Source organism: Lolium perenne, chromosome 4 (assembly GCF_019359855.2).
Source record: "Lolium perenne isolate Kyuss_39 chromosome 4, Kyuss_2.0, whole genome shotgun sequence".
NCBI lineage: Eukaryota > Viridiplantae > Streptophyta > Magnoliopsida > Poales > Poaceae > Lolium > Lolium perenne.
In genome coordinates, this window is record NC_067247.2 from 250,122,361 (window position 1) to 250,194,449 (window position 72,089).

The window sequence follows — 72,089 nt, forward strand, 5'->3', positions numbered from 1 at the left end:
TAAACTTTCTTTGTTCTTTTTTTTTAGAGATCAGAAAGTTACTCATCACATCGATATAGATAATTAAATTTTCATTTCTATATGATTTCTATGTTGTTGATCCGAATTTGGTACCCACACGCGCCTAATTTATTTATACAAAATTGGTATATGAACTATTAAAAAAAGTAAAGGAAAGTTAAGGTAAGGAAACTATCTATTATATGGAAGGTTCCTGGGTGAGAGACTTGACGTGTTCATCTACCAAATTTAACCCTCGGTGGAAAAATACTAAGTCCTTCAATCAACAAGTATTTATCAATCTAGGCCATTGGATCAGCCAGGCTGAACGGTTGGCGTTTATTCATCCCTACTGTAAAAAGCCTCTCCTAAAAATAGTGTGATCAAGTTTGACCTGAACAATATTTAGGATATGAAAGGGCCAAATAAACTGAAGATATTTGTGTGAAGAGTTGCGCATAACAGCCTTGCAAATAGAATGAAGATTCACACGATTGGTGTCGACCTTGATACTAGATGACTTATCTGCAAGCGTTTGGATGAGGATGGTGGCCATGTGTTTCTCAAATGCAAGATAGTGAACGGGTGTTGGACATGCTGGGGCTGAGTGAAACCAGGGAAAATTTATTGGAGTGCTACTCAGCTCATGTTATGCTTGAAAGCCTATGGACTTGCGAGGATGATGCCAAATTGAAAGCTCTCATTCTTATGTGGGAGTTCTGGGGATTGCGAAATAAGGTGAATGTGGGGGATACAATCAGAAGCGCCTTGGAGGTTACTCGGTGTCGAGAGGCACCTACTAGCCTTTTAGTCTCTAAACCTCCCAACCAAACCTCAGAACTTTTTGTGAAAGTGAATTTCGATGGAGCTTTCAACAAAGCTAGCTGCAGTGGTGTCTGGGGCTTCATCATTTGTAACCACAAGGGAGAGTTTGTGGCATAAGGAGCGGGGAAGTCTTTTCACACTGAAACTGTAGCCTGCCTTTTAGAAGTTGAAGGCACCACCAGAACGGGCGTAAACCACATCATTCTTGAGTCAAATTCTACAAACCTTGTGCGGCTTTATAAGAAAGGACTATGATAGATCTGCCATTGGAGTGTTAGCGATGGAGGCGATAAGAAAATGTGCACTGAACTTCGTTTCTTTCTGGGTATCTATTTGCCAACGTTTGTGTAATTCTGCAGCTCACGAGCATGCGAAGTTCAGTGTTTTGTCAGATATGTGTGACTGCTTTTGGAAGGACTCTGCCCCTAGTTGTGTAACAAACATTGTTGTCAGCGATTTGGCTGAACTGGTTGAGTAATGAAATGGCATATTCTCATTAAAAAATAGGCTAGAGCGTTACTGAAAAATACAGTAAGCAGAAACTTTTTGGGACTTACCTACACGCAATGGGAATTGCACTTTATTTTTATTACTGGCTTGCATATTCATCCCAATGATTGATTTCATATACATATTATGATACAAAAGCAAGGTTAAAGTCAAAGAAGAAAGCTTTAGGGGTGGCGGCCCCTATTTGGTCCTCGTTATTGCATCAAGTAACTCTAAAATCATTTCACACAACTTTGTAGAAATTGGACGAATTAAACAGAAGGTTGAATTGTAAAATAACAAAGCTTTAAAGAAAGCTACCTCGCTTTGGTTCACCAATAAGCTCAAAGTAGCTCCTCAAACGTAGCAATGCTCGTCAATACTTACTTGATTTAGAGGATAGTGTGAAGCTTGTGGGGTTAAAGTTGGAAATATTGAACTTTAATGTAAGTTTCATCCATAAGAATGTGGGACCCAGTTACACGCTTCGATTGTCAATAACCTCAAAGTTACTTCTCTACACGAGAGCGGTAGTTTCATTGTGTGTATTATGAATCTACATTAAATTTTTAAATAACTTAAATGGATAGCTTCCATCCTTATGTTATGTGACCTAGAATCAAAACGAAATTTTGTTACACTGATATTTTAAATTTAGCCAAGCAGATAAAATCCAGGTTTTTCAAAGCCAAAAATGAGTTGTAGGATCAAACTTGGCAACACTATTGGCTATTTTGTGTGAGTTTCCTCTATAAGACTGCGGGACCTAGTTACACACCCTTCAGCTGTCGATAACCTCAGAGTTACTTCTATACACGTGAGTTCTACGTTTGAAGTTTCATTTTGTGTATTATAAAACTACATTAAAAAAAATCAATAACTTAAATGGATAGCTTCCGTTTGTACGATATGTGACCTAGAATCAAAACGAAAATTTGTTACAATAATACTTCCAATTTAGCTAAGCAAATAAAAACCAGGTTTTTCAGAGCCAAAAATGAATTGTAAGAAAAGACTTGCCTAAGTTAAGCTTGGCAACACTATCCAACATTGTATGAGTTTCTTGGATATTTATCAAACCGAATTGAGATCTAGAGCCATGCCGTGCGAGTTTACCAACTTCGGCGTTGAATGCCAAGTCGGGTTTGTGAATTGCACTATTGCAGGGCAAGTTGCCAGTATAGCATGTTTCAAATGTAATCGATGTTGGATGGAACGGCAATACATTTGTGGATCATGGGCTTGTCCAGACTTGGGAGTTGGGTAGCACGGCACTTAGCAGGCTAGTACAATCTCATGGGCTTTGCCCCGGACGACCGGAAATCTTTCCCGTGGCCGTGTATAGACAGGCCCTCAATCAGGAGGGTCCAAATTCGCGAGCTCTCGGTGAATCGTTGATCGTGCAAGTGTAGCCCAGCTGGCCGTGTGATCTTTAGAACGGACAGAGGATAGAGACGTCGCTGACGCCTGCGTTGATCGGCCCCTCGTGTGTTTCGGCCAAAACCTCCTGGACTCGACACGTTCCGGCGACGTGTCTCTCCAGTGCCACGACTCACAACAATCGCGCGCTCTAGTAGTTCTGCTTCGCATGTCGATCCGTTCATATACAGCTACTCCTAGAGGATTCCGGCCGTGTGCGCGCTCTGGTCCTGATCATATCATCATCGATCTCTGCCCTCCGCCGAGCCTGAAGCTCTGGACGATATGTCGGATACGGCCGCCACCAGCGTCGACGATAACCGCCACGGCGGCAGCGGCGCAGATGCACCGCCGGCGGCGAAGGGCGGGGCGACCATATCCATCACCATCGTCCTCCTCGTGCTGCTCGTGGCCTCCGTCGCGGCGTTCCTGATGTCGCCGCCGCCGGGCGGCAAGCCACCGGCACCGATGGAAGGACCTGGCAGCCGCTCCGGCTCCGAGCCGGTGGAGCACGCCGTCGGCCATGGCACCCCCGGGTTCAACAGCCGGCTGGACGCGTTCCGCGCGTGGGCGAAGCTGACGTGGATGAAGCTCCAGCGGCTGCGCTCCGACGAGCCTCGGTACGTTTCATGTTCATGGCTTGTCCTAAGATGATGCGACATGCGAGTCCAGACGCCCATTTTATACTTCCTAGCTGACAAAGTGTACATTTGTTTCCTTGGGCAAAAGGTATGACGGCGGTGGAATCGCCGGCTCAGCGGCGGAGGCGGCCAAGAAGAGCCTGGAGATGGGCAAAGAGACGGCGGAGCAGGCCGGGGCAGCCGTGGCAGGTGCGGCGGAGGATGCCGTGGGGATGGCCAAGGACACGGCCAAGGCCTGAAGGGAGCGACCCGCGCCATCCTCCGATGCAGAGCGTGCTGCCGTGTACTAGTATTGTATTCTACGTTGTGCTCTTGTGTAGATACTCTACTGTAGCTGTATGTATGTACTCGTGCATAACTGTATGGTTGGTCAGTTCTTCGCTGCCCGAGTACCATCACTTGCAAGATTCCCGCCCCCGCAAAAAAAAAAAAAAACTTGCAAGAATCCCGCTGGATAACTCATGTTCTCAAAAAAAATCTTAAAAAATCCTGGATAACTCACGTGCGCTCGAAGTCACAATATCGCAAAATGATGAATGCTTGAAATACCAAAAATTCTTGCGGTAAGTACTCCCTCCGTTCTATGAAATCTAAAGGTATAGTAGTGGCAACAGAAAAATTGCATCAGGAAGATGCCTAAAGATATGTTTTCCCTCATTTTTGAAGTCTCTACCAGGAAGAAATGGAGTGTCAAGTAAGCTTTTAACAGATATCAAAAGATTAAGATGGATGCTAGCTTGACCACTGACCACATTGAAGAGTATCTCCGCCTTTGGAATGAGCTTGAGCTAAATAATGCACATCTTCGATGTGAAGCACACTATTGTTTGGAACCTCACTTCAAGCGGAGAGTATTCCACAACTTCAGCTTACAACACCTATTTTTCAGAGCTACGCATACTTGAATGAATAAACTAGTGCGGAAATTTTGGGCCCCTCCAAAAATAAAATTCTTCGCGTGATTAGACATTCAAAGTAGCTTTGGACGGCGTTTGCAAGCAAACTCAAGAAACAACACGTCGCCTCTTCTCACATTATCAGTATACCAAGAGACACTATTTAGCATCTACCTACATCCAAATTTAGAAAAAATTGGAACACGTTTCATCGACGGAGGGATTAGCATGCATAAAAAACCTTAGAAGCTCATAAAGATAGCACAGCAGGGGAAACAGTTTATAGTTGAGGCAAGAGCTAGGCAAAAATATCTTACTTCTATCGTTCAACACGAACAATCGTAGGGCGCTGAAGTTTCGTCAGCTTGGGTTTGTAAGCTGAACCAAACGAGCTGCACTACAACAGATGAATATCCTATCTATATCTGTACACGAACCAACAGATAGTGTCACGCTGTGTGTTCAGTACAACTATTTCACTTCCAACGCACAAAGAGCAACCACTGCTACCTGCTTTGACTGACTGTTTATCACTACCTCCCCAAACTAGCACATTTGCAGAGGAACCAGATTCAGGCCGACACAAACGCTGATCGTGCTTGTCTAACAAATATATACACAATCGGAGGCAAGATGTGACTCGTGCGCCAGTTCGCTCGCTTAACCAGCAACATGTATGCATCCTCACCTTTGGAAGGACGAGTCTCTTCCAGGGCCGTCCTGTTTAGTTTTACGGTCGCCGTAGCCGTGCTACCGAGGAGGTGGGCCGCGTTTTCAGGACGGGCAGATGCTCACGAACACGGGCAGCCTTCGCACAGGGGTGCGACGTGGGGCGTACAGGTATTGGCTGATGGCGGCGTTCTCCTCTTCAGTGGGCGGCCATGCGAACGCCTCCCGCTGCACCGATGGCGGCTTCAGTTCAGGCCGCTTTGGTGTCCATGAGTAACAGGCCGGCGGTCTAGCAGGAGTGGCCGGGGTGGATCTCGGCGGCGTGAAGTAAGCAGTGGATGGTGTCCTGATGGGGGTGGTCGCTGCGCCAGGAGTATGGGGGCCAGGTGACCGCAGCCATGGTGGTAGGAGATGGTGGTAGCTTCCGGGGCTTGGCTGCATGTTAGGACTGGCACCCTGCACCGACCGCCCGCTGCGAAAATCCACCTGTATTGTATGACAGACAGAGATGTGTTATAAGTGGGTTTATTATCATCCACATCGTGTGTGGCATAATAACAATGTGAAACTTATCAGGAGAATCAGAAACATTTATAGTGTAATATAAAGGCATCACCAGAACTACACTGGCATTTGGTACTCCTATGTCCGACAAACCGAAAAAAGGAAGGTGATATTGAACAGTTGTGACCTTAATTGAGATGTCTGAAGTCTGAACTACATTTACAAAGTTAACTGCACCGGCATTTGGTACTCCTATGTCCAATTCCATGTCTCAAGGCATACTCTTGCAGTCTTGCTCATATAGCCATGCATATGCCAGAGTATCAGAATTGTTCAGTTCACCTACTGTTATTTTTCTATCTGTATATTACATTCGGTCTGTATAGGAAGTCCAAATGGGTTAAAAATAACAAAAGCTACAGGTAGTTATACGTTTGGAGAAATATTTACATGTATGCAATTCAAAAAAGAAACAGAGCATGTGTTTAATTTAAGACAATAGTCTAGCATAACAATGACACAATCATCTCTCTGAGTAGCCCAGGCCTGTTTTTGTTATTTTTTTCACTAATTGATTGTATTGTTTGCCGATTAGACGGTCTCTACTGGCACACCTAACGATATTACTTGGAGTGATCAATTGGGCAATTCTCAAACCTAGAACAAATAGGTAATGTGTGCATACTAGTATAAAGCCTGAATCCTGCGAAAAAAGACAAGTCCTAGACTCCTAGTGCAATCACGAAGGGAGAAAACAGTGTTATATTGTAAGTTTGTAACGGCACTTTCACAGATATTCAAAATTGTTAATCAGCCAAGACAACCAACTTCTAGATGCCAGGATAATAGTAAGATTATAAACAGGAACTAAGCACCCATCCCTGCATCGTTCAAGATAATTTGTTCTTAATGTACTCAATTATTTTAGCAAGGCTAATGTTGCTACCAATTTATGCAATAGTGCCTGCCAACAATTCTCTAATAGTTTACTTCTGAAAATATTCATGAGGCTTCTCTAAATTCGTTTCATCCCAAGTTGGCTAGCACCCAGGCAAAGAAACGAAAGATGAGTCCACACAACAAGTTAATATTTGCTTCATATTCCTGGAACAACAGAAGATCCTTCTCAAAGAAAGCAAAACGAAACTGCGTAACCATTTGGAATTACGTAGAGAATCTACCACGAAAATAAATATCACCTGACAAGTTCAACATTGCAAGGATACCATGTAAATTCAGGGTTAATTGTGCAGGAGATCATCCAAAATTTGATCTAAATCCTATGGCACGAGCAATATCTACCTCAGAATGTCTTGGAATCATGGTTCGGGGCACACGAGACTCCTCCTTCCCATATGCAAACTGCAGAATCAAGAACAAAAGAGAAAGAACTCATCAGATTACGCATATCCATGGGCAGACACATTCCAGCCACCTCAACAAATCTTTACACAATTGGTTCCTTTACACGCATGGTTTGATATTACTAATTCCAGGCCCGAACTTGATAAGGGTGGGAAAAACATCCCTGCTATTTTAAGCTATCCACATGTTTCACGTCTTCTTTTTTTAAAACAGAAAAGCGCTCTCCTTCTTTTACGCTTCCAGTTGGATAAATACAGAAGCTTTTTGACACACCATTGATAAGACATGGCACCATAGAGGTACACGACCGCATGTCACACGGTAAGTACCTAAAAAACTTCCTTGTACTCCTAACAATTGTATGAGCAACTACAGAACATGCTTTCCAGTTAGCCAAGAGTGCAAGCTCGTCTACTGTGATTTTTTTGTCAGTCTTGATGAACTCATATAAAGACTGTAATCAACACAAAAAACCAGTCCCAGTTCCCTCTATATTTCACATGACTTCCCAGTTTTTTTTACAATAAATGACCTCCCAGTTTTAATTGGCTCTTCGCCCTACTTGTCCAACTAGTACAGAGCACCAAAGTTACACTCCGTTTTCCCTTTTTCCTATTTGTTGTCAGAATTAAAGCATAGAATACAAACTGCAAACCCGCCATAAACACATTACCAAAACCTCTGTTGATGTTACAGCTAAGAAAAATATGAATTACTATCAGGTTCACAATTTCCAAACTAATTAAGTCATGACTTTTTTTAACAGGGTCATGACTTTCATCGCTTTTCAAATTCATCAAATCTGTTTATAATTGTTAATTCTACCTTCTCAAGCAAATAACATCACGACTTCACGGCATCTCATCAGATTCTACATATCCATGGGCAGCCACATTCCAGCCATCTCAACAAATCTTTACACAATCGGTTCCTTTACAAGCATGGTTTGATATTACTATTTCCAGACCCAAACTTGGTAAGGGTGGGAAAAAATGCCCTGCTATTTTAAGCTATCCACACCACATGTTTCACATCCTCCTTTTCTAAAATAGAAAAACTCTCTCCTTCTTTTAAGCTTCCAGTTGGATAAATACAGAAACTTTTCGACACACCATTCATAAGACATAGCACCATAGAGGTACACAGCCGCATTGCATACTGCAGATAGTAGCAACAAGTCAACTACATTTAACTAGTAACTACAAAACTTCCTTGTAGTCCTAACAAATGTATGAGCAACTACAGAACGCAAAGCGTGCAAGCTCATCTGCTACAATTTTTTGGTCTGTCTTGATGAACTCATAAAAAGGCTGTAGTCAACACAAACAACCACTTCTAATTTCCTCTATATTTCACGTGACTACCCAGAGTTTTTTTTAAGGTCCCCAGTTTTAATTGGCGCTTCGCCCCTACTTGTTCAACCAGTATAGAGCACCAAAATTACACTCCGTTCTTCCATTTTCCTATTTGTTGTCAGAATTAAAGCATAAAATACAAAGTACAAATCTACCATACATACATTACCATAACCTCTTTTAAGAACTTGATTTCTTACACCTAAGAAAAGTATAAATTACTATCTGGTTTACAGTTACAACACTAACCAAGTCATGACTTCTTTTAGTACCAGGGTCATGACTTACTCCTACAACGCTTTTCAATCATCAATTATGTTTATTACTGTGCATTCTACAATCTCAAGGAAATAACATCACGAGCATTCCCAAACAAAAGCAGATAACAAGTAGGCAGGGCGCCCCAGTAAAACAAGAGTCCGAGAAGTGTGAATCGAATTACCTGGCGACAGGAGCTGTAGCGACCGCTGCCGCAGGAGAGAGGGGAGTCGGCATTGACGAAGCCGAGGTCAGGGAAGGAGGGGCGGCGCCTGGGGCGAGAGCCAGAGTCGTTGGTGACGAGCACGCCATCCATGACGAGCACATCATCGTCAGTCGTCTGCGACCCCAACGGAGAGCCCTGGAAGAGGAGGCGCCCCATGTTGGACTTGTGGGAGAACTCGGGGTAGACACGGTGGCGGCTGTAGAGGAGCTGCGATTCGTCTAGCCCGAGGTCCAGCCCTCCTGAGGAAGACGACGATGACGACAGCCCCCAGCTCCCGCCATCGCCGTCAGCGGCAGCAGCGTTGAACGCCGGCATGAGACGGGTGCCCGTCGACGGGGTCGACATGCGGCGGCACCGCCTTGTTGACGTGTCCACCGACTGGCCTCCACTCCCGCCGCCGCCGCTGCCGCTGCCGGGGGCTGCGCCGAGGTAGCGCCGGGGCTCCATCGCTGCACCGGAGGAAGGGGGTTAGCGCTGTAGCCCGTGTATATCAGTTAATCCATATCTGACGAAACTAGAAAGGAAATTTCTGAACCAAAACCGAAGGAATGCGATACTGAATGTCGACGCTACACGCGGAAACTGCAGAGCTCGCGATTTGAAGCGGGTCGCGCAAGCAAGCGAGCCCAGCGAAAAACGGCGTGTGGATTTCTGATGCGGTTCCGTAATCATACGCTACACGCTGCGCTGCTTCGATTTCGCAGAACCATCGAGGGGGTCGCGAATTTGGGGGAAATTCAAACCGTCGGAACAGAAACGTCGAGCAGTATCGCACGAAACCACCGAAAATCGCCAGCAAAACGGCGGAAATCAACGGATTTCTACTCCAGATGAGTACGCGGAAGCACGAACCTGGAGATTGAGCCCAGAAGCGACCGGATACGCCCAGGCCCCCACACACTAATCCCGGAAAGCATTTCCCCAAAATAAGATCCCGCGAAGCACGAGAACGCGAGCACTCGAATCAGGAGGGTGGGGCGGCGGAGGAGGGGAGGATCGAGCGGAGAGCCTACCATCCATCCTGCCGGCGCAGCTTCCAGAGCCCCAGTGTCGCCCGGCGATGGCGCTCGCCGCTGGAGTGCTCGGGTTCGGCGGTGGAGGAGGAGAAAAGGGAGGTGGATGGGGAGCGGCTTTTTTTTTCAGGTGCCTCTCGGCTACTTGTGTTTGAATTTTCAGATGACAGGCCGGCGGCGGAATAAAGTGGTTAGACTTACTTCGTTGGGCCCAAACATCACGGGCCCTCTTAGCCTTGTTTGGTTCTAGAGTTTTATTGGGGATTAGGAGGGATAATCTCCACTAATTTTTTAATCCCCACTTATTTTAAATATATGTTTGGTGGTAGAGTATTTGTGAGTTTAATCTCCGTTTATCCTCACTTTTCTCCAAATTTTAGTGTATTTTTTCAATCCCCAATACTCTACCCCTATCTAGTGGATTGGGGATGAGATTTTGTGAGGATTGGGTGACACTAGAGGTTCACCCAATACTCTAGAGTATTATCCCCGCTAATTCTCACAAACACTCTAGTATAAAAAAAGCCTTACAGAGTTGCATTCTATCTATCCACAGTTTTCGTTGATATAATTTTATTTTTTTACTTTGCCAAAATAGGATGACCTCCCTTTGCTCCTTTTCCCCATAATGGATTTTTTTCAAATTAATTATATACTTAGGTGTTTTTCATTCGGTGTATGTTTTTGAAGAGTTTCTTGACTAAGTTTCCTGAAAATTATTTTGTGATTCCTTTGTTTTGGCAAGATCAACAGAAACTATCCAGTTGAGTTTAAGGCGGGAATTCAGTTGTGGTCTAGATCAAAGACTTGACAAAGGGCGTGGAGACACGGCAGGGTGGCACAGAGATTAGGACCACAAGGACGGGGGGCACCATCTGGCATAGATGCTAACACTACAAGAAAAGTTTTGATAGACAACGTCCTAAAATCGTTCGCTAAGGGGCATTTTTCGTCGCCTATGGACCTAACCCAACGATATGGGTTCTGTTGTCGAAACTGCGTCAGGCAAAGTCCTACCACGTTTTTTCGGTCCGTCGCGCTTGGGCGCCCTTTCGCCACGGAAAATCGGACCGTTGCAGAAATGTTTCCGGGAGCCCGTTGACTGCTGACGTCATGCAAACTGACACGTGGCAGACGCCGTTAACTGGCAGTTAACGGCGTTAACCGGCTGAAACCCCGTGGTAGATGGTAGGCCCACACGAGGCCTCGTCTTAAGCGGGCCGGCCCATTAAGTTTGCGGGTCGAGCTAGCTGACTTAGTTTGATCGGTCAACTATATAGCTGGGCTGGTCCATTAGTTACGTGGGCCAGGCCTAACCTCTAAGGTTGACTGGTCAAAACTTTAATGGGCCGGCCCACTAAGCATGTGGGTCGGGCCGAATGCACTCGTTTGACCGGTCAACAGGAAAAAGGGCAGGCCCACAAGACATACGGGACCCACTTTCCTGTTATCAGGCCAGCCCATTTAACAAGCGGGGTCCACCTTAAAGCAAGTGGGCCGGCCCAAGAAGTTATTGTGCCGACCCAATTAGCCTATGGGTCCCACTATCCTGCTATCGGGCCGGCCCATTTTTAGTACGTGGGGTCTGCGATAGATTAACTGGGCCGGCCCAACAAGCCAGTGGGCCGGGCCAAAAACACAGGTGGGTCCCACTTTCCTGTTAAAGGGCCGGCCCATTTAGTATGTGGGGTCCACCATATAGCAAGTGGGCCGGCCCAACAAGATAGTGGGCTGGGCCAAAACACAGGTGGGTCCCACTTTTCTGTTAAAGGGCCGGCCCATTTAGTATGCGGGGTCCACCATATAGCAAGTGGGCTGGCCCAACAAGTTAGTGGGCCGGGCCAAAAACACAGGTGGGTCCCACTTTCTGCTAAAAGGCCGGCCCATTTAGTATGTGGGGTCCACCATATAGCAAGTGGGCTGGCCCAACAAGATAGTGGGTCGGGCCAAAAAACACAGGCGGGTCCCACTTTCCTGTTAAAGGGCTGGCCCATTTAGTATGTGGGGTCCACCATATAGTAAGTGAGCCTGCCCAACAAGATAGTGGGCCGGGCCAAAAACACAGGTGGGTCCCACTTTCCTGTTAAAGGGCCGGCCCATTTAGTATGTGGGGTCCACCACAAAAGCAATTGGGCTGGCCCAACAAGTTAGTGGGCCGGCCCAATCAGCTTGTGGGGTCCACGGTAAATCAGGTGGTTTGGCCCAACGAGCTAGCGGGCCAGCCCAATAATCTTGCGGGCCCACTTTTCTTTTACAGGGCCGGCCCAGTAGTGGGTGGGGTCCACCATAAATCAAATGGGTCGGCCTGCCCGTTTAGTTGCTGCTTATATGCCGGCATAATAGGCGCTTTAGGATTTTGCGGGCCGACACATATGTGATTGCGATTAATTGGGCCGTTTAAGGGATGGGAATTTGTGATTTAGATACTGAGAATATTTACGCAGCTCATGATTTCTGTCGGATAGCCTCACTTACCACAAGCACCATAGAAAAATGCGCGAAATAACTATAAAAACTAACTAAATATTACATCAGCTGCAAGGCTTTGAAAAAATATTACAGAACCCAGAGAAATTGAATGGTAATTAAACCTAGCAATACAATGAAGCCATTCGGTAATCTTTTAAGTTGTCCATGCACCACCTATATCTGAAACAAAGACATTACAAGTTAAGACAGCAACAATGGAAAGGCAAAGACACTACAATATTGTTTGCCAAAGAATTTGGAACTCATCATTTCGTCGTTATAAGAAGATCATTGTAATGCGCACAATAAGCAAACAAAGAGTGCATGCCGCATACCAACAGCCAATATAACAGAGCACGTTAAAATGAAACAGCAGACTTACTACTGTCGAGTCCCATGCAAACCAACATGTTTAGGGAGTACAAAATTGGCATGAACAATATAGTAGCAGGCTATAAATTTTGTAACAACGACTGAGCAAGATGAAGTTATGATGGCTACATCTACAGAGCAGGGAATGTAAACCAAAAATAGAAGTTACGATGGCAAAAGCTAAAGAGGAGGGAATGTGAACCAACATGTGCCACGTGCAATTACTTCAAATTGGCCGTGAACTAAATAATACTCCTGAACTTATAGTGAAGGGGATGCAAATCAAGATGTTTCAGGATATAAACTTGTAATGAGCAACACATAGAGGATAGTTAATGCTGGAGCTTAGGATGGACCAGATATAGAATATAGTGGGATCACCTGTGAACTTGTATAAGAGGGAATGCAAACCAATATGTTCAGCATTCCATATGCGAGCGTCATGCCAAGTTAGAGAAACAAGTCAATAATGCAGCTTTTGAAGAACAAGATGGCACACCAAATTATTATCTAGTAGTATGACAAGTTTATTTGTGCTACAGGCTAGATAGCAGAGTGATAGCATGCCAAACTAAGTCCTTACTTTGTAAGCTTACAATGAACTAGATACAAAACAATGGCATCACCTGTAGTACAGGGAATGCAAGCCATCATGTTCATGGAGTAAAAAATTGGCACAAACAACATAGTAGCAGGCCATAATTTTTGTAACAACGACTGAGCAAGATAAAGTTATGATGGCTAGATCTACAGAGCAGGGAATGTAAACCAAATATAGAAGTTACGATGCCAAAAGCTATAGAGCAGGGAATGCGAACCAACATGTGAAATTACTTAAAATTGGCCATGAACTAAATAATAGCAGGATGTTACTATAATAGCTAGGAATAAAACAGATAGGACTTATAATGGCATCACTCATAAACTTGTAGATAAGGAAAACAAATCAATTTGTTTCGGGATATAAAGTTGTAATGAGCAACACATATAGGATAGTTAATGCTACGGCTTAGGATGGACCAGAAACGGAATATAGTGGGATCACCTGTGAACTTGTAGAAGAGGGAATGCACACCAATATGTTCACCATTCTATATGTGAGCGCCATGCCAATTAAGAGAAACAAATTAATATTGCAGCTTTTGAAGAATCAGATGGCAGACAAAATTATGATGGAAGTAGCTGTTGTGACGAGTTCAAATAAATTTGTACTGCAGGATGGCAGAGCGATAGCATGCAGGAACTAATAGCAGGCAGTTACTTTGTTAGCTTACGACGAAGTAGATAGAAATAACAATGGCATCACCTGTAGTACAGGGAATGCAAACCAACATGTTCAGGTAGAACAAGATTGGCATGAACAAAATAGTAGCAGCCTATAATTTTTGTAACAACGACTGAGCAAGATAGAAGTTATGATGGCTACATCTACAGAGCAGGGAATGCAAACCAAAATATTCAATCGCTTAAAGTTAGCAATGAACTAGAAAATAACAAGGTGTTACGGTCATATCTAGGAATGAACTAAAAGAGCTTCAGACAAACAAGCATCTGAACCCAGAACATGGCGCTAAAACAAGGGACTTACATTAGGAGAAGCACTCTGTGGGAGTCACAGCAGATCTTCCTGGGGTTGATAGATCCGGTGATGAAGTACGCTACATGTGCTACTTGGGGTTGGAGAGACGGCGATTACACTTCATGGTTACTCATCTCATCTGCAAAAACGTAACGGCGCGTCGTTAGCACAAACAGGTTCCCCCAAGATTAAACAAGAACTTGCAGGCAAGCAATAGAAAAGCGACAGTAGAAGATTTTAGATCATGCACGGCGCCGGTGAAGCAGATCCGGTTCATGCACAGCGGTGTCGGTGAGCAAGATCCGATGCGGTGGACGACGTATCCGGCGAAGCGGCTCCGGTGGGGTGGACGATACCGCAGCTGAAGCGACTGTGGTAGACTGCTGGATTATGGTTTCGAGGTTCGGCGGGGATGATCCGGTCCGGTTGATGACAGCGTCGATGAAGCGGCTCCGGCAGGCAGCCGGATGACGAGGATCGCGAGGCCTCGGGTAGGCCAGGGAAGTCCGGCGGGGATGTTCCGGTGCGGTGGTCGTGGAGGTGGGAGAGAGAGGGACTTGGGAAGTTCCGGTGGGTGGTCTGAGGGAAATGAATTTTTTTTGGGAGGGTTTCCGAGCTAGGGAGGTGGTGATCCAAAAAATGACGGGCAGACCCCCCCACCAACCGACTTTGCTGTCATCTCCACAGGGGTAGAATAGGAATTTGGAAGCGTGTTAAATTTTTGTATTTTGTGGGCGGGAAGTTTTGCCGCTATGAGATTTTGAATTTGGCTAAGGTCCAACTATAATGATAAAAAATTGTGAGACCGTACTAGTACCTCTGTTCAAGGCCCAGTGCAAAATCAAATCATCATCACATTAAATACCGGTTACTATCATCGTGATCTATCTTCTTATCCCATTCAAAACCTGTCTGAAATATTTCAGGATTGGCGGGAGATTTTGCCGCCCGACTGAGATTTGATTTTGAATATGACTATGGTGAAGTAATATAATATAATACTAATATAAAGACGGTACACCTGGTTAATTACTAATTGCTCTGGTCCGGCAGTCAAGGCCAACAGCCACATCAAGCCATCATCATTACAAACAAAATCAGTCAAATCTAGAAACTAGTATAGGAAAAATTCACAGCAGCATAATAAATCCAGAAAACTAAGTACGGAGTATAATACATAAACTGCATACAATAGCCAAAAGCAGCCAATAACAATGTTAATGTTCATGACAAACTAATCTGAAAATAGTACAAGACGCAATGTATGGCCAACATGAAGATTAGGATACCCCAGGATGAATGAATCTGATCTTCATTCAGCATATATTTCTTCGTCACTCCATTCTCTGATCTGAAGGAAATATTCGTTGAACTCCTTCCGTCTGCAGTGTGCAGCCAATACATCCTCCAAACGGTATGGCCTTTGTTCATTTCTCATACCATAGTTTCCTAATCTATCCACACGTATTGGCCACTCATCCCAGGCCTTTATATCATCAAAGTACTCTCTGATATAACCCAAATCTGCGTAGTAGATGCAGCCAGGTCGAAGTGTCGGGTGCACTCTGGTGTCCACGGAGATACACCGGATATAATGGACGAAGAAGGCACGACTGCCAATGTTATTGACAGCATGGAGAGAGCGGCTCTCAGTGTCCACACGGTACACCAATGGTTGACCTTCCTCCAAATGCTTGTTGTCCAACAACACAAGCAGCAGAGCACCATCCGACTTCACAAGGTAGAACTTGTTATTTCCAAGTTTTGGAAATGAAAATAGTGTATCCATGTTGACAGTGCTCGCGCGCTGCTCCAACTGGACATTGTTGGTGCACACTAATTTTCTGAACTCAAAAGTGTTCACAGCTATTGCATACAATTCACCATTGAACGGGGTAATGCAACGCAGAGAATGGTGCTCAGTCGAAAATCTTCCTTCTCCCCAAGCTTCATCTATACCCTTAGTTGGAGTGCTCTCACCAACCCAAGCAATTTCCGCCGGGTAATCTTTAGAAACAAAGACCATAGTCGGGGACTTCATTACAGCGACTGACTTCAGAATAACATATGGCATATGCGCCTCAAACCTAGTATTCAATGTCTTTGTGAGTGGGTTCAGAAGCCGTATCTTGTGCGGCTGGTTCTTCTGGGCAAGCACGATGACGCCACGGCAAAAGCCGACGAAGTAGTATCTAAAATATATTGATGAAGATAACATTCAGCACTAAGATGTTTACGATTGAAAATAAAAATAGATTAACTCTATAGATATGGAGGAATTTGAACCTTGCATGAACTTCCGTTAGATCGATGGTGACGTAGCGGGATGTGCGGAGGTGGAGGAAGGTGAAATCAGCAGCGCGTGGAAGGGCGTGTTCTACCATGATCCATTCGTGCAGGTGCACATCGGGCTCAGGTAAACCTAAGCGCCAATTTCTACAAACTTGCCTCAAAACAGAGTAGGTGTCCATGTACTCCTCGTTCGCCAGTAAGCAGTCCTCGATCTTGTGAAGTGGTTCGTCTGCCCTGAGAGAGGCCCAGTCCACGGAGGCGCCGCGCTTGGATGCGCCGCCCTCGGAGGCGACGGTCTCGGGGGCGACGGCCGCCAGCGCATTCTTCTTGTCCATCGCCGGCAGGGAACGCGTGTAGGGCGGTTGGTGTTTTTTTATTCGATTTGGAGAAGTTGATGGGACGTGACAGGCGTGGTTGCGTGCGTGAGTGAGAATGAGACTGTGCGCAGAGGGAGGGACAGAGGGGCTCTGTACAGGCAACGTGACGGTTGGTCTCGGCAGTTTCTCAAAAAAGCTAGATGTTTGGTCTCAACACGCGCACCGCCTAACCGCTGCGCACCACGACACGCGTCCGTGGTACTGCACGTCTGCACCGTTACGTGTACTCAGTTCTACCGTCGAGCCTTACACTAGAAAAATATATGTACTCAGTTTTCCCCTCGAGTACTAGTACTGGCTAGTGCAATATACTCAGTTCTACCCTCAAGTGGCTGGTCAACAGAGAGTCAACAAATGGGATTAAGCTATCTAATTGAGTAATTTCATGCGCAAAAAAATAAAATCATAGTGCCTCCTACTCATGGAGTGTTGTTAAGAAGAGGAGGTCTAACACGTGAAAAACAGAATAGCACACCATAGGTCCGAAATGATGAAAAGGGCTAGGCAATCCACTTATAGATCTCAACAAAAACCACATGGAACTATATTAAACTTATGCAGTAGCCAACGCAACCAAAAGTCAGAAGTGCAGGCTGAGTCCCAAAGGCACAACACAATACGGAAACTTGCAAACTTATATAAAAGGGCTATGCAACCCACTTATACACACATTAATAGCCATCCTCGTGTGTGACAAGAGAAATTCAACACTGGATTCGGAGGCATGAAGCTTTACAAGGGCCAATGGGGCACCAACAAATTAAGGATGAATTGAACCACACCGTCAACAATTCAAACTCGAGACCTTGGCTCTAATCTACATCTACACTACTTAAAAAGCACGAATATGTTCTGTATTCTGCCAATACGTTTGCCCTTTCGTCGTTCCGGCTTCGTCCGCGCGAGCATGCACTTGGGACAAAGCCCAGCGAAACTCACTTCCTCCTTTCCCTCGTTCAGTCGTCACTCTGGCCGAGGAAACCCAGACCCTATCTTCCCCTTGATGATTGGCCCTGGATCCCAACACCACCACATCCCCTGCCTGTGCCGGTGTGCCCCTTCACCACCGCCGCCCCCCTGCCCGATAACCACACACGGACCATATTTTCATTGCTAGAATCAAGCCCCTCGACCGACCACGTTTGGTTCTGGCTCAAATTGAATCGAGGACCGCGCGGATCGGCCGGCAGGAGCCCTGGCGGAGTGGAGCGCAGCGCCACCCGCGGACTGTTTTCCTTTGTGAGCAATTCAATTCTCCATCTCTGTAAGCTGACATGGATCCATATCTCCACCGCCGCATGGATAGTCTCGATTGGGGATGTGGCGACATGGGGACGAGGGGCCGCAGGTTTGAATCGGGGGGCGAGCTCGTAGGTGCGGCGGCCTCGATCGGGCGGCGGCATGCGTGAATTAGCAGGAGGCGCAACAGATTTCAGGTCAGTAGCCACAGTCCACGACACCTCCCGATTTGGCTTTGACTCGAACTGCTTGCGAGAAACCCTACCTGGTAGCCTGTCAATCTCATGTCGTCTCTCTCTCTATATATATCTTCTGATTTACTACCATAAACAATACACTGCCTAAGTCCCCGGCCGGCCGGCGCGAATTCACTTCAAGTGAATGGCACTGCCTACGAGTGACCTCAGGTCAGAGTCTGAATTATTTTTAAGCACTCTGTATTTCGATGTGGTGATGAGAGTTACCAAGACGTACTTTCCCTAACGTATGAGATTACTTCTCATACACATTTACCTCACCTTGAACGCTCGGTTCTTTTCGTAAGTTCGGGAGATCTTAGTCAATAACGATTTGTATTGGTTGTACATTGATTATTGTATCTGTTGATATGTCTGCAGTCGACTTTCTCTTTTGCTTCTCTTGTATTGCAACTCCAATCCCAATCTACATTTGGGCCGCCAGAAAATAACATCTGAATTTCTGCTACATAATTTCTACACTACTTAAAAAGCACGAATATGTTCCGTATTCTGCCAATACGTTTGCCCTTTCGTCGTTCCGGCTTCGTCCGCGCGAGCATGCACTTGGGCCAAAGCCCAGCGAAACTCACTTCATCTTCCCCTTGATGATCGGCCCTGGATCCAAACACCACCACATCCCCTGCCTGTGCCGGTGTGCCCCTTCACCACCGCCGCCCCCCTGCCCGATAACCACACACAGACCATATTTTCATTGCTAGAATCAAGCCCCTCGACCGACCACGTTTGGTTCTGGCTCAAATTGAATCGAGGACCGCGCGGATCGGCCGGCAGGAGCCCTGGCGGAGTGGAGCGCAGCGCCACCCGCGGACTGTTTTCCTTTGTGAGCAATTCAATTCTCCATCTCTGTAAGCTGACATGGATCCATATCTCCACCGCCGCATGGATAGTCTCGATTGGGGATGTGGCGACATGGGGACGAGGGGCCGCAGGTTTGAATCGGGGGGCGAGCTCGTAGGTGCGGCGGCCTCGATCGGGCGGCGGCATGCGTGAATTAGCAGGAGGCGCAACAGATTTCAGGTCAGTAGCCACAGTCCACGACACCTCCCGATTTGGCTTTGACTCGAACTGCTTGCGAGAAGCCCTACCTGGTAGCCTGTCAATCTCATGTCGTCTCTCTCTCTATATATATCTTATGATTTACTACCATAAACAATACACTGCCTAAGTCCCCGGCCGGCTGGCGCGAATTCACTTCAAGTGAATGGCACTGCCTACGAGTGACCTCAGGTCAGAGTCTAAATTATTTTTAAGCACTCTGTATTTCGATGTGGTGATGAGAGTTACCAAGACGTACTTTCCCTAACGTATGAGATTACTTCTCATACACATTTACCTCACCTTGAACCGCTTGGTTCTTTTCGTAAGTTCAGGAGATCTTAGTCAATAACGATTTGTATTGGTTGTACATTGATTATTGTATCTGTTGATATGTCTGCAGTCGACTTTCTCTTTTGCTTCTCTTGTATTGCAACTCCAATCCCAATCTACATTTGGGCCGCCAAAAAATAACATCTGAATTTCTGCTACATAATTAACACGGGTTAATGAATAGATGCATCTGACAAGTAGTGATGGCTACAACATATGGTAACCATGTGAGCATATTGTCGAAGTGTTTTGTTTTAGTTTTTAAAACAATATTAGAGTTAAATAGAATAAGTAGCAAAGTAAATTGTTATGTAGCATGCATCAATTTCTTAAATTCAATGGAAATATGTTGTTTTAGATGGGGTGATAGAATAGTACATGCTCTCAATTATTGTCCTTGCATAAATATTTGTTGCAATTATAGTAATTTTACTACTCCCTCCGTCCATAAGTAGATGTCTTAGATTTGACATCTATTTATGGACATACTAATACTATGCAACTCATGAAATATCTAGATTTTTTTTAGTAATTAACCTAGAAGAGGCATCGCGTGGCTAATAACATTGTTGGGATTTTGGCCTGGCTGGTGAAAGTTTTACTTTTTTCCTATGGATTCGCATATAGTGATTTGCTTGTTGCACTAATACTACTATTAGCTATTTCCCCGCATTACTAAAATGTTCCTATCTAATGGTTTTGTTTTGTTCGGTCCCATTTTCAGGTTCATTTCTTTGGAAAATTCTCGGATATGTGGTTCTTATATATTGGTTTGGGAAATCTACACCTGACATTTTGCAATGGCTAATGGTGAGGATAGTTTCTTCAATTTTATATCCCATTTCTTAGTACTTTAATATGTAACTAGCAAATAGGAGGGCATCAACTCTACTCACTCTTTGTAGAGAAGAATATCTTTGTCAATGTGTCAAAATTGATACGGAAATGCATTTCTTGATTCATGGGCATTCACTTTGACCACAGACAGTTGGATCAGCAGCAGGCCAGAGGCGGTTGCAGCAAGGGCGTCTGCGTGCCTGACCTATCTCTTAAAGTTTGCTCCATCTCGAATTCTCGATGCCTTGTATTACTTGATTTATTATGTAAGCATTTGTCTGTAATGTGTTGAGTACAATTATGTTGAATACATTTACTCCAAGCAAGCTATAGTTTCTAAACTGGATTGGATCAGCGACCCTAGGGTCTGCTTGGAGTGTTAAAGGAGAAGAGATGGCACGGACAAGGGGCCGGTCGATGCCGAGATAGACAAGCAGTGCAGGGTCGGCATGGAGCTGAACAACAAGGTCATGCTGCACAACTGTAGCCACACGATGTGCATCAAAGTGCTATCGTCAATGGTTAGAACCAGAACTGAATCGCTTTAATTTTTCTACCATGTTGAATCAGAGCATATGTTTTGTTTAATGCGAGTTTTAAATGTAGCGTAGCCCATGCTTCATTTTGGTCATGTTAAGTGCTCAAAAGACTGGTTATGAAAGCGATTTCATGTGCTATTTTGTTACCATTCACCCATTTATTTTGCATTGGTTTTAAATTTTATCTTTTGAGATAGGAGCTAGGGAACTAATTCTGACGTGAAACCTGACTGACATGTATTAAATTGTATAAAAGAAAGCAGATAATGAAACCTATGATATTTCAGTGATACAAATTATAATGATTCTACGATGAACACGGTATCGATCATTTTAGATCTGTTGAAACACACATGCGTTTTTTCCATGATATAAATATCACTTGTTCTCTACTTTTGTCACTCAAATGTTCCCCAGACAAGTTCCTATTTCTGAAGAAAAAAATGTGGGGGGCTCGGAATTAGTATTCAGAGTGAAATGTTCATATGATCATTAGATTCTACTAACGCTCTCTTACTTCTCTTAGGTAAAAAGTTGCTATTGGTTGAGGAACAAATGAATAATTATATGTTCACAATAAGGCATAGGCAATCTTATTGCAATAGGCATAACAAACAAGACTTGAGTTGATCTGTATTGCAAATATATCATCTTATTGGTTATCCGTTCATATATAGTTGCATTATACTTTTTCTTACTCCCTATAGAGGTTAATATATAGTCACACTTGTGCCACACTTTTTCAGATTTCTAAAAGAAGTCTGTAAGGAGGAGAAATCACAGCTAGCATCAAGAAGATCCTAAATTGCTAATTATTTGATTTCATATTCAAGGTATGTATTTGTGGGATTTTGTATTTCATTTTTCTTGTGGGATTCTCTGCTGTCTGATGTCACGTGTGAGTTTTCTGAAAGTTTATTAGAAAGATTTTTGGTGAAAGTTTATTTTTTTAACACCTTTACCATAAGGGAATCCCCTACGGTGTAATTTTCTATATATATGTCACACAGACTCTACAGGGACAAAGCGTCCAAAAGTTTAAAAGTTTACACCAAGGTGTAAATAAATGAACAACGAAACACATTTAAACTAAACAAGAACAAACAACACAGCAAGGCGTAAAAAAAAGAACAAGGAAACACATTTAAACTAAACAAGAACAAACAACACCCAGTCAATAAGTGGTTGAGTTGCCTTAATTTACTCTGAACTGATGAACCAGAAGATCGCTTTGAGAACCCCTTCTCCACCGAATAAACGAAGCTGGAATTGCTTGGATGATAAGATCGTTCCGCATCTTCCAAATATTCCAAGACACACAAGCCACCACTTCCGAAAACCAGGGCCCCTGAATGGTATCCTTAGCCAGGCGAAACATGTCCGAAAAAGGTAAATTTGGGGACCATTGAATATTGACCGTATTTCAGCAATCAACAGCAAAATCACACTAAAAAAACAGATGATTCCTCGTCTCAACATTTGTAGCATTGCAAAGAACACATTCCAGACCTGAATCCACTTTCCAATTCTTACGAAGCATGATATCGTGGGTGTTCATCCGATCATGCATTAGTAGCCAGAGGAAAACCTTGAGTTTAGGCAGAGCTTTAGAAGACCAAATTGCATTAAGAGCTTCATGTACAGTAACTTTCCCAAACAGAAATTTATTAGTAGTTGGACGGAGTGTATTTAGCTCCCAACACAAGGACCCTCTGGTCCAAGGCATAACCATCAATGTTTGTTGTCTCCACAAGCTGGATCACCTCATGGAGTTCTTGGAACTCTTCAAGAGAGAGTGGTAGAGAGAAGCAAGATGTAATATCCTCATTTGAAGCCAACAAGGCAATAGTGGTGAAAACTTTTAAACTACCTCCAATTCTATAAGTTTATTAGGAAGTTTTCTGACAAAAGTCAACTATAGCATGCTGTCATATATGTGGATAGACTATTGCTTGCTTGCTCTCATATATGAGCGAAATTTCTTGCTTGCTCTCCTATGCATTGTTGCCTATGGAGCTTAAATAATATGATGACAACTTTAAAACTATGGAAAAGCATTTTATTGATAAATTGTGAAATATATGTGAGAAGAATAATTTAACAAACTTATAATGCTTAGTGAACATGAATAGTTTTTTGAGGGTTCGCTTTACCCTCTTCTTCCTGCTCTGCTACTATTACTCTGCTAGGACCATGACTTTGGTTCTAGCAAAAACTACAACTGAACAGATCACTGAAAGCCAGGGGTTACTGATAGACAATGTCCATGATCTGTAAAATTTTGAACTGCAGTCCTACTTCCTTCGAGAATAGGTTCATCATATCATATCTAATGTTATCCCCTATAGTTAAGAATGAATTAGGTAACATGCTTTCACAGTAGATAAGAACTGAGTTGTAATTCTCAAGTACTTACCTCTTCTAGGAACTTCACTTAAATATTGCAGGTATTTGTTCGCCAAAAATAATTTAAGTTGCTCCAAAAACTGCAGCTTAGATGAAGATCAGCAGGATGGCTGCTACGGTCCCAACTTGGTATTAGTTATTTCTAAAAAAGTATAAGTTTTTCCTAGATTTAAGTTCATCATGTCATATTTTACAGGTGTCAGCCAAACATAAATCGATTTAAATATGTTATTTTAACCATTTTTAGTGGCGCCACAAATGGATAGGACGCACCACCTGAGAGGAAGCATTTGAACCAGAGCTCCTCATGACAGAGATGCATGGTCAGCAAAAAATGACGAGCAACATTCTCGTTTGGTGATATGCATTTCTTACAAGTGTAATAGTTGTGAGTTGAGCTACCATCTGATCCAGGTAAACAACATCTTCATCGAGTTACCTACTTTCAGTACGCCAATTGTTTTTGGTTGAACATTTGTAAAATATAACTTCTCTGGCAATTTGTCCTTGAATACAAAAAAAAAACTTATGCATGTGTAACTTTTTTGTACGAACTCTTTGATGATTATGCTTCAGATGAGTTTCTAAAATGTTCAGAGAAGCTGACTTTTTTTTGGGCACGCGGTTCTACTGAAGGGAATGAGTTTATTGAGGCCAAGAAGAAGAGTACAGATTGTAAGCTGCTCAGGTGCACATCACGGCAGTAGACAGGTAACCTCTCAATACTTCTACAAATACTATTAGATATATTTTATAGTTTTACATCTCCAGGTAATTTCAATGCACTTTCTACTAATACTTAAGAATGATGAAGTTGTATTTCTCAAGTCTTGGTTTGTTGATTAGGCATATGGTTTAGGTCCAAATATAAGGAAATCCTAAAATTATTTTTTAGGTTCCTTTCCGCTTCAGCATCATAAAATTATTAGATTTATTTTTGAATTTGCGATGTAACTAGGAAAAAAACAATACATTCTGTTTTATGGAGATAGTAACAATAAGTTCATTTTCATAAATACATATAATTAATTTTGAATTTTTTTAATGACATTCATGGAAAACGAATAGCAAAAGAAGTAAGAAGGCGTGAGTTCCATTTGTGATGATCCTAAGGACAAGTAGTGCTTATTTTCTGTTATGTACTGTAAGTGAGGAAGGGCTTAGAGCTCCCAGTGTGGGCGATGATGACCAGATCTCGGTGTTGTTTCTCCTGCTTACAACGTTCCATTTCCCGTGGCTGATTGGCTGACTGCCAAAACAGGAGGTCGACAAGATTTGTGCCGCCGTATCACCGGTGTTTATTCTTACAAGTGTGCTTCAGTTGATTATTGTGGACTGATAATGCTTCTATCATGTGTAGATTAGGCTACTGGAGTTCTAAATGCTATCGTCAAGTGATATTTTCATCTCCAGTTTGCATTTTGTCCCAAAATTTCATGTTTGCTTCCCTTTTTTTCAGTTTCCTTCAGGCTTATATTAGGTAATACATCATCTTTTCTTACCCTTTCCACTAGAAGAATGATGAGGGCCTCAATCTGCCGTTTAAAAAAGCAATGATTTGACCAAGATGCGCGGAGTCCAGACAAGATAGCAATGATGGTGCAAAAGGGAGTGTAGGGGAGCCGGGGACAACAAAATTAGGTAACTTCGCAATAGTGGTAGAGAAGATGTATTTGAGGGTGGAAAACAAGGGGCAATCAGAAAAAGAATTGGAGAAACCATGTACATAACAGCATGCCATCAGAGAAAAAACTGGAGAAATATATGTATCATTGTGTACATGGTTTTTTTTCCCGTGGCAACGCACGGGCATTTGTACTAGTCTAGTACCATTTAAGTTCAAACTGATTGAAAAGGCTAGGCAACCAATTTATAAAACATCCACAGGAACAACTACCAAGTTGATCCCAGCCGCAGATAAATGCATCCACCAACAAAATAGGAACATTGCCTCGGTCTCAGGAAAAATTTCACAATACCAAGGTACTCACATGTCAATGTCAGTGTTCATCTCCAATTATCTATGGCATTTTATTAGTCTTTGAGAGATTATAACGAACTTGATTGACCTCCTGCAGTAGGGCATCACATGCTTCTGATCTCGATCTCAACATGTCAACTCGGTTTCTTAACACATCTGCTGCAGCTCGTTCTATTTGGAGTTGTTCCTCCAGAACTTGTGCAGAGAAAGACTTGGACTGCAAAAACCCAGCATTTCGCAGGAAAGTGTTTTTGGTGATATCTTTATTTTTAAGTACCATGGTAAATGTCTCCATACATTCTTCTAGAGCTTTTTCCATACCGTCTTTCCGGGTTTTGCCATCTCCAATTTCATATTTGCCTGAAAAGTTTTCAGTCGTGTAAAAATTAAAGTTATTACAGAGAAACATGCAGACGGTAGATTTAATGTGTACGAACTACTTTTAATCCTACAAGTTGGTATGCCTGATTACACATCAAATGCATTTTCACAAAAACGCCTACAAGATCATATTGACATGCCCATTATTGCTCCTACAAATTGGCAAGTGTGTCATTAAAAAATTTAAATCATAAAGAAGACTTACAATAACACTTTCTGCGAGTTCTCCTATCACATTATGTTTGTTCTTCTGGCATGCCTCGAACTGCTCTGCCAGAGTCATCTCTTTGTCTGGTTGCATGTTGTTTGCATGATCTATTTTCTGCATTTTTGTACAATCATATAGAAATCAAATAACGTGGTTAAAATGGAGGATGGAAATATAACATGCACATGGAGTTCTACACAATTTACGAGTAACATATGTAGCAGTACAGACCAGCGGGGCATTACTTTTTGCCAGAGATGCCCAACCAAGTGACGAGATCCTGTACGGCTTGGTAAACGTTGTTTCAAGCGGTTAGCCTGGTTCCTTTTAGACAACGTCTGCAAAAAGGAGACTAGTGAGACACTAGCGCAAAATAAGTATTCGGAATTTAATCTGGTTTCACAGTCCTCATAAGCCATACCACATTATTTGGATCAGACCAGTGCTTGACAAGATCTCCCCACTGCTCGTCAGTCATGTAGGGTGCAGGAGACTTTGTTCGAACATTGGCAGTAATCTTGCCAGTGAAGTATGTCGCCTTAATCTTATAGCGGTGCTGGCGCAACAATTCTTTGAATATGGAAGCGATGACAAACTTTACATCCTCATTATCCTCATCAAATTCAAACCTTAACTGCTCACAACGGTGGAATGATTGGTGAGTTACATAGCATAGAAACAACAGTAAGCTACAAGAAATGGGACAGATCAATGTGGAATAATTTATCATTACCAGGAGAAGCATGACTTACATGTAAATTATGCACTAAACTCTCGAACTGTGAAGGGGTATCCACGTGCTGCTTCCACAATGGGAAGGTAGGAAGTTCATTCCTGATAAAATAGACAATATGTGATACAAGATATGAAGATTCATGCGGATGAAGTGGCCTTCTGCCACCTACAATAGATGTGATGCGAAATCTTGAACCCATTCCGGAAATCTTAGCTGCAAGTTTTCTTCCTACCGTTGGCCCCCTCGTTTTTATTGATCGTGGCGAACCAACCAAGTTAAGCATTACATCAAGCTATCATGGTATATAGATACATAAGGGAGCATTAAACTACAAGTCTTGAAAAAAGTATTACCTTTTTTGGCGTGGGTCTCATCATCGGGAGAGGAGTCGTCTTTCGCAGGACTAAGGGTCGGAGGGTGACACGCGTACAACACGCGACCGTTGGGAACCCCAAGTGGAAGGTGTGATGCGTACAGCAGTAAGTTTCCCTCAGTTAGAAACCAAGGTTTATCGAACCAGTAGGAGTCAAGAAGCACGTTGAAGGTTGATGGCGGCGAGATGTAGTGCGGCGCAACACCAGGGATTCCGGCGCCAACGTGGAACCTGCACAACACAACCAAAGTACTTTGCCCCAACGAAACAGTGAGGTTGTCAATCTCACCGGCTTGCTGTAACAAAGGATTAGATGTATAGTGTGGATGATGATTGTTTGCGTAAAACAAAGAGAACAAGTATTGCAGTAGATTGTATTCGATGTAAAAGAATAGACTGGGGTCCACAGTTCACTAGTGGTGTCTCTCCCATAAGATAAATAGCATGTTGGGTGAACAAATTACAATTGGGCAATTGACAAATAGAGAGGGCATGACAATGCACATACATGATATGATGAGTATTGTGAGATTTAATTGGGCATTACGACAAAGTACATAGACCGCTATCCAGCATGCATCTATGCCGAAAAAGTCCACCTTCAGGTTATCATACGAACCCCTTCCAGTATTAAGTTGCAAACAACAGACAATTGCATTAAGTATGGTGCGTAATGTAATCAATAACTACATCCTCGGACATAGCATCAATGTTTTATCCCTAGTGGCAACAGCACATCCACAACCTTAGAACTTTCTCACATCGTCCCGCATTTAATGGAGGCGTGAACCCACTATCGAGCATAAATACTCCCTCTTGGATTTAAGAGTAAAAACTTGGCCAGAGCCTCTACTAATAACGGAGAGCATGCAAGATCATAAACAACACATAGGTAATAGATTGATAATCAACATAGCATAGTATTCTCTATCCATCGGATCCCAACAAACACAACATATAGCATTACAGATAGATGATCTTGATCATGTTAGGCAGCTCACAAGACCCGACAATGAAGCATAATGAGGAGAAGACGACCATCTAGCTACTGCTATGGACCCATAGTCCAGGGGTGAACTACTCACTCATCACTCTGGAGGCGACCATGGCGGTGAAGAGTCCTCCGGGAGATGATTCCCCTCTCCGGCAGGGTGCCGGAGGCGATCTCCTGAATCCCCCGAGATGGGATTGGCGGCGGCGGCGTCTCTGGAAGGTTTTCCGTATCGTGGCTCTCGGTACTGGGGGTTTCGCGACGAAGACTATATGTAGGCGGAAGGGCAGGTCAGGGGGCGTCACGGGGGCCCCACACAACAGGCCGGCGCGGCCAAGGCCCAGGCCGCGCCGCCCTGGTGTCTGGCCACCTCGTGGCCCCACTTCGTCTTCCCTTCGGTCTTCTGGAAGCTTCGTGTGAAAATAGGCCCCTGGGCGTTGATTTCGTCCAATTCCGAGAATATTTCCTTACTAGGATTTCTGAAACCAAAAACAGCAGAAACAAAGAATCGGCTCTTCGACATCTCGTTAATAGGTTAGTGCCGGAAAGTGCATAAATATGACATAAAGTATGCATAAAACATGTAGATATCATCAATAATGTGGCATGGAACATAAGAAATTATCGATACGTCGGAGACGTATCAGCATCCCCAAGCTTAGTTTCTGCTAGTCCCGAGCAGGTAAATGATAACAAAGATAATTTCTGGAGTGACATGCCATCATAACCTTGATCATACTATTGTAAGCATATGTAATGAATGCAGCGATCAAAACAATGTAGATGACATGAGTAAACAAATGAATCATATAGCAAAGACTTTTCATGAATAGTACTTCAAGACAAGCATCAATAAGTCTTGCATAAGAGTTAACTCATAAAGCAATAATTCATAGTAAAGGCATTGAAGCAACACAAAGGAAGATTAAGTTTCAGCGGTTGCTTTCAACTTGTAACATGTATATCTCATGGATATTGTCAACATAGAGTAGTATAACAAGTGCAATATGCAAGTATGTAGGAATCAATGCACAGTTCACACAAGTGTTTGCTTCTTGAGGTGGAGAGAAATAGGTGAACTGACTCAACATAAAAGTAAAAGAAAGGTCCTTCAAAGAGGAAAGCATCGATTGCTATATTTGTGCTAGAGCTTTGATTTTGAAAACAAGAAACAATTTTGTCAACGGTAGTAATAAAGCATATGTGTTATGTAAATTATATCCTACAAGTTGCAAGCCTCATGCATAGTATACTAATAGTGCCCGCACCTTGTCCTAATTAGCTCGGATTACCTGGATTATCATCCCAATGCATATGTTTTAACCAAGTGTCACAAAGGGGTACCTCTATGCCGCCTGTACAAAGGTCTAAGGAGAAAGCTCGCATTGGATTTCTCGCTTTTGATTATTCTCAACTTAGACATCCATACCGGTACAACATAGACAACAGATAATGGACTCCTCTTTTATGCATAAGCATGTAACAACAATTAATTTTCTCATATGAGATTGAGGATATTTGTCCAAAACTGAAACTTCCACCATGGATCATGGCTTTAGTTAGCGGCCCAATGTTCTTCTCTAACATTATGCATGCTCTAACCATTAAATGAGTGGTAAATCTCCCTTACTTCAGACAAGACGGACATGCATAGCAACTCACATGATATTCAACAAAGAATAGTTGATGGCGTCCCCAGGAACATGGTTATCGCACAACAAGCAACTTAATAAGAGATAAAGTGCATAAGTACATATTCAATACCACAATAGTTTTTAGGCTATTTGTCCCATGAGCTATATATTGTAAAGATAAAGAATGGACATTTTAAAGGTAGCACTCAAGCAATTTACTTTGGAATGGCGGAGAAATACCATGTAGTAGGTAGGTATGGTGGACACAAATGGCATAGTGGTTGGCTCAAGGATTTTGGATGCATTAGAAGTATTCCCTCTCGATACAAGGCTTAGGCTAGCAAGGTTTATTTGAAACAAACACAAGGATGAAGCGGTGCAGCAAAACTCACATAAAAGACATATTGTAAACATTATAAGACTCTACACCGTCTTCCTTGTTGTTCAAACTCAATACTAGAAATTATCTAGACCTTAGAGAGACCAATTATGAAACCAAATTTTAGCAAGCTCTATGTATTTCTTCGTTAATAGGTGCAAAGTATATGATACAAGAGCTTAAACATGAGCACAACAATTGCCAAGTATCACATTATCCAAGACATTTTAGCAATTACTACATGTATCATTTTCCGATTCCAACCATATAACAAATTAACGAAGAAGAAACTTTCGCCATGAATATTATGAGTAAAGTCTAAGGACATATTTGTCCATATGCAACAGCGGAGCGTGTCTCTCTCCCACACAAAGAATGCTAGGATCCATTTTATTCAAACAAAAACAAAAACAAAAACAAACCGACGCTCCAAGCAAAGTACATAAGATGTGATGGAATAAAAATATAGTTTCACTAGAGGAACCTGATAATGTTGTCGATGAAGAAGGGGATGCCTTGGGCATCCCCAAGCTTAGACGCTTGAGTCTTCTTGATATATGCAGGGGTGAACCACCGGGGCATCCCCAAGCTTAGAGCTTTCACTCTCCTTGATCATATTGTATCATCTCCCTCTCTTGATCCTTGAAAACTTCCTCCACACCAAACTCAAAACAACTCATTAGAGGGTTAGTGCACAATTAAAATTTACATGTTCAGAGGTGACACAATCATTCTTAACACTTCTGGACATTGCACAAAACTACTGAAAGTCAATGGAATCGAAAAATCCATCAAACATAGCAAAAGAGGCAATGCGAAATAAAAGGCAGAATCTGTCAAAACAGAACAGTTCGTAAAGACGAATTTTATTGAGGCACCAGACTTGCTCAAATGAAAATTCTCAAATTGAATGAAAGTTGCGTACATATCTGAGGATCACTCACGTAAATTGGCATAATTTTCTGAGTTACCTACAGAGAATTCAACCCAGATTCGTGACAGCAAGAAATCTGTTTCTGCGCAGTAATCCAAATCTAGTATCAACCTTGCTATCAAAGACTTTACTTGGCACAAAAATGCAATAAAATAAAGATAAGGAGAGGTTGCTACAGTAGTAACAACTTCCAAGACACAACAAAATAGTAGCAAAATAAAGACATGGGTTATCTCCCAAGAAGTTCTTTCTTTATAGCCATTAAGATGGGCTCAGCAGTTTTAATGATGCACTCGCAATAAATAAGAGTTGAGGCAAAAGAGAGCATCAAGAGGCAAATTCAAAACACATTTAAGTCTAACATGCTTCCTATGAAAAGGAATCTTGTAAATAAACAAGTTCATGAAGAGCAAAGTAACAAGCATAGGAAGATAGAACAAGTGTAGCTTCAAAAATTTCAGCACATAGAGAGGTGTTTTAGTAACATGAAAATTTCTACAACCATATTTTCCTCTCTCATAATAACTTTCAGTATCATCATGAGAAAACTCAACAATATAACTATCACATAAAGCATTCTTATCATGAGTCTCATGCATAAAATTATTACTCTCCACATAAGCATAATCAATTTTAGTAGTTGTAGTGGGAGCAAATTCAACAAAGTAGCTATCATTATTATTCTCATCATCAAATATAGGAGGCATATTGTAATCATAATAAACTTTATCCTCAATAGTAGGTGGCACCAAAATACCACTATCATCATAAATGGGAGGCAAAGTGTCATCAAAGTAAATTTTCTCCTCCATGCTTGGGGGACTAAAAATATCATGCTCATCAAAACCAGCTTCCCCAAACTTAAATTCTTCCATAGCATTAGCAATAATAGTGTTCAAAGAGTTCATGCTAATAACATTGCTACAACTATTTTGCAAACAAAGTTCCATGGGTTTTTTAATTTTCTCTTCAAACACCTCATGTCCTAACTCAAGATAAATACTATAAAGATCTCTAATATTTTTGTTGTTTTCCATTAAGCCTAACTAGTGAAATAAAAACATGCATGGAATTAAGTAAAGTAAAACAAGTAACTAATTTTTTGTGTTTTTAATATAGCAAACAAGATAGCAAATAAAGTAAAACTAGCAACTATTTTTTTTTGTATTTTGATATAATGCAGCAAACAAAGTAGTAAATAAAATAAAGCAAGACAAAAACAAAGTAAAGAGATTGGGATGTGGAGACTCCCCTTGCAGCGTGTCTTGATCTCCCCGGCAACGGCGCCAGAAATTTAGCTTGACACTGGTACAACACGCGACCGTTGGGAACCCCAAGTGGAAGGTGTGATGCGTACAGCAGTAAGTTTCCCTCAGTTAGAAACCAAGGTTTATCGAACCAGTAGGAGTCAAGAAGCACGTTGAAGGTTGATGGCGGCGAGATGTAGTGCGGCGCAACACCAGGGATTCCGGCGCCAACGTGGAACCTGCACAACACAACCAAAGTACTTTGCCCCAACGAAACAGTGAGGTTTTCAATCTCACCGGCTTGCTGTAACAAAGGATTAGATGTATAGTGTGGATGATGATTGTTTGCAGAAAACAGTAGAACAAGTATTGCAGTAGATTGTATTCGATGTAAAAGAATAGACCGGGGTCCACAGTTCACTAGTGGTGTCTCTCCCATAAGATAAATAGCATGTTGGGTGAACAAATTACAATTGGGCAATTGACAAATAGAGAGGGCATGACAATGCACATACATGATATGATGAGTATTGTGAGATTTAATTGGGCATTACGACAAAGTACATAGACCGCTATCCAGCATGCATCTATGCCTAAAAAGTCCACCTTCAGGTTATCATCCGAACCCCTTCCAGTATTAAGTTGCAAACAACAGACAATTGCATTAAGTATGGTGCGTAATGTAATCAATAACTACATCCTCGGATGTAACATCCCAAGTTTCAACAACCATCAACAAGAAAGAAATTTCCCAAACTCAAAATTTGCAATTAACAAAAACTTTTTATATGCATATAGTGCCACATATAGTTTCTTGCATTTGAGTGATTTTCTTTTGTGCAATTGCCATGATGAGTGTTAGTATGATTAACAATTGCTATTTGAACCCTAACATAGATCACCAAACCCTAAGTTGAGAAGAATTGAAGAAAATGGGAAAAACCCATAATTCACTTACAAGCACAATATGCCAAATTGCAAATCCTCAACCTAGGCCATAATTGCTTGCTCCCTTGCTTGTAAAATACTTCAATATGATAAACTAACACAATTGCACCATTGGATCAAGAATCAAACACAAGGAAATCAAAATTCTTACATACATATGATAATGGTCACTTGTCACCAAAATATTTTCTTCACTACTTTACCCCTCTGGTTTTCTCATTTCTTGAACTAAACTTGGTCAACCAAAGCCATGTCATCCAAGACCATGTCAAGGTGAGTAACTTTGATGTTGACCACCATGGCTAGAGTTGACTAGGTTGACCAGTATAAAGGTGACAAGTAGGGATGCTGAAATAAAGTGAAGATCATGTCACTTTTGCCATTTTGCAAAACAACTCCAAATTGAACCCCACCACCACCATTCTAACCCATAATTAATATGTTTAAGATCCACCAAAAAGAATTTCAAATTTTGAAAGTTTTGTTCATGCGGCCATTGTGTCGAACACATGGCAGGCAGCATCTGGGAATGGTGTTACATGCTATTACCCAGCAGTTTTTGACCTAAACCACTTTTGGTTTGTGATGATCACCCTCTCCTACACCCCCTGCACCTCTACTCGTCCTTGCCCCGTCGATTAAAGCATGGCAACAAGCTTAAACAATGCAAAACTTGGCAATGCCGGCCACCTTTGGCCACCACTCCTCACTTTCTCTCTGGCCACCATCTCGCCCCATCTCCTTGTCCTGGAGCTTCCCTGTCACTCAAGGAACCGCACGGTACACGGCCCATGCTCGCCCAGCCACGGCATTGGCCGGCCCAAGCACGCCCAGCACCATGCCAGGACGTGCCAGGCACGCGGTGAGCGCGCTCTGGAGCGCGCCAGAGCATCTCGCGCCAGCACGCTGTCATCCTCCCCCTGCATCCCTACCTCTGTAACGAGCACCGCCGCTGCGCCCTCTAGCCACTAGACACGATCGATCGACTGCGGCCGCCTAGTCACCGTCGTCCTCGCCGGCGAAGTACCGCGGGTACTGCCGCACTCATCGCACGCGCCCGAGCCATCCCTTCACCTTTTCTCTGCGCTAGCTAGTCCTCGAGCATCGCCAAGACGACGCCTACAAGATGCTGTCCTCGCCTTGCCCTTTCGATCGACGGAGAGGCCACGCCGTCGACGCACCCTTGCAGCACCTCACGGCCACCCTCCCGCTATAAATAGAGCACCTCAGCCCTCCATCTCTTCACACACCTTGCTCCCCTCTCTTCACTGATCACTCTCCCCACCTCAATTTGACACCACCTCGCCGGAGCTGCTCGAATCGAGAGCTCGAAGCCGCCGGAGCCCGCGGAAGCTCTGCTTCGATTGGAGCCTCCCCAAGCGCCGCCGCTGCCCCAAGCTCTTCCTCATCTACTTCCACTTCTCCGCGCACACTGCCAGACTCCTGCAACGGCCTGGTAGGCTCTCCCACCCCCTAGGCTCGCCGCCAGTGAGCCCGTCGCTCGTCGGAGACGACGATGCTCCAGCACCGTCGGATCGTGTTCTAATCCTACGGCCTAACGCGCGCGTACCGCTTCGGCGTTTAAAGAGCCGCTGACAGGTGGCCCCCACCTCGTCAGGGCAGCCCACCCGCACCAGTTGCTAGTTGGGCTGCGAAGTGAGATTTAAATCTGTTTCGGCCCGTTTAGCTTTCCCGCCTAGCCCATCAATTCAAATTCGGATTTAATCTTTATTCAAAATGTCCTGCTGATGGTTTAGTATAATTTGAATATTTTGAAATCTGCCAAACCAAATTTAGCAAACTTTATACCGTTGGAAAGCCCATGAAATTATCTAACAAATGCCACTGGCCCCACCTCCAAATTCATAGTAGAATTAATTTGATAAAAAGAACAAGACAGGGACTTTTGAACATTCAAACTTTATTTAAAATTTAACCAGAATAGATTTTGAATTGATTCCAATTCTAATAAATCACAAATGTTGTCCTCCAATTGATTATGCAATAATATAGACATGTTATTTGTATGATCACGGACAAGATCAAATAAAATGGCTATGTAGTCCATTCTAAAGCAATTGAAATTGGAATTCAAACTCAACAACTAATATGAGAGCTACCTCTCATTTAAATTTTGATCCTAAGTAATATAACCAGGGGGAAAGACTTAGGCTAATGAACCCTTGAGAATTATTACTTAGAGATTTTAATTCATTTAAATGTTAAGTATTAAAACTATGTGAAGTGTAGCACTTCAATTAAATTATACTCACATATAATAGATATGGAATGTTGACTTTGGGTCAACCTATATTTCATACCTTATTATTATATGAAGAGATTAAATCTTAATAAGATGTAATGAGAAGAAATGAATTCCTCTAAGGATCTACATACCAAATTTAAGAAATAGGAATAATGAGAGGAGATTATTTTTCTTTCCAATAAAGACTAATCAAATAATCCACCATGCCATATTGATTGATGATAGGACTAGTGTGTGAACTCCTTTGAGTGTTTCTAGTTTAGTATGTGAGCTTGGTTTAGTATTTATACCTCGTATTCGTATATAGACGCTAGTAACGAGGAATACCAAGAGGAGGAGGCCTACTCTCAGGAAGAAGAAGAGAACTTCGATAACTACTCAGCTCAAGGCAAGCTAACCCTTGCTAAACACAAGTGCTTAGCTCTACAAGAGCAAAGGCACCATCACACTTTATTTTTATGTATTACCTATCCCATGTTTTTACTTACATTTACTTTTGCTTATTTATTTCAAAGTACTTTTTGATTTATGATTCACTTGGTCTAGAGTAGAACAATACTTGAAGTTGGATTAGCACAAATCAAGGCTAGATAGCACCCCTCATATAGTTGCTAGTGCTAATCAATTAAAATTGACTACTCTAGATGGGAACATAGTGAAGTGAAATGACTTTGAAAGAAAGTAAAGTGGAGGTGGATTTGAACAAGAGAAGATGGTGATTTTTGATAAAATTGATGATTGGGTTTGAATGCGATACCCTTCCAATTATACAAGTACCCCCACAATACCTGATTATGGTTAGGGCTTAACTAGAAACTTGTGTATTTTAGTATGGGTTCCCTCTGAACAAACATCATAGGGGTTACGCTGCGGCTGCCTCCGTTAAGTGTGGAATGATGTTGAAATGAGGTGAATGTACGGCCCAAGCCCTGTGCAGTTCCCGGGTTAATCATGCGGTTTCCACCGGGAGGCCAAGCTCATGGGGAGAGGTGCTCATACTAGCATATATAAGTGAAAGGTTATGGTTGATGATCCGCGTACTGTGTTACGATGATTCGGGGTTATCCTCGACGGATGTAATCAAAAGTTGTGGCACAAGAGTACAACCTCTGCAGAGTGTTAAACCTATTCGAATAGCCGTGTCCACGGTTACGGACGATTGGAAAGGCCATACTATCTCCGTTATCATTAAAATGTTTTGATCCTAGAAATGAATGGTGAATTGAAAGGTGATATTATGGTGAACCATAATGAGTTGTGGGAATGACACTAATGTTCCCACTTGAGTTAGTCTAGCACATGATAAGGCTTTACTAAATGTTTATCAAACTAAAACTTGGCTTTATGCAAATAAACCTAGAGCTTAGTACCCCCTTATTACACTTAATGAGTAATTACTGTAGAGTTAGTTTGCGAGTACTTTAAAAGTACTCATGGCTTTGCCCTGGCTATTCAAATGCCAGACTATGAAGGAGAGCACCAGTATCAGGATGACGGACAACAGGACGTCTACGATAACTAAGATCGTCTTCTAACGTCAAGTGTTGCCTGTGGAATAGATAGTCCACTACTACTTCGCTTCCGCTACTATTTGTGATGTTGAACAATATATTCGTGTAATATTGGATCATGTGATCTATGGTTGTAAGACAATATGTGTTGTAATAAATGATGACTCTATGCTACTTACTATTATGTCTCGCAAAAACATTATTCCTGGGATTGCGATGTACGGCATAATAGGCATCTGGACTTAAAAATCCGGGTGTTGACAAGTTGGTATCAGAGCCATTGTTTGACCTTAGGAGACCCTAGTTAAAATGGACGCTCAAAAACTTAGTTTCAAATTCCATGAATTGACTAGTTATGAAAACCTTATTCCCCCTCTTACCTTGAAGAGTCTATTACAAACTTTAAATTCATGCCCTTCTTATAAGTGAATTAAAATTTGGAACACTTGCACTTCTCTAACTTAATCATCTAATCTCTCTACAGATGGATCACGTCGTGGATGCGCAGCCCTTTCTCCAGACTGAGTTCTATCAGTTGGGGAACGGTGGATAGATCATCTTTGAGAGGGACCTCTTCTCCCTCTCAGAATTCCTCGGGCGCCCACCACCGGAAGTCTTTGGTGGAATGCTCAATGACCAGCCCGGTGGTCAACTTCAGTGGGTGATCATGGTGGACCTTCGTGGAAGGTTCACGCTCCCAATGAGCGCAAGGATCCAGTTCTCCTTCCGGGAGAACAACTGGGCGGATGGTCTCGCAAGGGGACTTCAGGAAGGGCTCGCACGTCTGTGCGGGCAAAACTTCATGGACTTCGAGGATAGTCGCTTTCTGCACTATGCAAGGCACAACTCCCTCGGAGTGCCAATGAACCTGCCGTCGCACCCGCAACTTCGCCACCATGTGGATCATCTCGACTTCATGTTGAGTGAGACCCGCATCGACCTCGACAACTCCCGCGAATACGCCAACCACACTCACATCCAGTTGGCGCAGCAGGCGGAGACCATCAAGGTCATCGCCGGAGAACGCAGGGCACTCCGCCGTGCCAACCAGAAGAAGGATCACGCCATCAACCGCCTCAAGGCCAGGATCGCCACTCTGAAGGCGACCATTGCCGCCCAAGCTGAGCAGATCCAGGAGCTGGAAGGCGATGGTGAAGGGGAGAACATCCAGGGGGACGGCTACTCCTACGTCAGCAACGACGACGACTACGAGGAGGAGGAAGACGACGACCTGGAGTTCCACCCTTACGAGGATGGCCACGAGCACCTTGATGCCGGGGTAGACAATGTCTACCCTATCAACGTCGATGGCGAGTAGTCCCGTCTGAGCACTTGCGTCCCGTGTTATGTATCGGTCCTTTGTACCCGCCCCATGTATCGTAGTTTGTTGAAAGGGTTCTTAAAACCCTCCTGAACATTTGGCTTGTAATATTTGCTACCCCCATGACTATGTTTGTGTGTGTGTAATATTATTATTATGAATCAAGTTTTAAGTTGTGTGAAATTTTATCCCAAAATGAGCCATAGAAATTTCCCTCTCATCTCATGATCCCTATCACTGTTCAGATGGCACCCCCAACTCGCAGCGAAACCACAATGCTGCAAATGCTGCAACAGATGATGGCAGAAAGAGAAGCTGAGAGAGTTGACCGTCAAGCCAACCTAGCTGCACTTCAACAGATTGCTCAGGGCAATCAAGGTCACGGAAACCACGACCACCCAGGGTCAAAGCTGAAAAACTTCCAAAACACCAACCCACCGGTGTTCAGCAAGACAGAGGAACCCCTCGATGCTGATGATTGGCTCCAAACTATGGAGAACAATCTCGAGGTTGCCGGAGTGGAGGACAACGAGAAGGTGTTGTTCGCCACCCACTATCTGGCTGGACCTGCATGTGCCTGGTGGACAAGTACCCGCGCCTTACATGCGGGGCAAATGATGACTTGGGAGGACTTCAAACTCAAGTTTAGCAAGTATCATGTGCCCCCGGGACTGATTAAGAAGATGAGGGATGAGTTCAGGGAACTGAAGCAAGGCAGAATGACCGTGGTGGAATACCGCGACAAGTTTCTCACTTTGTCAAGGTATGCCCCGGATGAGACGGACACCGTCGAGAAGAGGAAGGAGAGGTTTCTGAATGGACTGCATGATGAGATGCAGACTGTGCTGATCAATATCCCCTTTGCTGACTTAGAAGCCCTCGTTGACTCCGCCATTCAGATGGAGGGGAAGATACACCAAGCCAATGAGAACCGCAAGCGCCGTTTGATGAACCAGAGTGGGCCCAGCAATAACCACAAGTATCGCCCCAGCTCAAGTGGAGGGTTCGCCCCAAGAAACAACAAGCCCCCGATGCAGAATCCACGTCCAAGTTATCAGAACCGGAGTGGAGGAAACCCCAGGTCAGGAGGACACAACAACCACAACAACAACAACAACAACTTCAACCGCGCACCACCTCGCGCCCCCAACAATAACTCCAACACCGCTCCAAGGACTGGGAGCAATGCTGTTCCCATCACCCCCAAGGACAAGTCCACCTACAACTGCTACGAGTGCGGAGTGGCGGGGCACTTCTCCTATGAGTGCCCCAAGAAGCTCGCCAAGACTGCCGCCAACACCTCAGGCCCTGCGCAGCAGCAGCGTCGTGTCACCACCAACAAGAAGTTCGCCCCCAACAACCCGAACAACCGCAACGGCCGCCTCTACCACATGAATGCAGAAGAAGCTCAGGAAGCCCCAGACGTTGTGCTGGGTATGTTCTCTGTTAACTCAATACCCGCAAGAGTGATGTTTGATTCTGGAGCATCGCATTCATTCATTACCGAAGATTTTGCATGCACTAGTAAGATTCAACCCATCAGTTTGAAGCATGTCATGATAGTTCAAATACCTGGATCAACCACTAAAGCTAGAAAAATTTGCAAAGATGTGCCAATCAGAATACATGAAATAGAATTCTATGCAAATTTGATTGTTCTGGGAGCCAAAGGTTTGGAAGTAGTCCTGGGAATGGACTGGATGGCGAAACATCATGGACTGATTGATTGTGCCAAGAAGGCCATCACCATGACTAGTAGCACCGGAATAATAGTCGAACACATATCTGAAAAGATGCCCCGAAAGTTCACTTGTAACCAAAGCCTAGCCAAACCCACCTTGGATCAGATCAGGGTCATTTGTCGATATCCTGATGTGTTCCCGGATGATCTACCCGGTATGCCCCCAGATCAGGATATCGAGTTTATCATCGAGTTAATCCCAGGAACCGGACCTATAGCCCAGAGAGCCTATAGCATGAACCCGGCAGAGTTAGTGGAACTGAAGAAGCAACTGGATGATATGCTATTCAAAGGTCTGATTCAACCAAGTGCGTCACCTTGGAGATCGCCAGTTTTGTTCGTGGATAAGAAGGACGGTGCCACTCGTTTGGTTACGGACTACCGTAAGCTTAACGATGTCACCATTAAGAACAAGTATCCGTTGCCTAAGATAGAAGATCTGTTTGACCAGCTGACCGGAGCACAAGTATTCTCGAAGATTGATCTGCGGACAGGATACCATCAGCTGAAGATTCGTGCCACCGATATCCCCAAAACTGCCTTCACCACCAGATATGGATTGTATGAGTACAATGTCATGTCATTTGGATTGACCAATGCCCCCGCTTACTTCATGAACCTCATGAATAAGATCTTTATGAACTTCCTGGACAAGTTCGTCGTTGTCTTCATCGACGACATCCTCATATACTCCAAGTCCGAAGAAGAACATGAGCAACATTTGGAAGTGGTCCTAGATACCCTTCGGGAGCATCAGTTGTATGCCAAGTTCAGCAAGTGTGAGTTCTGGTTGAAAGAAGTAGGATTCTTGGGTCATATCTTGTCAGCCGGAGGAATTGCCGTTGACCCCGCAAAAATCAAGACTGTTGAAGAATGGAAAGCCCCAACCACTCAGACCGAAGTCCGTGCATTTCTCGGATTGGCGGGATATTACCGCCGATTCGTTGAAGGATTCTCGAGCATAGCAAGACCAATGACTCAATTGTTGAAGAAGGACCGGAAGTTCGAATGGACCGACAAGTGTGAAGAGAGCTTTCAACAGCTCAAGCTAAGATTAACAACAGCCCCAATACTGGTTATGCCGGACATTACCAAGCCTTTTGATGTGTACTGTGACGCCTCCAAGATTGGTCTTGGATGTGTGCTGATGCAAGAAGGCAAAGTGATATCTTACCTATCAAGACAGCTGAAGCAGCATGAACAGAACTATCCAACCCATGACTTAGAGCTAGCAGCGGTGGTGTTAGCACTGAAAGTATGGCGTCATTACCTCATGGGTAATCGATGCGAGGTTTACTCGGATCACAAGAGCCTGAAGTATATCTTCACGCAGAAGGAGCTGAATATGAGACAGCGCAGATGGATAGAGTTAATCAAGGATTACGACATGGAAATCCACTATCACCCCGGCAAGGCCAATGTGGTAGCGGATGCTCTGAGTAGACTGCCGTGTCAGTTGAACTCCATGATAGCAATTGAACAACCCAGCCTGTTTGAAGAGTTTGAACAGTTTAGGCTTGAACTGGTTAGCGAAGGATACCTCGCCAGCATTGAACTCCAACCCACCCTGATTAGTCAGATCAAGGAAGCTCAGAAAGGAAATGCTAGCATTGACGGAATCAAGAGCCAAATAGCTGCCGGAAAAGCACCGGGATTCACCGTAGATGAAGAAGGAGTGCTATGGTATAACAAGCGCCTTTGCGTGCCGTCAGACTCAGAGTTGAAGCAAGTTATTCTGAAAGAAGCTCACGACACCCTGTACTCCATTCACCCCGGAGGAACCAAGATGTACCAGGATTTGAAAGAACAATTCTGGTGGCATGGAATGAAGAGAGAAATTGGAAGCTACATCGCCAAGTGTGACATCTGTCAAAGAGTCAAAGCAGAACATCAACGCCCCGCAGGACTGTTGCAACCCCTACAGATTCCCGAATGGAAGTGGGATTCCGTAGGAATGGACTTCATCACCGGACTGCCCAAATCTAGTAAAGGGAATGATTCCATCTGGGTAGTGGTCGACAGACTGACCAAAGTCGCCCATTTCATCCCCGTCAAGACCACCTATCAAGGACCGAGACTCGCAGAGCTATATATCTCAAGGATAGTCAGCCTACACGGAACCCCGAAGTCGATAGTATCCGACAGAGGATCCCAATTCACCTCCAGATTCTGGCAGAAAGTACATGAAGGACTCGGAACTCGTCTGAATTTCAGCACAGCCTATCACCCGCAGACAGATGGACAGACTGAAAGAGTCAACCAGATACTAGAAGATATGTTGAGAGCATGTGTGCTAGAGTATGGATCTAAGTGGGAAGACTGCTTGCCGTACGCAGAATTCTCGTACAACAACAGCTACCAAGCCAGCTTGCAGATGGCCCCCTTTGAAGCACTGTACGGAAGGAAGTGCCGTACCCCTCTGAATTGGTCAGAAGTAGGAGAGAGTCAAGTCTTCGGACCAGATATTCTCCGAGAAGCCGAAGAGAAGGTTCACAAGATCCGCGAGTACCTCAAGACAGCCCAATCAAGACAGAAGAGCTACGCCGACAAAAGACGCCGAGAGATGACCTTCGAGATCGGAGATTTCGTATATCTCAAAGTGTCCCCTCTTAAAGGAATGCAGAGATTCCAGCTTAGAGGAAAGCTCGCACCCCGATATGTCGGACCTTTCAAAGTCCTGAGTCGCCGAGGAGAAGTATCCTATCAGCTGGAGTTACCGGAAGAAATGTCAGCGGTGCACAATGTGTTTCACATCTCGCTACTCCGGAAGTGCTTAGAAGTGCCTGAGAAGACCGAGGTTTTCAAGAACATCGACCATCGAGCTGTAGATATCAACTCAGATCTGACATACCGAGAAGTACCTATTCGCATCCTGGAAGAAGCTTTCAGAACCACCCGTACCCGAAGTATCAAGTTTCTGAAGATCCAATGGAGTAACCACACCGAAGAAGAAGCCACTTGGGAGAGAGAAGACTTTATGAGGACTGAGTACCCAGATCTCTTTAGTACCTAGTTTTCTCAGATCTCGGGATGAGATCTTTTGTAAGGGGGAAGGGTTTGTAACATCCCAAGTTTCAACAACCATCAACAAGAAAGAAATTTCCCAAACTCAAAATTTGCAATTAACAAAAACTTTTTATATGCATATAGTGCCACATATAGTTTCTTGCATTTGAGTGATTTTCTTTTGTGCAATTGCCATGATGAGTGTTAGTATGATTAACAATTGCTATTTGAACCCTAACAAAGATCACCAAACCCTAAGTTGAGAAGAATTGAAGAAAATGGGAAAAACCCATAATTCACTTACAAGCACAATATGCCAAATTGCAAATCCTCAACCTAGGCCATAATTGCTTGCTCCCTTGCTTGTAAAATACTTCAATATGATAAACTAACACAATTGCACCATTGGATCAAGAATCAAACACAAGGAAATCAAAATTCTTACATACATATGATAATGGTCACTTGTCACCAAAATATTTTCTTCACTACTTTACCCCTCTGGTTTTCTCATTTCTTGAACTAAACTTGGTCAACCAAAGCCATGTCATCCAAGACCATGTCAAGGTGAGTAACTTTGATGTTGACCACCATGGCTAGAGTTGACTAGGTTGACCAGTATAAAGGTGACAAGTAGGGATGCTGAAATAAAGTGAAGATCATGTCACTTTTGCCATTTTGCAAAACAACTCCAAATTGAACCCCACCACCACCATTCTAACCCATAATTAATATGTTTAAGATCCACCAAAAAGAATTTCAAATTTTGAAAGTTTTGTTCATGCGGCCATTGTGTCGAACACATGGCAGGCAGCATCTGGGAATGGTGTTACATGCTATTACCCAGCAGTTTTTGACCTAAACCACTTTTGGTTTGTGATGATCACCCTCTCCTACACCCCCTGCACCTCTACTCGTCCTTGCCCCGTCGATTAAAGCATGGCAACAAGCTTAAACAATGCAAAACTTGGCAATGCCGGCCACCTTTGGCCACCACTCCTCACTTTCTCTCTGGCCACCATCTCGCCCCATCTCCTTGTCCTGGAGCTTCCCTGTCACTCAAGGAACCGCACGGTACACGGCCCATGCTCGCCCAGCCACGGCATTGGCCAGCCCAAGCACGCCCAGCACCATGCCAGGACGTGCCAGGCACGCGGTGAGCGCGCTCTGGAGCGCGCCAGAGCATCTCGCGCCAGCACGCTGTCATCCTCCCCCTGCATCCCTACCTCTGTAACGAGCACCGCCGCTGCGCCCTCTAGCCACTAGACACGATCGATCGACTGCGGCCGCCTAGTCACCGTCGTCCTCGCCGGCGAAGTACCGCGGGTACTGCCGCACTCATCGCACGCGCCCGAGCCATCCCTTCACCTTTTCTCTGCGCTAGCTAGTCCTCGAGCATCGCCAAGACGACGCCTACAAGATGCTGTCCTCGCCTTGCCCTTTCGATCGACGGAGAGGCCACGCCGTCGACGCGCCCTTGCAGCACCTCACGGCCACCCCTCCCGCTATAAATAGAGCACCTCAGCCCTCCATCTCTTCACACACCTTGCTCCCCTCTCTTCACTGATCACTCTCCCCACCTCAATTTGACACCACCTCGCCGGAGCTGCTCGAATCGAGAGCTCGAAGCCGCCGGAGCCCGCGGAAGCTCTGCTTCGATTGGAGCCTCCCCAAGCGCCGCCGCTGCCCCAAGCTCTTCCTCATCTACTTCCACTTCTCCGCGCACACTGCCAGACTCCTGCAACGGCCTGGTAGGCTCTCCCACCCCCTAGGCTCGCCGCCAGTGAGCCCGTCGCTCGTCGGAGACGACGATGCTCCAGCACCGTCGGATCGTGTTCTAATCCTACGGCCTAACGCGCGCGTACCGCTTCGGCGTTTAAAGAGCCGCTGACAGGTGGCCCCCACCTCGTCAGGGCAGCCCACCCGCACCAGTTGCTAGTTGGGCTGCGAAGTGAGATTTAAATCTGTTTCGGCCCATTTAGCTTTCCCGCCTAGCCCATCAATTCAAATTCGGATTTAATCTTTATTCAAAATGTCCTGCTGATGGTTTAGTAAAATTTGAATATTTTGAAATCTGCCAAACCAAATTTAGCAAACTTTATACCGTTGGAAAGCCCATGAAATTATCTAACAAATGCCACTAGCCCCACCTCCAAATTCATAGTAGAATTAATTTGATAAAAAGAACAAGACAGGGACTTTTGAACATTCAAACTTTATTTAAAATTTAACAAGAATAGATTTTGAATTGATTCCAATTCTAATAAATCACAAATGATGTCCTCCAATTGATTATGCAATAATATAGACATGTTATTTGTATGATCACGGACAAGATCAAATAAAATGGCTATGTAGTCCATTCTAAAGCAATTGAAATTGGAATTCAAACTCAACAACTAATATGAGAGCTACCTCTCATTTAAATTTTGATCCTAAGTAATATAACCAGGGGGAAAGACTTAGGCTAATGAACCCTTGAGAATTATTACTTAGAGATTTTAATTCATTTAAATGTTAAGTATTAAAACTATGTGAAGTGTAGCACTTCAATTAAATTATACTCACATATAATAGATATGGAATGTTGACTTTGGGTCAACCTATATTTCATACCTTATTATTATATGAAGAGATTAAATCTTAATAAGATGTAATGAGAAGAAATGAATTCCTCTAAGGATCTACATACCAAATTTAAGAAATAGGAATAATGAGAGGAGATTATTTTTCTTTCCAATAAAGACTAATCAAATAATCCACCATGCCATATTGATTGATGATAGGACTAGTGTGTGAACTCCTTTGAGTGTTTCTAGTTTAGTATGTGAGCTTGGTTTAGTATTTATACCTCGTATTCGTATATAGACGCTAGTAACGAGGAATACCAAGAGGAGGAGGCCTACTCTCAGGAAGAAGAAGAGAACTTCGATAACTACTCAGCTCAAGGCAAGCTAACCCTTGCTAAACACAAGTGCTTAGCTCTACAAGAGCAAAGGCACCATCACACTTTATTTTTATGTATTACCTATCCCATGTTTTTACTTACATTTACTTTTGCTTATTTATTTCAAAGTACTTTTTGATTTATGATTCACTTGGTCTAGAGTAGAACAATACTTGAAGTTGGATTAGCACAAATCAAGGCTAGATAGCACCCCTCATATAGTTGCTAGTGCTAATCAATTAAAATTGACTACTCTAGATGGGAACATAGTGAAGTGAAATGACTTTGAAAGAAAGTAAAGTGGAGGTGGATTTGAACAAGAGAAGATGGTGATTTTTGATAAAATTGATGATTGGGTTTGAATGCGATACCCTTCCAATTATACAAGTACCCCCACAATACCTGATTATGGGTAGGGCTTAACTAGAAACTTGTGTATTTTAGTATGGGTTCCCTCTGAACAAACATCATAGGGGTTACGCTGCGGCTGCCTCCGTTAAGTGTGGAATGATGTTGAAATGAGGTGAATGTACGGCCCAAGCCCTGTGCAGTTCCCGGGTTAACTGCGGTTTCCACCGGGAGGCCAAGCTCATGGGGAGAGGTGCTCATACTAGCATATATAAGTGAAAGGTTATGGTTGATGATCCGCGTACTGTGTTACGATGATTCGGGGTTATCCTCGACGGATGTAATCAAAAGTTGTGGCACAAGAGTACAACCTCTGCAGAGTGTTAAACCTATTAGAATAGCCGTGTCCACGGTTACGGACGATTGGAAAGGCCATACTATCTCCGTTATCATTAAAATGTTTTGATCCTAGAAATGAATGGTGAATTGAAAGGTGATATTATGGTGAACCATAATGAGTTGTGGGAATGACACTAATGTTCCCACTTGAGTTAGTCTAGCACATGATAAGGCTTTACTAAATGTTTATCAAACTAAAACTTGGCTTTATGCAAATAAACCTAGAGCTTAGTACCCCCTTATTACACTTAATGAGTAATTACTGTAGAGTTAGTTTGCGAGTACTTTAAAAGTACTCATGGCTTTGCCCTGGCTATTCAAATGCCAGACTATGAAGGAGAGCACCAGTATCAGGATGACGGACAACAGGACGTCTACGATAACTAAGATCATCTTCTAACGTCAAGCGTTGCCTGTGGAATAGATAGTCCACTACTACTTCGCTTCCACTACTATTTGTGATGTTGAACAATATATCCGTGTAATATTGGATCATGTGATCTATGGTTGTAAGACAATATGTGTTGTAATAAATGATGACTCTATGCTACTTACTATTATGTCTCGCAAAAACATTATTCCTGGGATTGCGATGTACGGCATAATAGGCATCTGGACTTAAAAATCTGGGTGTTGACATCGGACATAGCATCAATGTTTTATCCCTAGTGGCAACAGCACATCCACAACCTTAGAACTTTCTGTCACTGTCCCAGATTTAATGGAGGCATGAACCCACTATCGAGCATAAATACTCCCTCTTGGAGTTAAGAGTAAAAACTTGGCCAGAGCCTCTACTAATAAAGGAGAGCATGCAAGATCATAAACAACACATAGGTAATAGATTGATAATCAACATAGCATAGTATTCTCTATCCATCGGATCCCAACAAACACAACATATAGCATTACAGATAGATGATCTTGATCATGTTAGGCAGCTAGCTCACAAGACCCGACAATGAAGCATAATGAGGAGAAGACGACCATCTAGCTACTGCTATGGACCCATAGTCCAGGAGTGAACTACTCACTCATCACTCCGGAGGCGACCATGGTGGTGAAGAGTCCTCCGGGAGATGATTCCCCTCTCCGGCAGGGTGCCGGAGGCGATCTCCTGAATCCCCCGAGATGGGATTGGCGGCGGCGGCGTCTCTGGAAGGTTTTCCGTATCGTGGCTCTCGGTACTGGGGGTTTCACGACGAAGACTATATGTAGGCGGAAGGGCAGGTCAGGGGGCGTCACGGGGGCCCCACACAATAGGCCGGCACGGCCAAGGCCCAGGCCGCGCCGCCCTGGTGTCTGGCCACCTCGTGGCCCCACTTCGTCTTCCCTTCGGTCTTCTGGAAGCTTCGTGTGAAAATAGGCCCCTGGGCGTTGATTTCATCCAATTCCGAGAATATTTCCTTACTAGGATTTCTGAAACCAAAAACAGCAGAAAACAGCAACTGGCTCTTCGGCATCTCGTTAATAGGTTAGTGCCGGAAAATTCATAAATATGACATAAAGTATGCATAAAACATGTACATATCATCAATAATGTGGCATGGAACATAAGAAATTATCGATACGTCGGAGACGTATCAGAGGGAGATCATCACCAGTTTGCTGGTGTTGTGGCAGCACTGTTTGGACATTTGAGGCCGTATCATCTGGGACTAGCATCATGTGTCCTTGGCCATTATTACCTACCACCACTCCTGATGGTGCCAATTGTTGGCTCGAATTTGCTATGGAAACTGGTTCTGTTGGCAATTGTTGCTGAGAAACAGTATTGGCAACTGGTGGTTGTGGAATGTGTGGGCTGGTACATGCTGGGGCTACTTCTGTCTGATTCGATGGTTTGTGGTTTTTACGAGACCTTTTCCTGTTATCATTCTCGGCATGTTCGCCACCTCGTGTCAGTCTTTTATTATACCTTGTAATAGGAGGAGCAGCACGAGCATCAGGCTTAACCCTTTTTTATTACGCAGTGTCACCCATCCTCTGGTATCAGCCTGAGGTTCCTGTTGAGTGTTCTTCCTCCTGTTCGTTCTTGAAAAGTTCTTGCCCGAATCTGCAGATGCCTGTCACACATAAATGATATTTCAATGTACAATATTATATGATGATGATATGCAGATAGAATGGAAAAACAGTAAGGCAACATATGCCAAAACATATATGATGCGTTAACTAAGCAGGAAAAATTGTAGTAATGAGATTGAACATGGCATGGGTAACATATTTGGTAGGACTGGGATACAACAAATGGAAGTTGGGACAAATAATTCGATGACGGGACAGAGAAAACTCACCTTGTTGTGTTGCAGAGGATAGTCGACCAGGGCATCTTCCTGAGTCAGCTCGCCATCACAATCAGCAGGATCAAATTCTGAATCAGAGGAATGTTCCGTATCCTTTGTGAGGGAGGTGGGTGGCATTTTTGCACTAGACCTTGTAGAAGGATGTAGTGTTAGGCCCAACGAGGCTGCAACTCGGCTATTATGCAGGATAGTTTGCCTCCATTGCTCTTCGTACTCATTCTCGAGTGGAAGACCTAACATGCATTGGCGAGAAATGCAGATGAGATTTATCATGGAACTGTGCATATAAGAACAAATTAATAGTAGCAGTGAGACTGCTCAAAAGGTGTAATGACAAACAAACTATGGCTCAAAAATAATTGATGTTCATATTGTCAAGCTTCATGCACTAGCCAACGCAACCGGAAGTCCGAACTGATGGAAAGGGCAAACAAATTATGGCTCAAAAATAATTTATGTTGGGCAACAGAGGGCAGCAACAACAATTTTTAGGATAAGTATGAATGTCAAGCCTCATGCATTAGCCAACGCAACCAAAAGTCCAAACTGATGGAAAGGGCTAAGCAATCCACATATAGACTCAAACACATAAGTGTCATTTCATGCCAATGGTTAACCATATGGAATGGCGTGTGCTTAATATAATTGCCTAGGGTCTTCCAAGTTCCAACGTATCGGTCTATTGGATGAACTTGCTAGAGCATGCAATTCGAAATGGTATCAGACATACAACGTCCTGAGTTCAAATCCTAGCAAGTAGCAACGCAGTATTCAAAATAAATATTTGCAGCCTTCCTAAAAAAAATCTAATGATACATGCCTAAGGCTCGGTCTATTGAATGAGCGGTTTTATCACTTAGCACCACAAGTTGGGGATTTTTTTATCACAAAACACCAACATTTGGGGAAATTATTTCACATAACATATTATTTGTCATTAGTTGGCTTGACAAGAGCATCACCCTACATCGTCACACCAATTTACAGTACGTGAGCATGTTTGCTACAAACAAATGAATTTTGGTGTGAAATTTTGTAGACACTCTGTGGAAATGAGAATATGAGTCACACTTGTTACATATGGTACACACAAAATGAATTACCATATGACCAATATCCATTGAAATTATAACCACACAAGAACTTGAGATTTGGGTAATATATTCTGTACCAGCATAAGGTTTTGATAATGTGTACCAATACAACTACCCTGGACATAAGATTTTTTTGAACTGTATGGACATAAGATTTAACAACTAGTGTTGACAAACAGCTTTGTATTTAGCGTTTAACAGCAAATACCACAAAATAAAGTCTAATTGTCTTTCACCTGCTGTCACTCTTAAACTGACGGTGGCCTAAAGTCACTAATGGGCTATCAAACAGAGATCATGTATTCTGCAAAACAATTACCTCAAATGTTGGTGTTTTGTGTTACAAATTTCTAGGGTTGTGGTTCTGTGATAAAATAAAATCCCGAACTTCTGGTGTTAAGTGATAAAACCTCATTGGATGAACTGGCTAGAGCATGCAATTCCACATGGCGCACAGAGAGTTGCAAATAGAAAAAAATACATGCAGTTTAATACTATCAATAAATTGCTCTGCTAGCTTGACTGCTATCATAACCTTTCTAAAACGTACTACCACCATCCCGAAGTTTTTACCAAAAATCATTATTAACATGCAAAATACAAATTTAATATCATTAAATAGATAACGAATATATTTTCGTACGGTATCTACGAAATATTATATTTCTTGATAGATTGTTTTGAAAGTTTGGTCAAACTTTACTTGGTTTGACTTTTATAAATAAGCCTTCAGGTTTGGGGTGGAGGTAGTATACTTCAAACCCCAAAAAAGTGCCGCACAGAAGTGATATTTGGAAAAGAAAAGCGTAAAGAAAGCGGACATAAGCTCTGCCTCTCCATCAGCAGATGTAAGGTTATGATCAGCAGAGTTCCGAGATAAAAAAAATAAATACATGCAGTTTAATACTATCAACAAATTGCTCTGCTAGCTTGACTTCTATCATAACCTTTGTAAAATGCATACTTCAAACCCCCAAAACATATCACACAGAAGTGATTCTCAGAAATGAAATGCATAGCGAAAGCGGACATAACCTCGATCTTCCTCTCGATCAGCAGATGTAAGGTTGAGATCTCATATAGCTACGCGGCAAACAACTATCTACACTGATCTAATATCAGCAAGAATGCATTGCAAGAAAGCAACGAAAACTAGTGTAAGAAATCAAATGCATATAACAAAAGCGGACATGTAAAGTATTCATCAACCTTCGTCTGAGGCCAGGGCGGATTTACTCTTTGGTTGGGGGTGGTCGACTTTGGGGCCGCGTTTTTTGCCCATCTCGATCTCCGGTGAGGTGGACTACAGAGTCGGGGAAGCAGATCCGGAGCAGATATGATGCGGTCAACGTCGGCATCGAGGAAGCTAATCCGGCTTGCTAGACAGCAAGGGAGGTCCGCCGGTAAAACGTGGTCGGTCACTACGGTGGCCGGTGAGGAGGCAGTGATGGTGAGGAGGGGCGGTGGGGCACGGTCGTCATCGTGGGAGTGTGCCTGGTAGAAGCATGAGAAAGATGTGGTGTTCGAATTGTGCTCTACAGGGAAATATCCTTTGTTGACCGATGTTTTATAGGCCGACGGGCAAACCGCAGGTTTTGGGGTAGCTTGAAAATGGGACGCGCCAACAATTTCGGCGCGTGTTTTGCGGCAGAGATGAAAGTCACCCATAAGAAACTTTCCTCATGCATGGAATACCTTTTGCTTGTTGGTTGGTCGTGTGGAAAACATATATAGTGGGAGATGCCCATAGCTAGCTAGGCCATTCATATCAAACTAGAGTGATTATCACTAAGTTTACAATGAATATATTTCATGACACTTGCTATTGGCCGGATAGTAGAAAATATATTTCATGACTATCCCATATTAGTTAATTTATATTATTTCAATTGCTAAAATATTTTCATATTCTTTTAGAGTTCTAAAAAACACACTACACAATGACAATGGATATTACCACTACCTTCTAGGTCCCGGCCATCAAATTTAGGGCTCCTTTGATTCATAGGATTTGCATAGGAATTTATTTGGTTCCTATGGAAAAATTTCCTATACATGTTGTTTGATTCATAGGAATATATCCTATAGGAAAAATTCCTATGGAAATCTTGTAGTGTAATTCCTATAGGAAAAAAACATTAGCTCATACCTCATGAAAAATTCCTTTGCTTCAATCAAACACACTTCATCTTCCTGGGATTCAAATAGACATGCCATTCTAATCCTATGACTTTCCTATTCCTATGATTTTTCTATCCTTTGAATCAAAGGATCCCTTAGAGAAAAGTAGCTTAGCCAGAGATGTAGACCTTTGTGCAACAAATACATGAGTTGGTGATATGTGCAAAAGAACAGGTTAAGTGAGTGTTCTATGCAACAATGACAACAATAAGTGGATTTTCGTGCAAAGGATAAAAGGTGCAAAAGGGATCACACGAAAGGAGAGAGAGAAAGGGAGAGCAGTGCCTCACGGGGCCGCTGTTATTTATGGTGAAAAGAAATGCTTCAATTTTTTCGGTGACTGATGTTGACTGGCACACAGGGTTTCACTTCTGTAGACCTGCAGTGCAGGCTACGCGCCCGTCTAATATTCTTTTTTTTCAGCGACAAGTGGGAGAGAGAGAGAGAGTCTTGACGATGCGTCTTTACTTGACAAAGAAGATTGCTGGGAGTTTGTCTACCTACCGCACGTGACTTGTGCTCACTGATGTGTGGGACCTACACGCATGGGAACCACACGTAAGTGACCGACCTACTTTATTCTATGGGTGCCCGTCAAGCTAATACATAGTCTGCAACATGAAACTCTATTCGCTTATAAAATCTGAACTTTGAAATCCAATTTAATTTAAGTCTATTATTGGTTATATCAAGTATAAAATTACATTCTGAAACTTGTTCAACGCTTTCTCATAAATTATTATGGTAGTTTTTTAAAATCAAATGCTAATTGATTTGAGATAAAAACATATATTATTGCACAACAATGGGATAATAAAATATCTATTTGTAAATAAAAATAAGAAGTCAATGTTGTGGTAAGTTAGGAGGTTCAAAGGCTAGACCAAATATAAGTTTTGTTCAATCTCATAGTTAATATTACCAAGTTTGATTCTCCCTGGACAACATTGTTTGTTGTAGTGTTCCCTAATTGGGCATGGTGGTGCATCTTGCCATTTCTAACACTGTTGATGACTAGACTTTTCAAGTTTTCGGTATAAAAATCGTTTTTCATTTTCTAGATGATAAAATATGTTTATTTTGTGCATGTGGTAGATAAGATATGGGTCAAAATGGCGCATCTACATTTTTAAAATAAATTAGGCCATATTTTAATGCCAAATCCCAAATTTACGGTTTTTAGTGCTTTCTAGCTAGTTTCGCACATTTAAATGACTTTATGCTGATTTATTGAAAGTAATTCAAATTTGAATTGTAGGTGTGTTATAACTTGGTCCTACAAGTCCCCACAAATAATTTTTAGATACATATTATTTACTATATATAGAAACCAGTGATAGTACTAAAATATTCAACCCCTTTGCAAGGATAATCATGTCGACCATTTTGACCTGGTTTTGAAATAAATAAATGAAAATTAAGAAAACCTCAAAAATGAAACCCTTCTGCATGGAGTGTGCTTGTATGTGTTAGTTGACAGGGAAAATAATAAACATGTGATAGGGTAGTGAAAAACAAAATGTCTTCACAAAGCGGACTATCGTGTATGAAGATTCCTGGTTTGCAAGCCAAATGATATAGTTATGGCCATATTTGTGGCATAGTTTGTTACAATGTGCCCAAATTGGGAATGGTGGTGCATCTTGCCATTCCCAACAATTTTGCTGACTAGACTTTTCAACTTTTCGGTATATAAAACTCATTTTTCAATTTCTAGATGACAAAATAGATTTATTTTGTGAATAGGGTACATAAGATACGGCTCTGATGTCTATGCACGCTTCTATTTCTGTAGAAAGTGTTGGGCCTCCAAGAGCAGAGGTTTGTAGAACAGCAGCAAGTTTCCCTTAAGTGAATCACCCAAGGTTTATCAAACTCAGGGAGGAAGAGGTCAAAGATATCCCTCTCAAGCAACCCTGCAATCACGATACAAGAAGTCTCTTGTGTCCCCAACACACCTAATACACTTGTCAGATGTATAGGTGCACTAGTTCGGCGAAGAGATAGTGAAATACAAGTAATATGGATGAATATGAGTGGTAATAGCAATCTGAATAAAATATGGCAGCAAGCAAACATGTAGCAAAACAGTATATAAACGGAGATTCGATGTGTGGAAACAAGGCCTAGGGATCCTACTTTCACTAGTGGACACTCTCAACATTGATCACATAATAAAACTACTCTACACTCTCTTGTTGGATAACAAACACCATTCATTGTGTAGGGCTACAAGAACACCTCAATGCCGGAGTTAACAAGCTCCACAACATCCGGAGTTCATATTTAAGTAACCTTAGAGTGCATAATAGACCATTGCAATTATACCGAGTACTAACATAGCATGCACACCGTCACCGATAGGCTATGAAAGGGGGAATAGATCACATCAATACTATCATAGTAATAATTAACTTCATAATCTACAAGAGATCACAATCATAGCTTATACCAAGTACTACATGATGCACACACTGTCAACATTACATCATGGAGGAGGAATAGACTACTTTAATAACATCACTAGAGTAGCACATAGATGATATTCAACTAGATCAAAAAGAGAGAGATGAACCACATAGCTACGGTAGGGCCCTCAGCCTCGGGGGAGAACTACTCCCTCCTCATCATGGAGACAGCGATGGCGGTGAAGATGGCGGTGAAGATGGCGGTGGAGGTGCCTTCCGGGGGCACTTCCCCGTCCCGGCGGCGCGCCGGAACAGAGACTTCTGTCCCCCGAATTGGAGTTTCGCGATGGCGACGGCTCTGGAAGGTTTTCTGGTGTTTTGTCAATCCGTGTCGAAGATTTAGGTCACGACGACTTATATAGGCGAAGAAACGGAGTCGGAAGGGGTCTGGGGGGTCCACACTCCAGGGGGGCGCGCCCCCCCTCTGGCCGCGCCGCCACCATGTGTGGGGCCCCCAGGGCTCCCCTCTGGTCCCTCTCTGGCTCTCTGGAAGCTTCCGTGAAATATAAGATACCGGGCTTTGATTTCGTCCAATTCCAAGAATATTTCCTTACTAGGATTTCTGAAACCAAAAACAGCAGAAAACAGGAAGTGGCACTTCGGCATCTTGTCAATAGGTTAGTTCCAGAAAATGCATAATAATGACATACAGTGTGTATAAAACATGTGTGTATCATCATAAAAGTAGCATGGAACATAAGAAATTAGAGATACGTTGGAGACGTATCAGCATCCCCAAGCTTAGTTCCTACTCGCCCTCGAGTAGGTAAATGATAACAAAGATAATTTCTTAAGTGACATGCTATCATAATCTTGATCATACTATTGTAAAGCATATGAGATGAATGAAGTGATTCAAAGCAATGATAAAGACAATGACTAAACAACTGAATCATATAGCAAAGACTTTTCATGAATAGTACTTTCAAGACAAGCATCAATAAGTCTTGCATAAGAGTTAACTCATAAAGCAATAAATTCAAAGTAAAGGCATTGAAGCAACACAAAGGAAGATACAAGTTTCAGCAGTTGCTTTCAACTTTCAACATGTATATCTCATGGATAATTGTCAACACAAAGTAATATGATGAATGCAAATAAGCAAGTATGTAAGAATCAATGCACAGTTGACACAAGTGTTTGCTTCTAAGATGGAAGGAAATAGGTAAACTGACTCAACATAAAAGTAGAAGAAAGACCCTTCGCAGAGGGAAGTAGGGATAAATCATGTGCTAGAGCTTTTCAAGTTTTGAAATCATATAGAGAGCATAAAAGTAAAGTTTTGAGAGGTGTTTGTTGTTGTCAACGAATGGTAGTGGGCACTCTAACCCCCTTGCCAGACAGACCTTCAAAGAGCGGCTCCCATGAAAAAAAAAATATTTTTGGGTGACACTCCTTCCAACCTTTGCTTTCACAAACCATGGCTAATCGAATCCTCGGGTGCCTTCCAACAATCTCATACCATGAAGGAGTGTCTTTTTATTTTAGTTTTATTTAGATGACACTCCTCCCCACCTTTGCTTTCTCAAGCCATGGCTAACCGAATCCTCGGGTGCCTTCCAACAATCACATACCTTGGAGGAGTGTCTTTTGTAAAATTATGAAGGTTAATTAATTGGGGCTGGGAACCCCATTGCCAGCTCTTTTTGCAAAATTATTGGATAAGCGGATGAAGCCACTAGTCCATTGGTGAAAGTTGCCCAACAAGATTGAAAGATAAACACTACATACTTCATCATGAGCTATAAAACATTGACACAAATAAGAGATAATATATTTTGAATTGTTTAAAGGTAGCACACGAAGTATTTACTTGGAATGGCAGAAAAATACCATGTAGTAGGTAGGTATGGTGGACACAAATGGCATAGTTTTTGGCTCAAGGATTTTGGATGCACGAGAAGTAATCCCTCTCAGTACAAGGCTTAGGCTAGCAAGGTTATTTGAAGCAAACAAAAGTATGAACCGGTACAGCAAAACTTACATAAGAACATATTGCAAGCATTATAAGACTCTACACTGTCTTCCTTGTTGTTCAAACCCTCACCAGAAAATATCTGGACTTTAGAGAGACCAATCATGCAAACCAAATGTCAACAAGCTCTACAGTATTTCTTCACTAATAGGTGCAAAGTATATGATGCAAGAGCTTAAACATGAGCACAACAATTGCCAAGTATCAAATTATTCAAGACATTATACCAATTACCACATGTAGCATTTTCTGTTTCCAACCATATAACAATGAACGAAGCAGTTTCAACCTTCACCATGAACATTAAATTTAAAGCTAAGAACACCAGTGTTCATATGAACGAGTGGAGCGTGTCTCTCTCCCACACAAGCATGATTTATTCAGAGAATGAAAATAACAAAACGAAAATAAAAGCACACAGACGCTCCAAGTAAAGTACATAAGATGTGACGGAATAAAAATATAGTTTCAATAGAAGAAACCTGATAAATTGTTGATGAAGAAGGGGATGCCTTGGGCATCCCCAAGATTAGACGCTTGAGTCTTCTTGAAATATGCAGGGATGAACCACGGGGGCATCCCCAAGCTTAGACTTTTCACTCTTCTTAATCATATATCATCCTCCTCTCTTGACCCTTGAAAACTTCCTCCACACCAAACTCAAAACAAACTCATTAGAGGGTTAGTGCATAGTCAAAAATTCACATGTTCAGAGGTGACACAATCATTCTTAACACTTCTGGACATTGCCCAAGGATACTGAAAGTTAATGGAACAAAGAAATCCATCCAACACAGCAAAAGAGGCAATGCGAAATAAAAGGCAGAATCTATCAAAACAGAACAGTCCGTAAAGATGAATTTTTATGGGCACTAAACTTGCTCAGATGAGAAAACTCAAAACTAATGAAAGTTGCGTACATATCTGGGGATCACGCACGTAAATTGGCAGATTTTTCTGAGTTACCTACAGAGAACCCTGCCCAAATTCGTGACAGCAAGAAATCTGTTTCTGCGCAGTAATCCAAATCTAGTATCAACGTTCTATTAGAGACTTCACTTGGCACAACAATGCAATAAAATAAAGATAAGGAGAGGTTGCTACAGTAGTAACAACTTCCAAGACACAACAAAACAGTAGTAAAATAAAAACATGGGTTATCTTCCAAGAAGTGCTTTCTTTATAGCCACTAAGATGGGCTCAGTGATTTTAATGATGCACTCCCAAGAAATAAGAGTTGAAGCAAAAGAGAGCATCAAAAAGCAAGTATGGAACAAATTTAAGCCTAACCCACTTCCTATGAAAAGGAATCTTGTAAATAAACAAATTCATGAAGCATAATGCAACAAGCATAGAAAGACTAGACAAGCGCAACTTCAAAATTTTCAGCAAAAAGAGAGGTGTTTTAGTAACATGAAAACTTCTATAACCATATTTTCCTCTCTCATAAAGATTTTCAGTAGCATCATGAACAAACTCAACAATATAACTATCAAATGAAACATTCTTATCATGAGCTACATGCATAAAATTATTACTACTCCCAACATAAGCATAGTCATTCTTATTAATTGTAGTGGGAGCAAATTCAACAAAGTAGCTATCATTATTATTCTCATCTAGTGTAGGAGGCATAGTATAATCATAGTAAAATTTATCCTCCATAGTAGGTGGCACCAAAATACCACTATCATTATAATCATCATAAATGGGAGGCAAATTATCATCAAAGAAAATTTTCTCCTCAAAATTTGGGGGACTAAAAATATCATGCTCATCAAAACCAGCTTCCCCAAGCTTAAATTCTTCCATAGCATTAGCAATAATAGTGTTCAAAGAGTTCATGCTAATAACATTGCTACAACTATTTTGCAAACAAAGTTCCATGGGTTTTTTATTCTCTCTTCAAACACATCATGTCCTAATTCAATATAAAGTTCATAAAGATCTCTAATTTTTTTGTTGTTTTCCATTAATCCTAACTAGTGAAAAATAAAAACAAGAAACAAAAAGATGCAATTGCAGGATCTAAAGGAAATAGCTTCGAGCACTCACACACCGGCAACAATGCTAGGAAATAGCTTAGTAGTCGGAGGATGTGAATACCTTTTACCTTACCTCCCCGGCAACGGCGCCAGAAAATAGCTTTGCTGGCGTGCAGTTGACGTGGGAGTTGGAAATCTCTATCGTGTAATTTTCCTTCTCGTCCCCGGCAACGGCGCGAGAAAATAGGTTGATGTATACGCACGCTTCTATTCCTGTAGACAATGTTGGGCTTCCAAGAGCAGAGGTTTGTAGAACAGCAGCAAGTTTCCCTTATGTGAATCACCCAAGGTTTATCGAACTCAGGGAGGAAGAGGTCAAAGATATCCCTCTCAAGCAACCCTGCAATCACGATACAAGAAGTCTCTTGTGTCCCCAACACACCTAATACACTTGTCAGATGTATAGGTGCACTAGTTCGGCGAAGAGATAGTGAAATACAAGTAATATGGATGAATATGAGTGGTAATAGCAATCTGAATAAAATATGGCAACAAGCAAACATGTAGCAAAACAGTAAATAAACGGAGATTCGATGTGTGGAAACAAGGCCTAGGGATCCTACTTTCACTAGTGGACACTCTCAACATTGATCACATAATAAAACTACTCTACACTCTCTTGTTGGATAACAAACACCATTCATTGTGTAGGGCTACAAGAGCACCTCAATGCCGGAGTTAACAAGCTCCACAACATCCGGAGTTCATATTTAAGTAACCTTAGAGTGCATGATAGACCATTGCAATTATACCGAGTACTAACAAAGCATGCACACCGTCACCGACAGGCTATGAAAGGGGGAATAGATCGCATCAATACTATCATAGTAATAATTAACTTCATAATCTACAAGAAATCACAATCATAGCTTATACCAAGTACTACATGATGCACACACTGTCAACATTACATCATGGAGGAGGAATAGACTACTTTAATAACATCACTAGAGTAGCACATAGATGATATTCAACTAGATCACAAAGAGAGAGATGAACCACATAGCTACGGTAGAGCCCTCAGCCTCGGGGGAGAACTACTCCCTCCTCATCATGGAGACAGCGATGGCGGTGAAGATGGTGGTGAAGATGGCGGTGGAGATGCCTTCCGGGGGCACTTCCCCGTCTCGGCGGCGTGCCGGAACAGAGACTTCTGTCCCCCGAATTGGAGTTTCGCGATGGCGGCGGCTCTGGAAGGTTTTCTGGTGTTTCGTCAATCCGTGTCGAAGATTTAGGTCACGACGACTTATATAGGCGAAGAAACAGAGTCGGAAGGGGTCTGGGGGGTCCACACACTAGGGGGGCGCCCCCCCTCTGGCCACGCCGCCACCATGTGTGGGGCCCCCAGGGCTCCCCTCTGGTCCGTCTCTGGCTCTCTGGAAGCTTCCGTGAAATATAAGATACTGGGCTTTGATTTTGTCCAATTCCGAGAATATTTCCTTACTAGGATTTCTGAAACCAAAAACAGCAGAAAACAGGAACTGGCACTTCGGCATCTTGTCAATAGGTTAGTTCCGGAAAATGCATAATAATGACATACAGTGTGTATAAAACATGTGTGTATCATCATAAAAGTAGCATGGAACATAAGAAATTATAGATACGTTGGAGGCGTATCAGGCTCAAAATGGCGCCTCTACATTTTTAACATAAATAAGGCCACATATTAGTGAAAATTCCCAACTCTTTACTTTTTTAGTGCTTTCTAGCTAGTTTCACACATTTAAATGACTTTATGCAGATTTATTGAAAGTAATTCCAATTTGAAATGTAGGTGTGTTATAACTTCGTCCTATAAATCCCCAAAAATCATTTTTGCATACATATTACTTACTATATACAGAAACATGTGATAGGGTAGTAACAAACAAAATGTCTTCACAAGACGGACTATCGTGTGTATGAAGATTCATGTGCTTTGGTTTTCATTTTTTGATTTTTTCTGAATGTTTATGCCCATTTGAATCTTGGTCAAATCCTAGGTTTGACCAAGATTTAAGCAAGTTTAAAACACATGAAAATGAAAAGGTAAGCCTGGGTCCTTCTTATTCATTCTAAAATGAAGCTTTTGGGGGGGTTCTTGAAATCTCAATGTTTGAAACCCAAAACCACTTCTCTTCATGCTTGACTTCATAAGACAGAGTTTAGGGTTAAGGGTAGATACATGATTTGTCGGGTTTGAATATGTCTAGACCTTGTTTATCAACTTGAATGCTTACTATATATATGACGTAAGAATACTATGTGCTTTGGTTTTTCTTTTCTTTTTTTTTATTTTTTTCTAAATTTTTATGCTCATTGGAATCTTGTTGGTCAAATCCTAGGTTTGACCAAGATTTAAACAAACTTAAAACATGAAAATGAAAAGGTAAGCATGGATCCTTCCTAGTCACTCTAAAATTAAGCTTTTGGGAAGTTTTTGAAATTTCCATGTTTGAAACCCAAAACCACTTTCTCTTCATGCTTGACTTCATAAGACAGAGTTAAGGGTTAGGGGTAGATACATGCTTTTTTCTATTTTGAATATGTCTAGACCTTGTTTATCAACTTGAATGCTTACTATATATGACATAAGAAGGCTATGTGCTTTGGTTTTTCATTTTTCTGGTTTTTTTGAATTTTATGCCCATTTGAATCTTGGTCAAATACTAGCTAGCTAGGTTTGACCAAGATTTAAACAATTTGAAAACATGAAAATGAAAAGGTAAGCCTGTATCCTTCTTAGTCACTCTAAATTTAAGCTTTTGGGAGGTTTTTGAAATTTCCATGTTTGAAACCCAAAACCATTTCTCTTCATGCTTGACTTCATAAGATAAAGTTTAGGGTTAGGTGTAGATACATGATTTGACTGGTTTGAATATGTCTAGACCTTGTTTATCAACTTCAATTCTTACTATATGACATAAGAAGACTATGTGCTTTGGTTTTTCATTTTTTTCTGAATGTTTATGCCCATTTGAATCTAAAGGTGAGAGAGAACACGTTAAAGGTTATTCTAACAAAGGTCATGCTTGGAATCTTACCTATGTATTATTGTACATCACAAATGTGAAATGAAAATATGTGCATCGATCTCTATAAACCATAAACCCTAACCCTTACTATATAGAAAAAGATGAATGTTTATCGGGTTTGAGTTTTTATGGCCATTTGAGTCTTGGTCAAATACTAGCTAGGTTTGACCAAGATTTAAACAATTTTAAAACATGAAAATGAAAAGGCAAGCCTGGATCTTTTTTAATCACTCTAAAATGAAGCTCTTGGGAGGTTCTTGAAATTTCCATGTTTGAAACCAATACGACTTCTCTTCATGCTAGACTTCATAAGATCGACCGAGAGTTAATGGTTAGGGGGTAGATACATATGATTTGTCTGGTTTGAACACATGTCTAGACCTTGTTTATCTACTTGAATATGCTTACTATATATATATGACGTAAGAAGGCTATGTGCTTTGGTTTTTCATTTTTTTTATTTTTCCTGAATTTTTATGCCCATTTGAATCTTAGTCAAATCCTAGGTTTGACCAGGATATAAACAAGTATAAAATATGAAAACGAAAAGGTAAGCCTGGATCCTTCGTAGTCACTCTAAAATGAAGCTTTGGAGGGGGGTCTAGAAATTTCCATGTTTGAAACCCAAAACCATTTCTCTTCATGCTTGACTTCATAAGACATATCTAGTTTAGGGTTAGGGGGTAGATACATGATTTGTCGGGTTTGAATATGTCTAGACATGCTTGTTTATCAACTTTAATGCTTACTATATGACATAAGAAGACTATATGTGCGTTGGTTTCTTATTTTTAATTTTTTTCTGAATGTTTATGCCCATTTGAATCTTGGTCAAATCCTATGTTTGACCAAGATTTAAACAAGTTAATTTAAAACATGAAAATGAAAAGGTAAGCATGGAACCTTCTTAGTCACTCTAAGATGAAGTTTTTGGGAGGTTTTTGAAATTTCCATGTTTGAAACCCAAAACCACTTCTCTTCATGTTTGACTTCATAAGACAGATCGAGTTTTGGGTTAGGGCCAGGGTAGATACATGATTTTTCTTGTTTTGATATGTCTAGACCATGTTTATCAACTTGAATGCTCATTATGTGACATAAAAAGGCTATGTGCTTTGTTTTTTTTTTGTTTTTTTGATTTTTTTGAATTTTTATGCCCATTTGAATCTTGGTCAAATCCTAGGTTTGACCAAGATTTAAACAAGTTTAAAACATGAAAATGAAAAGGTAAGCATGGATTCTTCTTAGTCATTCAAAAATGAAGCTTTTGGGGGGTTCTTGAAATCTCAATATAATGTTTGAAACCCAAAACCACTTCTCTTCATGCTTGACTTCGTAAGACAGAGTTAAGGGTTAGGGGTAGATCGATATATACATGCTTTTTTCTGTTTTGAATATGTCTAGACCTTGTTGATCAACTTGAATGCTTACTATATATGACATAAGAAGGCTATGTGCTTTGGTTTTTCATTTTTCTGGTTTTTTTTGAATTTTATGCCCATTTGAATCTTGGTCAAATAATACTAGCTAGGTTTGACCAAGATTTAAACAATTTTAAAACATGAAAATGAAAAGGCAAGCCTGGATCTTTTTTAGTCACTCTAAAATGAAGCTTTTGGGAGGTTCTTGAAATTTCCATGTTTGAAACCAATATGACTTCTCTTCATGCTAGACTTCATAAGATCGACCGACTTTATGGTTAGGGGGTAGATACATGCTTTTTCTGTTTTGAATATGCCAAGACCTTGTTCATCAATTTGAAATTTCCATGTTTGAAACCCAAAACCACTTCTCTTCATGCTTGACTCCATAATACAGAGTTTAAGGTTAGGGCCAGGGTAGATACATGATTTTTCTAGTTTGAATATGTCTAGACCATTGATACGTCTCCAACGTATCGATAATTTCTTATGTTCCATGCCACATTATTGATGTTATCTACATGTTTTATGCACACTTTATGTCATATTCGTGCATTTTCTGGAACTAACCTATTAACAAGATGCCGAAGTGCCGATTCTTTGTTTTTTGCTGTTTTTGGTTTCAGAAATCCTAGTAACGAAATATTCTCGGAATTGGACGAAATCAACGCCCAGGGTCCTATTTTGCCACGAAGCTTCCGGAAGTCCGAAGAGGAGACGAAGAGGGGCCACGAGGGGCCACACCCTAGGCGGCGCGGCCCCCCTTGGCCGCGCGGCCCTGTGGTGTGGGGCCCCCGTGCCGCCTCTTGACCTGCCCTTCCGCCTACAAATAGCCTCCGTGACGAAACCCCCAGTACCGAGAGCCACGATACGGAAAACCTTCCAGAGACGCCGCCGCCGCCGATCCCATCTCGGGGGATCCAGGAGATCGCCTCCGGCACCCTGCCGGAGAGGGGAATCATCTCCCGGAGGACTCTACGCCGCCATGGTCGCCTCCGGTGTGATGTGTGAGTAGTCTACCCCTGGACTATGGGTCCATAGCAGTAGCTAGATGGTTGTCTTCTCCCCATTGTGCTATCATTGTCGGATCTTGTGAGCTGCCTAACATGATCAAGATCATCTATCTGTAATTCTATATGTTGCGTTTGTTGGGATCCGATGAATAGAGAATACTTGTTATGTTGATTATCAAAGTTATATCTATGTGTTGTTTATGATCTTGCATGCTCTCCGTTACTAGTAGATGCTCTGGCCAAGTAGATGCTTGTAACTCCAAGAGGGAGTATTTATGCTCGATAGTGGGTTCATGCCCGCATTGACACAGGACATGTGACAGAAAGTTCTAAGTTTGTGTTGTGCTGTTGCCACTAGTGATAAAACATTGATGCTATGTCTATGGATGTAGTTGTTGATTACATTACGCACCATACTTAATGCAATTTTCTGTAGCATTGCAACTGAATACTGGACGCGGTTCGGATGATAACCTGAAGGTGGACTTTTTAGGCATAGATGCAGTTGGATGGCGGTCTATGTACTTTGTCGTAATGCCCAATTAAATCTCACTATACTCATCATAATATGTATGTGCATGGTCATGCCCTCTTTATTTGTCAATTGCCCAACTGTAATTTGTTCACCCAACATGTTGTTTATCTTATGGGAGAGACACCTCTAGTGAACTGTGGACCCCGGTCCAATTCTCTTTCTTGAAATACAATCTACCGCAATACTTTGTTCTACTGTTTTCGCAAACAATCATCTTCCACACAATACGGTTAATCCTTTGTTACAGCAAGCCGGTGAGATTGACAACCTCACTGTTTCGTTGGGGCAAAGTACTTTGGTTGTGTTGTGCAGGTTCCACGTTGGCGCCGGAATCCCTGGTGTTGCGCCGCACTACATCCCGCCGCCATCAACCTTCAACGTGCTTCTTGGCTCCTCCTGGTTCGATAAACCTTGGTTTCTTTCTGAGGGAAAACTTGCTGCTGTGCGCATCATACCTTCCTCTTGGGGTTCCCAACGAACGTGTGAGTTACACGCCATCAAGCTCTTTTTCTGGCGCCGTTGCCGTGGAGATCAAGACACGCTGCAAGGGGAGTCTCCACTTCTCAATCTCTTTACTTTGTTTTTGTCTTGCTTAGTTTTATTTACTACTTTGTTTGCTGCACTAAATCAAAATACAAAAAAAATTAGTTGCTAGTTTTACTTTATTTGCTATCTTGTTTGCTATATCAAAAACACAAAAAAATTAGTTACTTGCATTTACTTTATCTAGTTTGCTTTATTTACTATTGCTAAAATGGCCAACCCTGAAAATACTAAATTGTGTGACTTCACAACCACAAATAATAATGATTTCTTATGCACACCTATTGCTCCACCTGCTACTACAGCAGAATTCTTTGAAATTAAACACTCGCTTATGAATCTGGTTATGCGAGAGCAATTTTCTGGTGTTAGTTCTGATGATGCTGCTGCCCATCTCAATAATTTTGTTGAATTATGTGAAATGCAAAAGTATAAGGATGTAGATGGTGACATTATAAAATTAAAATTGTTCCCTTTCTCATTAAGAGGAAGAGCTAAAGATTGGTTGCTATCTCTTCCTAAGAATAGTATTGATTCATGGACTAAATGCAAGGATGCTTTTATTGGTAGATATTATCCCCCTGCTAAAATTATATCTTTGAGGAGTAGCATAATGAATTTTAAATAATTAGATACTGAACATGTTGCTCAAGCTTGGGAAAGAATGAAATCTTTGGTTAAAAATTGCCCAACCCATGGACTGACTACTTGGATGATCATCCAAACCTTCTATGCAGGACTAAATTTTTCTTCACGGAATTTATTGGATTCAGCTGCTGGAGGTACCTTTATGTCCATCACTCTTGGTGAAGCAACAAAGCTTCTTGATAATATGATGATCAACTACTCTGAATGGCACACGGAAAGAGCTCCACAAGGTAAGAAGGTAAATTCTGTCGAAGAAACCTCTTCCTTGAGTGATAAGATTGATGCTATTATGTCTATGCTTGTGAATGATAGGACTAATATTGATCCTAATAATGTTCCGTTAGCTTCATTGGTTGCACAAGAAGAACATGTTGATGTGAACTTCATTAAAAATAATAATTTCAACAACAATGCTTACCGGAACAATTCTAGTAACAACTATAGGCCATATCCTTATAATAATGGCAACGACTATGGTAATTCTTATGGGAATCCTTACAACAATAATAGGAGTTCACCCCCTGGACTTGAAGCCATGCTTAAAGAATTTATTAGTACACAAACTGCTTTTAACAAATCTGTTGAAGAAAAGCTTGGGAAAATTGATATACTTGCTTCTAAAGTCGATAGTCTTGCTGCTGATGTTGATCTTTTGAAATCGAAAGTTATGCCTAATGAAAATCATCATAATAAAATTGTTACTACAGCAAATGCCATTCAAGTTAGAATTAATGAGAATATAAGATTAATGGCTGAACTGCGTGCTAGGTGGGATAGAGAAGAAAATGAAAAACTAGCTAAAGAGAAAAATGTAGCTAAAGTTTGGACTATTACCACCACAAGTAATGCTAATGCTACACATGTTGCTGCACCTCTTACTAATAATAATAAAAGAATTGGTGTTAGCAATGTTTCCACTTCTAATGCAAAGCGCGAGAAACTGCCTGAAACTGCTAAAACTGCTGAAACTGCCTGTGATAAAGCTGCTGAAATTTTTTCCAACATTGGGGATGATGATCCCATTGCTTTAGATTATAATGGTTTGAATTTTGATGATTGCCACATCTCTGAAGTTATAAAGTTCTTGCAAAAACTTGCTAAAAGTCCTAATGCTAGTGCTATAAATTTGGCTTTCACGCAACATATTACAAATGCTCTCATAAAAGCTAGAGAAGAGAAACTAGAGCGCGAAGCCTCTATTCCTAAAAAGCTAGAGGATGGTTGGGAGCCCATCATTAAGATGAAGGTTAAAGATTTTGATTGTAATGCTTTATGTGATCTTGGTGCAAGTATTTCTGTTATGCCTAAGAAAATTTATAATATGCTTGACTTGCCACCGCTGAAAAATTGTTATTTGGATGTTAATCTTGCTGATCATTCTACAAAGAAACCATTGGGGAAAGTTGATAATGTTCGCATTACCATTAACAATAACCTTGTCCCCGTTGATTTTGTTGTCTTGGATATTGAATGCAATGCATCTTGTCCCATTATATTGGGAAGACCTTTTCTTCGAACTGTTGGTGCTATCATTGATATGAAGGAAGGTAATATAAAATATCAATTTCCTCTCAAGAAAGGTATGGAACACTTCCCTAGAAAGAGAATGAAGTTACCTTTTGATTCTATTATGAGAACAAATTATGATGTTGACACTTCGTCTCTTGATAATACTTGATACACACTTTCTGCGCCTAGCTGAAAGGCGTTAAAGAAAAGCGCTTGTGGGAGACAACCCATGTTTTTACCTACAGTACTTTATTTTTATTTTGAGTCTTGGAAGTTGTTTACTACTGTAGCAACCTCTCCTTATCTTAGTTTAGTGTTTTGTTGTGCCAAGTAAAGTCTTTGATAGTAAAGTAAGTACTAGATTTGGATTACTGCGCAGTTCCAGATTTCTTTGCTGTCACGAATCTGGGTCTACCTCCCTGTAGGTAGCTCAGAAAATTAAGCCAATTTACGTGCATGATCCTCAGATATGTACGCAACTTTCATTCAATTTGAGAATTTTCATTTGAGCAAGTCTGGTGCCATTTTAAAATTCGTCAATACGAACTGTTCTGTTTTGACAGATTCTGCCTTTTATTTCGCATTGCCTCTTTTGCTATGTTGGATGAATTTCTTTGATCCATTAATGTCCAGTAGCATTATGCAATGTCCAGAAGTGTTAAGAATGATTGTGTCACCTCTGAATATGTTAATTTTTATTGTGCACTAACCCTCTAATGAGTTGTTTCGAGTTTGGTGTGGAGGAAGTTTTCAAGGATCAAGAGAGGAGTATGATGCAACATGATCAAGGAGAGTGAAAGCTCTAAGCTTGGGGATGCCCCGGTGGTTCACCCCTGCATATATCAAGAAGACTCAAGCGTCTAAGCTTGGGGATGCCCAAGGCATCCCCTTCTTCATCGACAACATTATCAGGTTCCTCCCCTGAAACTATATTTTTATTCCATCACATCTTATGTGCTTTGCTTGGAGCGTCGGTTTGTTTTTGCTTTTTATTTTGTTTGAATAAAATGGATCCTAGCATTCACTTTATGGGAGAGAGACACGCTCCGCTGTAGCATATGGACAAGTATGTCCTTGGTTTCTACTCATAGTATTCATGGTGAAGTTTCTCCTTCGTTAAATTGTTATATGGTTGGAATTGGAAAATGATACATGTAGTAATTGCTATAAATGTCTTGGGTAATGTGATACTTGGCAATTATTGTGCTCATGTTTAAGCTCTTGCATCATATGCTCTGCACCCATTAATGAAGAAATACATAGAGCATGCTAAAATTTGGTTTGCATATTTGGTTTCTCTAAGGTCTAGATAATTTCTAGTATTGAGTTTGAACAACAAGGAAGACGGTGTAGAGTCTTATAATGTTTTCAATATGTCTTTTATGTGAGTTTTGCTGCACCGGTTCATCCTTGTGTTTGTTTCAAATAAGCCTTGCTAGCCTAAACCTTGTATCGAGAGGGAATACTTCTCATGCATCCAAAATACTTGAGCCAACCACTATGCCATTTGTGTCCACCATACCTACCTACTACATGGTATTTTCCGCCATTCCAAAGTAAATTGCTTGAGTGCTACCTTTAAAATTCCATCATTCACCTTTACAATATATAGCTCATGGGACAAATAGCTTAAAAACTATTGTGGTATTGAATATGTAATTATGCACTTTATCTCTTATTAAGTTGCTTGTTGTGCGATAACCATGTTCACTGGGGACGCCATCAACTATTCATTGTTGAATTTCATGTGAGTTGTTATGCATGTCCGTCTTGTCTGAAGTAAGAGAGATCTACCACCCTATGGTTAAGCATGCATATTGTTAGAGAAGAACATTGGGCCGCTAACTAAAGCCATGATCCATGGTGGAAGTTTCAGTTTTGGACATATATCCTCAATCTCAAATGAGAAAATTATTAATTGTTGTTACATGCTTATGCATAAAAGAGGAGTCCATTATCTGTTGTCTATGTTGTCCCGGTATGGATGTCTAAGTTGAAGAATAATCAATAGCGAGAAATCCAATGCGAGCTTTCTCCTTAGACCTTTGTACAGGCGGCATAGAGGTACCCCTTTGTGACACTTGGTTAAAACATGTGCATTGTGATGATCCGGTAGTCCAAGCTAATTAGGACAAGGTGCGGGCACTATTAGTATACTATGCATGAGGCTTGCAACTTGTAAGATATAATTTACATGATACATATGCTTTATTACTACCGTTGACAAAATTGTTTCATGTTTTCAAAATCAAAGCTCTAGCACAAATATAGCAATCGATGCTTTTCCTCTATGGAGGACAATTCTTTTACTTTCAATGTTGAGTCAGTTCACCTATTTCTCTCCACCTCAAGAAGCAAACACTTGTGTGAACTGTGCATTGATTCCTACATACTTGCATATTGCACTTATTATATTACTCTATGTTGACAATATCCATGAGATATACATGTTATAAGTTGAAAGCAACCGCTGAAACTTAATCTTCCTTTGTGTTGCTTCAATGCTTTTACTATGAATTATTGCTTTATGAGTTAACTCTTATGCAAGACTTAATTGATGCTTGTCTTGAAGTGCTATTCATGAAAAGTCTTTGCTTTATGATTCACTTGTTTACTCATGTCATACACATTGTTTTGATCGCTGCATTCACTACATATGCTTTACAAATAGTATGATCAAGATTATGATGGCATGTCACTCCAGAAATTATCTGTGTTATCGTTTTACCTGCTCGGGACGAGCAGAACTAAGCTTGGGGATGCTGATACGTCTCCAACGTATCGATAATTTCTTATGTTCCATGCCACATTATTGATGTTATCTACATGTTTTATGCACACTTTATGTCATATTCGTGCATTTTCTGGAACTAACCTATTAACAAGATGCCGAAGTGCCAGTTGCTGTTTTCTGTTGTTTTTGGTTTCAGAAATCCTAGTAACGAAATATTCTCGGAATTGGACGAAATCAACGCCCAGGGTCCTATTTTGCCACGAAGCTTCCAGAAGTCCGAAGAGGAGACGAAGAGGGGCCACGAGGGGGCCACACCCTAGGGCGGCGCGGCCCCCCCCTTGGCCGCGCGGCCCTGTGGTGTGGGGCCCCTGTGCCGCCTCTTGACCTGCCCTTCCGCCTACAAATAGCCTCCGTGACGAAACCCCCAGTACCGAGAGCCACGATACGGAAAACCTTCCAGAGACGCCGCCGCCGCCGATCCCATCTCGGGGGATCCAGAGATCGCCTCCGGCACCCTGCCGGAGAGGGGAATCATCTCCCGGAGGACTCTACGCCGCCATGGTCGCCTCCGGTGTGATGTGTGAGTAGTCTACCCCTGGACTATGGGTCCATAGCAGTAGCTAGATGGTTGTCTTCTCCCCATTGTGCTATCATTGTCGGATCTTGTGAGTTGCCTAACATGATCAAGATCATCTATCTGTAATTCTATATGTTGCGTTTGTTGGGATCCGATGAATAGAGAATACTTGTTATGTTGATTATCAAAGTTATATCTATGTGTTGTTTATGATCTTGCATGCTCTCCGTTACTAGTAGATGCTCTGGCCAAGTAGATGCTTGTAACTCCAAGAGGGAGTATTTATGCTCGATAGTGGGTTCATGCCTGCATTGACACCGGGACAAGGATGAAAGTTCTAAGGTTGTGTTGTGCTGTTGCCACTAGGGATAAAACATTGATGCTATGTCTAAAGATGTAGTTGTTGATTACATTACGCACCATACTTAATGCAATTGTCTGTTGCTTTGCAACTTAATACCGGAGGGTTCGGATGATAACTTTGAAGGTGGAATTTTTAGGCATAGATGCAGTTGGATGGCGGTCTATGTACTTTGTCGTAATGCCCAATTAAATCTCACTATACTCATCATAATATGTATGTGCATGGTCATGCCCTCTTTATTTGTCAATTGCCCAACTGTAATTTGTTCACCCAACATGCTGTTTATCTTATGGGAGAGACACCTCTAGTGAACTGTGGACCCCGGTCCAATTCTCTTTACTGAAATACAATCTCCATCGCAATACTTTGTTCTACTGTTTTCTGCAAACAATCATCTTCCACACAATACGGTTAATCCTTTGTTACAGCAAGCCGGTGAGATTGACAACCTCACTGTTTCGTTGGGGCAAAGTACTTTGGTTGTGTTGTGCAGGTTCCACGTTGGCGCCAGAATCCCTGATGTTGCGCCGCACTACATCCCGCCGCCATCAACCTTCAACGTGCTTCTTGGCTCCTCCTGGTTCGATAAACCTTGGTTTCTTTCTGAGGGAAAACTTGCTGCTGTGCGCATCATACCTTCCTCTTGGGGTTCCCAACGAACGTGTGAGTTACACGCCATCAACCATGTTTATCAACTTGAGTGCTCATGCATTATAGGACATAAAAAGGCTATGTGCGTTTTTTTATTTTGTTATACCCATTTGAATCTTTGTCAAATCCTAGTTTTGACCAGGATTTAAACAAGTTTCAAACATGAAAATGAAAAGGTAAGCCTGTATCCTTCTTAGTCACACTAAAATGAAGCTTTTGGGAGGTTTTTGAAATTTCCATGTTTGAAACCCAAAACCATTTC

At 42.1% G+C, this 72,089-nt stretch overlaps 2 protein-coding genes and 1 long non-coding RNA gene across 19 annotated transcripts; 2 read left to right on the forward strand and 1 right to left on the reverse strand.

Annotated features, from left to right (window-relative positions):
* Positions 1–2,931: 2,931 nt before the first annotated feature.
* Positions 2,932–3,772, forward strand: LOC127329965 (uncharacterized). Its single transcript, XM_051356354.2, has 2 exons — positions 2,932–3,353; positions 3,463–3,772. The coding sequence occupies exons 1-2, from the start codon at positions 3,019–3,021 to the stop codon at positions 3,611–3,613; spliced, it is 486 nt and encodes a 161-aa protein (XP_051212314.1). The 5' UTR covers positions 2,932–3,018; the 3' UTR covers positions 3,614–3,772.
* A 797-nt stretch (positions 3,773–4,569) lies between these two features.
* LOC127332309 (uncharacterized) lies at positions 4,570–9,794 on the reverse strand. Its single transcript, XM_051358581.2, has 4 exons — positions 9,661–9,794; positions 8,606–9,096; positions 6,746–6,805; positions 4,570–5,425 (listed from the first exon to the last, which is right to left on the reverse strand). Exons 1-4 carry the CDS (start codon positions 9,665–9,667, stop codon positions 5,045–5,047), a joined length of 939 nt encoding a protein of 312 aa, XP_051214541.1. The 5' UTR covers positions 9,668–9,794; the 3' UTR covers positions 4,570–5,044.
* Positions 9,795–18,824: 9,030 nt separating this feature from the next.
* Positions 18,825–25,248, forward strand: LOC127332308 (uncharacterized). 17 transcript variants are annotated; one of them, XR_011743500.1, is made up of 7 exons: positions 18,825–19,265; positions 20,341–20,426; positions 20,522–20,974; positions 21,739–21,825; positions 23,646–24,109; positions 24,467–24,662; positions 24,759–25,248. It is a non-coding gene; the product is annotated as an uncharacterized lncRNA (long non-coding RNA). The 17 variants fall into 17 exon arrangements; XR_011743501.1 differs by having other exon boundaries at positions 18,826–19,265; positions 20,522–20,719; positions 20,809–20,974; positions 24,467–25,248; XR_007870363.2 differs by having other exon boundaries at positions 18,827–19,265; positions 23,646–23,812; positions 23,996–24,109; positions 24,467–25,248.
* Positions 25,249–72,089: the final 46,841 nt, after the last annotated feature.

Coding starts and splice junctions, on each gene's coding strand:
- LOC127332309 (XM_051358581.2), bottom strand. Junction 6,806..8,605: donor GCTACAGCTCCTGTCGCCAG/GTAATTCGATTC, acceptor TTGATTCTGCAG/TTTGCATATGGGAAGGAGGA. Junction 5,426..6,745: donor TGATTCCAAGACATTCTGAG/GTAGATATTGCT, acceptor CATACAATACAG/GTGGATTTTCGCAGCGGGCG.
- LOC127329965 (XM_051356354.2), top strand. CDS start 3,019: ATGTCGGATACGGCCGCCACCAGCGTCGACGATAACCGCCACGGCGGC. Junction 3,354..3,462: donor CTGCGCTCCGACGAGCCTCG/GTACGTTTCATG, acceptor CTTGGGCAAAAG/GTATGACGGCGGTGGAATCG.